The sequence below is a fragment of the Eleutherodactylus coqui genome, chromosome 6, assembly GCF_035609145.1.
Source record: "Eleutherodactylus coqui strain aEleCoq1 chromosome 6, aEleCoq1.hap1, whole genome shotgun sequence".
Taxonomy (NCBI): domain Eukaryota; kingdom Metazoa; phylum Chordata; class Amphibia; order Anura; family Eleutherodactylidae; genus Eleutherodactylus; species Eleutherodactylus coqui.
This window is the reverse complement of record NC_089842.1, coordinates 224199562-224271650: the sequence shown is the minus strand read 5'-3', so window position 1 is coordinate 224271650 and position 72089 is coordinate 224199562. Positions and strand designations below refer to the sequence as shown.

At 48.2% G+C, this 72089-nt stretch overlaps 3 protein-coding genes across 9 annotated transcripts in view; all 3 read left to right on the top strand.

Moving 5' to 3' along the window:
* The window catches only part of LOC136633330 (methanethiol oxidase-like), a 3371-nt gene extending 433 nt beyond the window's left edge, over positions 1-2938 (top strand). Inside the window, exons 2-10 of the mRNA XM_066608991.1 lie at positions 1-50; positions 126-246; positions 368-550; positions 651-832; positions 1052-1130; positions 1866-1987; positions 2178-2270; positions 2346-2464; positions 2654-2938. The exon at positions 1-50 is cut by the window's left edge and continues 136 nt beyond it. Of these exons, the coding sequence (XP_066465088.1) occupies positions 1-50; positions 126-246; positions 368-550; positions 651-832; positions 1052-1130; positions 1866-1987; positions 2178-2270; positions 2346-2464; positions 2654-2816 (1112 nt within the window). The 3' untranslated portion in view covers positions 2817-2938. The remainder of the gene's footprint in view (positions 51-125; positions 247-367; positions 551-650; positions 833-1051; positions 1131-1865; positions 1988-2177; positions 2271-2345; positions 2465-2653) is intronic.
* An 11164-nt stretch (positions 2939-14102) lies between these two features.
* Positions 14103-68436, top strand: LOC136633327 (methanethiol oxidase-like). 7 transcript variants are annotated; one of them, XM_066608984.1, is made up of 12 exons: positions 14103-14146; positions 16291-16344; positions 16969-17081; positions 65343-65528; positions 65604-65724; positions 65845-66027; positions 66117-66298; positions 66734-66812; positions 66951-67072; positions 67152-67244; positions 67622-67740; positions 68141-68436. In XM_066608984.1, exons 1-12 carry the CDS (start codon positions 14143-14145, stop codon positions 68301-68303), a joined length of 1419 nt encoding a protein of 472 aa, XP_066465081.1. In that variant the 5' UTR covers positions 14103-14142; the 3' UTR covers positions 68304-68436. The 7 variants fall into 7 exon arrangements, with proteins under 7 accessions (XP_066465081.1, XP_066465080.1, XP_066465085.1 ...); XM_066608983.1 differs by lacking the exons at positions 14103-14146; positions 16291-16344; positions 16969-17081 and adding exons at positions 64069-64175; positions 64762-64815; positions 65067-65179 and having other exon boundaries at positions 66951-67063; XM_066608988.1 differs by lacking the exons at positions 14103-14146; positions 16291-16344; positions 16969-17081; positions 68141-68436 and adding exons at positions 64070-64175; positions 64762-64815; positions 65067-65179; positions 67913-68088.
* LOC136633329 (methanethiol oxidase-like) lies at positions 17250-26539 on the top strand. The gene is made up of 9 exons (XM_066608990.1): positions 17250-17434; positions 17510-17630; positions 17752-17934; positions 18022-18203; positions 24832-24910; positions 25042-25163; positions 25243-25326; positions 25742-25860; positions 26246-26539. Exons 1-9 carry the CDS (start codon positions 17267-17269, stop codon positions 26406-26408), a joined length of 1221 nt encoding a protein of 406 aa, XP_066465087.1. The 5' UTR covers positions 17250-17266; the 3' UTR covers positions 26409-26539.
* Positions 68437-72089: the final 3653 nt, after the last annotated feature.

Here is a 72089-nt window from a genome sequence, read left to right as displayed (position 1 = left end):
TCTATGTGGTGGATGTGGGCACTGACCCGCGAGCCCCTCGTATTCACAAGGTGGGTGTTATCATCTGTCTCCCAGGACTGTCCGCACTCTCCTGGATGATGACTGCTGTTTGTGATCCCCTGCAGGTGGTGGAAGCGGACGACATAAAGCAGAAGTGCGGTCTGGCGTATATGCACACCTCTCACTGCCTGGGCTGTGGGGATGTTATGATCAATACCCTGGGAGACCCTGAAGGGAACGGCAAGGGTGAGGGTGCCGCTGATGACATCATCATCTGAATGCTGACCATGATGGGGTAAAAGGATGAGACATTGTCCTTGAGTCTCCTCACAGCTTTTGGTAACTTTCCTTCTGCTCCACATCTCAGGAGGCTTCGTTTTGCTGGATGCAGAGACTTTTGAAGTAAAAGGTAACTGGGAGAAAAAAGGACAGGCGGCACCATTTGCCTATGACTTCTGGTACCAACCACGGCACAACGTCATGATCAGCACAGAGTGGGGAGCCCCTAAAGCTTTTATTGGTGGATTCAACCCAGATGATTTAGCAGCAGGTAGGATGGAGGACGGCGGCCACGACCTGCTTCTCACTTCCTGTCGAATGAACGAGGGTGCTGGGTGCGGTCCAGGTCTTGTGTAGCTTTTGTCTTCCAGGACACTATGGCCACCATCTTCACGTGTGGGACTGGAAGACACACACTCGTATACAGAGTCTGGACCTGGGAGATGACGGGCAGATTCCCCTGGAAATCCGCTTCCTGCACAACCCAAATGCTGCCCAGGGATTTGTCGGCTGCGCCCTCAGTAGTTCTATATTCCACTTCTTTAAGACAAAGGTGAGTTTGAGGAGGGACTCTGGAGTTTGGGATCGTGGAATATGCAGTCTTCCTGTGGGGGGACACTTGCCTAAGAAGGTGTGTGTTCCCATAGCTCCTTCATGACCTGCCTTGTGGGCACCTTGTAGGGTGGGTGAGGGGTCTGCTTCACCCATAGTACCCCGATCTCTCCTGGTGGTATACAAGGTGTCACTGAAGTTTAATGTCTTCTGTTCTCAGGATGGAAAATGGGCTGCAGAGAAGGTGATCCAGGTGCCAGCCAAGAAGGTGCAGGGGTGGGCACTACCTGAGATGCCAGGTGAGTGGCGGTATGGAGTTTCTGGTACATGAGACCAAGAAGTCAGGAGCAGCCATGTTATCATTGTGGAGCTTCTCCATCTTGTCTTATGCCGCAGTCACTTGTGGCGCTAAACCGGTGGCCGGATCCCTGCCGTATATTACAGCACGGATGAGCTTCATAGGGGGGGCGGTGAGCTTTATGCTCATATATAAACCTGAGCTGTCTGTATCCAAGATGGAAGCACCCCATAAATCTGAACAAAGAACTATCTAATGCTGAGGTGTGAGACGATATCTGCTATATGGATGCCCCTCTTCCTGTATGAACCCTCATACTGGGATATATAGTAGAACTGGTTGTCACCCCACAGGCTTTGGGGTGACCACAGGAGACGGTTTTGCACACAGAACTGAACCTTTGGTGTAGCTTCTGCGGTGCGGCAGTTTTTCCTGCGGTGTTTCCTCCCTCTGTGTAGCGGGGTGACATCTGCAGGATGTAGCTGCTCCAACTTCTGTTGGATTTCTTCAGTTCTTGTTGTTGAAATCCCCATTTACTCGTATTGTGCTGGAAATGCTGGTAGATTTGCGTTGCGGAGTCTTCACCCGGCCTTACTGATGCCCTCAGGCGCAGCCTCCTCTGCTTGATGCAGTGCTGCCCCAGTTACCAGTCAGGCTGCTGGTAGAATGATGGCTGAGGGGGGCTGTTGGATAATGAGTTGGGGTGCATTAACCCTCTGTCTGCTGCTCCTTACAGGTATGATCACTGACATCCTGATCTCATTGGATGACCGTTTTTTGTACTTCAGTAACTGGCTGCATGGGGACGTTAGACAGTATGACATTTGTGACACCCGTCACCCAAAGCTGGTAGGACAGGTTAGTGATGCCAGGAGACCCCAGGGCAATGGAAGCATTTCTTGTAGTCGTCCAGAAGGTGCTGCTGGGCAGTGGTTATGTGGTGATTGCTTTAGGCACCTCGTATTCTGGGACTGGTGCTCTCCGGATCCCAGATAAGGCTGCAGCCACTCTTGCCTTCATGTTCTCCCACCTGTCGGTCTCCCTGCAGGTCTTCCTTGCAGGCAGCATTCTGAGTGATGGTCCGGTCACTGTGCTAGATGACCAAGAACTAAAACATCAGCCTGATCCAGTGATCGTAAAGGTGAGGGATCCTCAGCCCTCTGGCTCCATGCCATCCCGCAGATCACCATGTCATCTCCTGTCCTGTGTCTTATAGGGGAGGAGAGTCCCCGGGGGTCCTCAGATGATCCAGCTCAGCCTGGATGGGAAGAGGCTCTACTTGACTACGTCTCTGTATAGCGGTTGGGACAAGCAGTTCTACCCTGACATGATCTGGTAAGTGACGTGTGCGTCTGCTGGTGGATATTCCATGGTGTATGTACACACGGATTTCTCATTAGTTCTGTAGCATTATGGTGCGCTCATTACCGGCTCCATCCAGGGGAAGATGTTCATTTGTATGTAGCATGTAAATGTTACTGATGTCCCAGCGGTGTCTGATCTGTCCCCTCCTCTCCTCCACAGCAACGGCTCCGTCATGCTGCAGATTGATGTGGACACTCACAACGGAGGTCTCAAGCTGAACCCCGACTTCATGGTGGATTTTGGGAAGGAGCCACACGGTCCAGCCTTGGCTCATGAATGCCGCTATCCAGGCGGAGACTGCAGCTCTGACATCTGGGTCTAAAGTGCCTCACTCGCCCCCTCACTGCTGTGTGATACCCCCACCTGTCCTGTCAAACCTTCTAATGGGAATGTTCTACTATACCCAGCCTGCAGCTCTGATCATTCCTCTTACCTGATTTTTTGTGGTTTATAAGATTTCATACTGAAGTAAATTATGGGGAAGTTAAGATGATATCAGTGACACATCATGTCCACAGCTCTCGAGTTCCTCCGGTGTCCTTGGATGTGCGACTGTAGGAGCCTCCGGGTGGCCACCATCTTTTAATTTGTGGGTGGCAACGAATTAATGTGTTTTTTATGATAAATGTTCACAGCAGAAGTACAATGTGTCATGTGGTCATTATAATATTTTAACACTGCAAAATGGTGCAGGAAGGAAATGTCTTTATTAAGCGTTAAACTAGGGGCTAACATGGACAAACTCACACATAGGATCCTCAATAACTAAGTCGACATAATGAGGATTCCAAATATATTTGAGCTCACCCTATTAAAAAAAAAATGATTTGATTGTCCTGACCGAGCGAGCCCATTGCTATGCCACTTGGGCTATCAAATCAAAGTTTTGAGGGGACTGGAGACCCGGAACACATGATAACCAGGGGTCTAATTGACTTCTATTATAGCAATGAAACGATATCAATGTCCAATCTCCCCCTTAGTATGACAGTGCATGCCCTTGCATGAACCATTCAACCAGGGTGGGTATAAAAGTGAAAAGCTATTTGCAAGGTTCAAGACTAGAGATGAGCAAACGTACTCGTTTCGAGTAATTACTCGATCGAGCACCGTGATTTTCGAGTACTTCAGTACTCGGGTGAAAAGATTCGGGGGGCGGGGGGAGGCGTGGCGGCGCGGGGGGGTAGCAGCGGGGAACAGGGGGGAGCCCGAGCTCTCTCCCTCCCCGCTGCAACCCCCCACTCACCCACGGCGCCCCCCGAATTTTTTCGCCCGAGTACGGAAGTACTCGAAAATCACTGTATTCGGGCGGAAAAGGGGCGTGGCCAAGTACGTTCGCTCATCTCTATTCAAGACTAATGGAGCGATAAAACAATTTTTTGATTCCAGACCAACAGCAGTACAGGATCAACACATTTCTCTCTTAATAGCAACAGTTGATCAGGAACCTTTCTGTAGCTCCAGAGGAAAGATTTTTGAACCTTCTCCCCCTATGAAACTGAACTGCAGAGCCTATACTTCAACATAGTTGTCGGGTATACAATCTCCCTAGGCTCAGTTGAACATGCTGGGCTATGGGCTAAACACCAGTTGGGATCACAATTAATGTGGTTCCCTGGTCTTCCCACTTGTCTAGGTAGCAGCAGTACACCACTAGCTCAGCACTTCGATATATTGCATATCTGAGGGTGTACAACCCCATAGGTACTTTTATAAGTATCCCATGCTATAGGATATAAAAGAGTGGTGCCTCACAGCTCTCATGAGAGTAAGGGGTTAACAGGCAAGGTCTGCTAGATAGTAGCCCATCAGGAACATCACATCCTTGGTAATGTGGGCCCATCACAAGTATTTCAGAATAAAGCTTGGTGACCAAGATAAGAAGTGGCACCGCACATAATCTGTGTGTCATGTAACAATCATCTCACACGGTACCTGAAAGTCAAGAGTAGAACGCCATTCCGATGGTATGGCGAGAACAAGAAACCACCATACTGACTGGTATTGCTGCCTGACAAATACCAAAGTTTCTCCAGTAAACGGAAAGATAACATTCTGTATCCAGATATACCTTCTGCAATGAAACCTGTGCCTCATGACACCAGATTACCTATTCCTGATCCAATGGGAGGGTTGCTATTGGCCTCTGGCTGGGCAGCATCCCTGGGACTACTGTGGTGGTCACTATTAATATTGGGGCCAATATAGGGGACACTGTTACTACTGGGGCCACTATGGTGGTCACTATTACTACTCGGGCCAATATAGGGGACATTGTTACTACTGGGCCACTCTGAGGCTCACTATTACTACTCGGGCCAATATAGGGGACATTGTTACTACTGGGCCACTCTGAGGGTCACTATTACTACTCGGGCCAATATAGGGGACACTGTTACTACTGGAATCACTGTTACTACTGAAGGCACAATAGGGAACACTGTTACTACTGGGGCAACTATGGGGGTCACTATTACTACTCGGGCCAATATAGGGGACACAGTTACTACTGGGGTCACTATTACTATTTACTACTCAAGCCACAATAGGGGACACTGTTACTACTGGGGCCACTATGGGGGTCAGTATTACTTCTGCGGCTACTATAGGGGTCACTATTGGGGCTCATTCCCATGGATGTTAGTGCATTTCAGTCATGCTAATATTTCTTTGCGTTTTTCACCTACACTGGCGTGTTTTTAAGTACACAAATACACTGCGCAAAAGAAGGCAGACAGGCTCATTGAAATGGTGTGCAAATAAGCAGGTTTCCTGCATACTCACTGCGTATTTGTGCAGCCCATTCATTTCAATGGCTTATTGCAGTGTGTAATACGCCCCAACAAGGTCATGTTGGGTATTATTTAACGCAATTATGCAAAAACATACGCTCATGTGAACAAACTCATTGAAATCAATGGTTTCTATTCACTGTGCATTATGCACACAGGACCGTTACTAAGGGAAGTCCAATCCGAATATGATGGGCGACTTTCGCTGGTTCTTACAGAAGGAAGGTAATGTTTCCTACAGGAGGAAGTCAAGATCCAAGCGTCATTTTTGCAGCAAAAACAGTTGACTAGCAATATTACAGCACGTCCAAACGTATCTTAAGTAAAGGAAATAGTTTGTAACTTAAAAGGGGGACGTGCTGCTATTATTCAATGTTACTAGTTAGAGATGAGCGAGCACGCTCGGATAAAGCAGTTACTCGAGCGAGCATCGCTCTTCTTGAGTAACTGCTTACTGGTCCGAGCAGGCTCGTGGGTGGGGGGGATCTGGGGGGAGAGTGAGAGAGATCTCTCTCTCCCTCCGCTACCCCCCACCACCCCCTGCTTGGGCCAGTAAGCAGTTACTCAGAAGAGCGATGCTCGCTCGAGTAGCTGCTGTATCCAAGCGAGCCTTGCTCTTCTCGAATAACTGCTTACTGGTCCGAGCAGGCTCAAGAGGGCGGGGGGGAGCTGGGGGGAGAGTGAGAGAGATCTCTCCCCCCCCCCCCCCCCCGCTACCTCCCGAGCCTGCTCGGACCAGTAAGCAGTTACTCGAGAAGATCAATGCTCGCTCGAGTAACTGCTTTATCCGAGAGTGCTCGCTCATCTCTATTACTAGTGTAATCAGCAGCTTTTCGTTTTACAGTAACATCAACTACTTTCTGTTATGAAAATATTTTTCAATTTTGCACAGCGTTATCCAATGCTATATCCAAGATCAAGAAAAGACTGGGGTAAGTGGTATAGGAACATTACATGAAAAAGGAGAAAAGGTACCTAATCAGATGGAGCAGCTGGATGTACATGCACAACCGGAGGAGTCACCAGTAAAATGGGAAGCCCCATCTGATCAACTGAATGAAGAACAGAAGAAACATGCCTGGTTTACTGATGGGTAAGCTAAATATCAAGGTAGCAATCAAATCAAGGTAGCTACAAGCCAACACCAACAAATTGTTGGCAACTACAGGAGACGGAAAAAGTAGTCAATATGCAGAGCTTTATGCAGTGTACAGTGTACTAAAACAAGAGAGCTTGGATAGGTGCTACCTAACTTTTTAGTTTGCAGATAGAGGGATTGCTGCCAGAGCCCACATCTGAACTGCTAAAACAGGAGTAGCTGCAAGAGTCACACAAAATACCCTCCAGCATCAGCACCAGAAGAACAGGAGGAGGTCTTCAAACTACCCTCCAGCACCAGGAGCAGAGAAACAGGAGGAGCTACCAGAGCCCTAAAGAACATGCTCCAGCATCAGAACCAGTGGAACAGGAGGAGCTACCAGAGCCCTACCAAACACCCTCAGCATCAGGACTGGAGGAACAAGAGTAGCTTCCAGAATCCACCAAAATACCCTCCAGCAGAAGGACCCAAGTAACAGGAGGAGCTGCCAGAGCCCTCCAAAATACCCTCCAGCAGGAGAACCCGAGTAACAGGAGGAGCTTCCAGAGCTCTACAAAATACCCTCCAGCATCAGGATTGGAGGAACAGGAGAAACTGCCAGAGCCCTACAGAATACCCTCCAGCATCAGGACCCGGAGGAACCAGGGAAGCTGACAGGGGCCTACAAAATACCCTCCAGCATCAATACCAGAGGAATAGGAGGAGATGCCAGAGCTCTACAAAATACCCTCCAACATCAGGACCGGTAAAACAGGAGGAGCTGCCACAGCCCTACAGAATGTCCACTGACATTCGAACCAGTAGAAAAGGAGGAGCTGCCAGAGCTCTACAGAATACCCTCAAGTATCAGAACCAGATGAACAGAAGGAGCTACCAGAGCCCTAGTGAACACCCTCCAGCATCAGGACCCAAGGAACAGGAGAAGCTACCAGAGCTCTACACCATACCCTCCAGAATCGGGACTGGTGGAACAGAAAAAGCTCCCAATGCCCTACAAAATGCCCTGCCATATCCGAACCGGTAGAAGAGGGGGAGCTTCCAGAGCTCTACAATATGCCCACCAACATCCGAACCAGTAGAACGGGAGGAGCTGCCAAAACCCTACAAGATACCCTCCAGCATCAGGACCGGAGTAACAGGAAGAGCTGCCAGAGCCCTACTTAATACCCTCCAGCATCAAGAGGAGCCAACAGAGCCCTACAGAATACCTTTCAGTATCAGGACTGGAGCAACAGGAGAAGCTGCCAGAGCCCTACAAAATACTCTACAGCAACAGAACCAGAGGAACAGGAGGAACTACCAGAGCCCTACCGAACACCCTCAACATCAGGACTGGAGGAACAGGAGGAGCTGTCAGAGCCCTCCAAAATACCCTCCAGCAGGAGGACTGGAGGAACAGGAGAGGCTGCCAGAGCCCTCCAAAATGCCGACCTATATCTGTACTGGAGGAACAGGAGGAGCTACCAGAGCCCTAGAGAACACCGTCCAGCATCAGGGCTGGAGGAACAGGAGGAGCTGCCAGAGCCCTACAAAATGCCCTCCAGCATGAGGACCAGAGGAACAGGAGGAGCTGCCAGAACCCTACAGAATACCCTTCAGCATCAGGACTGGAGGAACAGGAGGAGCTGCTAGAGTCCTGCAAAATGATCACCGGCATCAGGACTGGAAGAAAAGGAGAAGCCCTACCAGAGCCCAAGAAAATGTGCTCAAGTATCAGGACTAGAAGAACAGGAAGAGATCTTCCTGAGCCCTATAAAAAGGTACTCAAACATCAGTAACAGGAGGAACAGGAGGAGCACTTTGAGCATTTGAATTGGAAAAGCAGGAGGAAAGCTGCAAGGGCCCTACAAAATGCTTTCCAGTATCATGCTGGAGGAGCGCTTCCAGAGACCTATAAAATTCCCTCCAGCATTAGGATTGGAGAAACAGTAAGATTGCAGCCAGAGCCCTACAAAATGCCGATCCACATTTGGAATGGTATAACAGGAGGACCCTGCCAGAGCTCCACAGTATCCTTAGAGCAATGTAATGGTATATTCTTGCTTTTCCGAACTAAGGGTTAAAATTCGAGTAGCTCTGAGAACTGTTGGCACGTTACACAGCACTTGTGTAAATCACAAATGATTCTGTTTATTTGTCAAAACACTCAGAGAATATATAGTCCTTTAAGAGAAATACATTGAAGTCAGGTGACCCAAAGTCACCTGATTTAACATATACATAGCTTGTTACACCTTTTAGCACGTGCTGTAACATCGGTCTTTTGGTCAGAGATCATTAATTGGTAATCTATAAGTACTCCTAAGCTTAGTCAATGTTCTAAATGTTTAGTAGACCAAATAAAGTAAAACAGATAATAAAAGTTCTACTTACTAATAAATTTCTAAGACATCATTAAAATTAGACTAGGGCTAAACATAAAACAACACACAACACAGAGTTTCTTATTGTTACTGGGTCAGATTTGTAATAGGCGTCAGTAAACAAAAATTAGAGGGGCCGGCCTCATGCATGTGAGTCCGCATAGTGAAGTCTCAATAGATGAGACTAATTCACTGTAAAATAACACGAGCCGTAAAGTAAGTCCTACTGAGAACTATTAGGCAGAACAACAATTAGTCTACCATATGATTCATATAGCTCAGATGCATAAATGGCAGTGTCCAAATTCCACTACTGGACTCAAATCTTTAGATTCTCATCCAAATGTTCCCGAAGGGTTTATAACTCTGGTTCGGAGGTTGTAGATACACCCAAATGGAATAGAGGATCCAGGGAGCAGCTTTATAGGACCGTCATACGGCCAATGAGGTGGCAGCTGGTTAGCTTTCTTCTTGCTACAGACATCCTTGAACATCTGGTATTGAATCGGTAACTTTCCAAAGTCCTGTTGACCATTCTCGGGGCCTTGGATTGGTTTAACCCCTTGAGTGGCGTTTTTTTTACCATCCTGTCAGACCCACCAGGGCAGGTTTTTTAAATGGGCCAGGAACAGGAGGAGCTGAAAAAGACCTACAACACACCCTCCAGCATTAGGACCGAAGGAACAGGAGAAGCTGCCAGCGCCCTGCAAAATGCCCATCACTATCTAAACCAGTAGAACAGAAGGAGCTGCTAAAACCCTACAAAATGCCCAACCACATCTGCACCGGTAGAACAGGAGGAGCTGCCAGAGCACTACAAAATACCCTCCAGCATCAGGACCCGAGGAACAGGAGGAGAAAACAGAGCTCTACAAAATACCCTCTAGCATCAGGACCAGAGAAACAGGAGGAGTTGCCAGAGCCCTATAGAAGACCCCCCCAGCATCAGGACTTGGCAAACGGAGGAGCTACCAGAGCACTACAAAATACGCTCCAGCATGAGGACCAGAGTAACAGGAGGAGCTGCCAGAGCCCTACAGAATACCCTCAAACATCAGGACCGGAGGAACAGGAGGATCTACCAGGGCCCTAGAGAACACCCTCCAGCATCAGGACTTGACAAACAGGAGGAGCTACTAGACCTCTACAAAATACTGTCCTGCATCAGGACCAGAGGAATAGGACGAGCTACCAGAGCCCTACAAAATGCCCACCCATATCTGAACCAGTAGAACAGGAAGAGCTGCTTGAGCCCTACAAAATACCCTTCAGCATCAGCACGTGAGGAACAGAAAGATCTGCCAGAGCCCTAGAGGATTCCCTCCAGCATCAGGACTGCGAGGAACAGGAGGAGCTGACAGAGCCCTACAACACACCCTCCCGCATCAGGACCAGGGGAACAAGAGGAGCTACCAGAGCTATACAAAATACCCTCCACCATCAGGACTGGAGGAACAGGAGAAGCTACAAGAGCCCTACAAAAAGGCCACCAACATACAAACCGGTAGAACAAGAAAACCTGCCAGAGCCCTACAAAACGCCCCCCCCCCCCATATCTGAACCAGTAGAACGGTAGGAGCTGCCAGAGGTCCACAAAATGCCCACCCATATCTGAACCAGTAGAACAGGAAGAGCTGCTAGAGCCCTACAAAATAGCATCAGGACTGGAAGAACAGGAAGAGGTACCAGACCCTTAGAGAACACACTCCAGCATCAGGACCTGAGGAACAAGAGGAGCTACCAGAGCTCGACGAAATACCCTCCAGCATCAGGACGGGAGAAACTGAAAGAGGTACTAGAGCTCTAGAGGATTCCCTCCAGCATCAGGACCGGGAGGAACAGGAGGAGCTGAAAAAGACCTACAACACACCCTCCAGCATCAGGACCGAAGGAACAGGAGAAGCTGCCAGCGCCCTGCAAAATGCCCATCCATATCTAAACCAGAAGAACAGAAGGAGCTGCTAAAACCCTACAAAATGCCCAACCACATCTGCACCGGTAGAACAGGAGGAGCTGCCAAAGCACTACAAAATACCCTCCAGCATCAGGACCCGAGGAACAGGAGGAGATAACAGAGCTCTACAAAATACCCTCCAGCATCAGGACCAGAGAAACAGAAGGAGTTGCCAGAGCCCTATAGAAGACCCCCCCAGCATCAGGACTTGGCAAACGGAGGAGCTACCAGAGCACTACAAAATACTCTCCAGCATGAGGACCAGAGTAACAGGAGGAGCTGCCAGAGCCCTACAGAATACCCTCAAACATCAGGACCGGAGGATCTACCAGGGCCCCCAGAGAACACCCTCCAGCATCAGGACTTGACGAACAGGAGGAGCTACTAGAGCTCTACAAAATGCTCTCCAGCATCAGGACCAGAGGACAAGGGGGAGCTGCCAGAGCCCTACAGAATACCCCCAAACATCAGGAAAGGAGGAACAGGAGGATCTACCAGGGCCCTAGAGAACACCCTCCAGCATCAGGACTTCACGAACAGGAGGAGCTACTAGACCTCTACAAAATACTGTCCTGCATCAGGACCGGAGGAATAGGAGGAGCTACCAGAGCCCTACAAAATGCCCACCCATATCTGAACCAGTAGAACAGGAAAAGCTGCTAGAGCCCTACAAAAAGCCCACCCACATCTGAACCAGTAGAACAGTAGGAGCTGCCAGAGGTCTACAACATGCCTACCCACATCTGAACTGGTAGAACAGGAGGAGCTGCCAGAGCTCTACAAAAAAAGGCTCCAGCACAAGGACCGGAGGAATAGCAGGAGCTGCCAGAGTCCTACAGAATACCCTCAAGCATCAGGACCGGAGGAAGAGGAGGAGCTACCAGTGCCCTAAGGAACACCCTCCAGCATCAGTAGCAGATGAACAGGAGGAGGTACCAGACCTCGACAAAATACCCTCCAGCATCAGGACCCAAGTAACAGGAGGAGATACCAGAGCACTGTAAAATGCTCACCCATATCCAAACCGATAGAATGGAAGGAGCTGCCAGAGCCCTACAAATTGCCCACCCACATCTGCACCGGTAGAACAGGAGAAGCTTCCAGAGCCCTACAAAATACCCTCCAGCATCAGGACAGGAGAAACAGAAAGAACTGCCAGAGCACTAGAGGATTCCCTCCAGCATCAGGATCAAGAGGAACAGGGGGAGCTGACAGAGCTCTCTAACACACCCTCCAGCATCAGGACCGGAGGAACAGGAGAAGCTACAAGATCTCTTAAAAAGCCCACCAACATACGAACCAGTACAATAAGAAAAGCTGCCAGAGCTCTACAAAAAACCCAGCCACACCTAAACCGGTAGAACAGGAGGAGCTTCCAGAGAACACCCTCAGCATCAGGACCCAAGAAACAGGAGGAACGACCAGAGCTCTACAAAATACCCTCCAGCATCAGGATGGGAGAAACAGAAAGAGCTGCCAGAGCCCTAGAGGATTCCCTCCATCATCAGGACTGGAAGGAACAGGAGGAGCTGAAAGAGCCCTACAACACACCCTCCAGCATCAGGACCAGAGGAACAAGAGGAGCTGCCAGAGCCCTACAAAATACCCTTTAGCATTAGGACTGGAGGAACAGGATAAGCTACAAGAGTCCTACAAAAAGCCCACCAACATATGAACCGGTAGAACAAGAAAAGCTGCCAGAGCCCTACAAAAAGCCCACCCACATCTAAACACGTAGAACAGGAGGAGCTGCCAGAGGTCTACAAAATGCCCACCCACATCTGAACCGGTAGAACAGAAGGAGCTACCAGAGCTCTACAAAATATCCTCCAGCATCAGGACCCAAGTAACAGGAGGAGATACCAGAGCCCTGTGAAATGCCTACCGATATCCAAACCGGTAAAACAGAAGAAGCTGCCAGAGCCCTACAAAATGCCCTCCAGCATCAGGACCAGAGAACCAGGAGCTGCCAGAGCCCTAGAAAACACCCTCCAGCATCAAGACTTGGCAAACAGGAGGAGCTACCAGAGCTCTACAAAATACTCTCCAGCATGAGGACCAGAGGAACAGAAGGAGCTGCCAGAGCCCTACAGAATACCCTCAAACATCAGGACCAGAGGAACAGGAGGAGCTACCAGGGCCCTAGAGAACACCCTCCAGCATCAGGACTTGACAAACAGGAGGAGCTACCAGAGCTCTACAAAATACTCTCCAGTGTGAGGACCAGAGGAAAAGGAGCAGCTGCCAGAGCCCTACAGAATACCCTTAAGCATCAGGACCGGAGGAACAGGAGGATCTATCAGGGCCCTAAAGAACACCCTCCAGTATCAAGACTTGACAAACAGCAGTAGCTACTAGAGCGCTAAAAATACTCTCCAGCATCAGGACCAGAGGAACAGGAGATGGTGCCATAGCCCTACAAAATGCCCACCCATGTCCGACACTGTTATTACTGGGACCACTTTAGGGGTCATTATTACTTCTGGGGCAACTTAGGGGGAGCGCTGATACTATGGGAATAATATGGGGGGGTCACTATTATTGCTGAGGATACTGTGGGGGGTCACTATTATTGCTGGGGTTTCCTTGGGGGAGGGGGGGGTCAATATTATTGCTGGCGGACCCCAACACTATTATTGCTAGTGCTGATATAGGGGACACTATCACTACTGAGGCCGCTCCGCATGTGGCAGTATTCCCCAAGCTGAGTTAAGTATGACATGGCGGAAATACTGCAGAGTATCCGCAGCGTAAATTTTCACAGCTAAAAGAACTGTCACAATCTGTACCATTGGTGCAGATTTTGACTAAAAATCAGCTGCAGATACGCATCGGCGCTCCCCCTCACCTCCTCCGAAAGCTTCCTGCTGTCACCGTTCCCCTGCTTCCGGTTTCCAGAGGTCTGGTCAGGTGCAGGGCCGCTGATCAGGTGATGCTGGTCAGGTGAGGCCACTACAGACTGCTGAGAACTGAAAGACGGGGAGCGCTGACAGCGGGAAGCCTACTGGGGAGGTGAGGGGGAGCGCCGCATAGTCAAAATCCGCACCAATGGCATGTATTTTCACAGTTTTTTGGACGCAGAAATGCTGCGAAATTTGCTCCATTTTTTTTGAACCGTGATAAGCCCTGGGAAAATCTGGTCCCCTTTTATATATAATATAAATATATACACACACACACAAAAACCATGGGCCTCCTTGATTACACCCCTATATATATATATACATAGCAGGGCACTCTGTTTGCACTCCAGGTGATGAGCACTATGTGGTTGTGTGGATGGGCTGCAGGTGCAAGGTTTGGTCTGGGTGGTACAAACACAAAGTGGCGCCACCCCTCACCGCCCCCTACCTGTCCTCCCCACACTATATAAGGAAGAGTCTAGAGGGGGAAGACATAACAGCCTTGAGACACCTGCCCTGGGAGTGAGAGACAGCAGCATGGGTGAGAGTCTCCTGCTGCCCCCCAGACCCACCTCTCTGTGTTCCTCTGACTTTCCTGCAGTCTGTGGATGGTTGGTTGGCTGCAGACATGTAAGCTGACTGTGTGGTCAGGGATATCTCACCTGCAGTAACCATGTAGGTCCCAGGATGAGTCAGGTGGATGACACATCCTCTATTTATGTGGAGGTCTACCCTACATCCAGTATAATGTAACTACAACCCCCATCTTCCTCATACCGTATAGCATATTGTGGTGGTCTCCCATTCTGGACTGCAGTAGTAATGGTGGCTGTCTGGTTGTTGCTTTGCCATTGATTACTAATATTTTCTGCCTGTTAAAAAGGTTGTACCAGGATCACAAGTTCTCCCCCATCCACAGAATAGGGGACCACTTGCTGATCGGTGGGAGTCTTGCCAGTCCTGAGATCAGGGGTCCTGCAATGAGGAGGAGACTGTATGGAGTGCTTGTGGTACAAGTCCTGGGGGTACCTGGTGATCCTGATGCAACCCCACTAAGGCTATATTCACATGGCATCATCACTCCCATTCAGGGGCTCTGTCCGAATAGCTAAAAATGGTGCCCAGATAAATCCCTTAACCCTTTCCAATCCACTGTCTGACGTCTAAAGACATTCTGATTTAGGGCTGTACAGCTCCGATGTCGGAAGACATCCGGCAGGGTATTCTTACTGTAGATTACTGGCCGCTCTGTTGTTGGGAGGCTGCTCCAGCATGTCTCATACCACAGTACTGGCTCTAGCCAGCAGATGGCGTCGTTGCATAATGGCAGAAAGAGAAAGCCCCCTAGGAAACCCTGAATCTAAAATTGGATTGCAAAGGGTTAAAGGCTCGGTAGGCAGCTATTAGAAGGCAAAGCTGGCAGCTCCATTTTACTATTGTAGCGGGTTTCCATTCAATACCACACAGAACCGCACGGTCTACAACAACATCCTGTATGGCCAAAACGCTGGGATTTAACGAACCAAAGCTGATCGCTCCATTTTCCCAGTAGGAGCCGCCTAGCTTCTGTCTGGATGCCATTTTTTTGCTATCTACATGACTCCCTGGGACGGAACCTCTGAACAAGGTGAAGATGGCATGTGCGGGTACCTATGATCTTGGTGGTTTTCTTTATCGGTGTAGAGTTGGATTAATAAAACCGACAGAACACAGATCCATATTATTCAAAGTGACAACGTGTGTGTGTGTGTGTGTGTGTGTGTGTGATGAGCGAGCGCACTCGGCCACGCCCCTTTTTCGCCCGAGTACCGTGATTTTCGAGTACTTCCGTACTCAGGCGAAAAGATTTGGGGGGGCGCCGTGGGTGAGTGGGGGGGGGAGACGGAGAGAGGGCTCCCCCCTGTTCCCCGCTGCTACCCATGCTGAATTCATTGTTCCTTCAATGATAATAAGCCATTCAGACCCTGAGGAGCAAAGAGCCCCAAACCATGATATCTCCTCCGCCATAGCTCCAAACCATAATGTCCCAAACGACAATGCCCCATCCCCTGTACTTCACGGTTGGATGAAGTTTGGAGTTGCTGTGGGTTGCGCCTTCTGCTTAGTATTCTGCATATGATTGAAAAAACTTCCTCCTTTGTCTCATCCATTCATAGAACATTGGCCAGATGCACTGTGAGACATCCTAGTGGTCTAGAGTGAACTTGAGATGGCCCACAATGGTTTCAGCCAGCAGCTTTCTTGGTTGTGTCCTTCCATGATCACAATTCCTGATCTAATGGTGAACATATGAACAGAGGTTTTTGCAGTCTGTAGACTTTTCTGTAGGTCCTCTTCTGTTCCTCTTGGGTTCCTTCTTTCAAGACACACATGGCTTTTTCCAACTTTCTTTGTCTCTGTAATGCGTCTTATGAGCTGACAGTTACTTACTTCGGTCAATGCAAGTCTGAAAAGAATAGATCTACCAGTAACCAGGCTCCATGTGCCTTTATTTAATGGATAAAGCCCCTGTGACAACCGCACTGCCCTCTCATCTCCTTCATGGGAACACATTTACAAACTGTCTCTTGGAGAGGTCATTAAAGGGATGATTGGCTCTGAGCCCCATAAACTAACTGCTAAGGCTCGGAGCCAATCATGGTTGCCTTGCAGACTTCTACTCCTTACATATTGTCTTCTTTACAGCTCATTGTGGATCATGTGGTCCCGGATACAAGAGTCCTCTGGACGCCATGAAAGGTAAAGAGTGCTTGACATAGCCACACTACAGATCTCTGAGGGTATCGAAGCTTATGATGTTCTATCTCCTTATTTTCCAGTCTGCAGGTGTTCTGTAGAGGGGATGCAGCTGCAGTGTCCCTCTGTGCTATGAGGCTGCATGCTGCGAGAGGGGATAGGGAGCAGGAGGGTGGAGGACTCGGCTTGGGGAGCTACAGAAATAAACACTTACAGGAACTGCAGAAGGAAAATGTCCCAAATCACTCCACATCTGTGCCTGCAGGAGGAGTGAGGGGGATTCCTATAGGTGGGATTCTTGGACCATCTGAATAGTGACTGCTTCACGCACTGTAATCTCCTGTGGTCTTGGGGTGGTGGCTCCAGACGCTGCTGCTTACATCTATGACTGATGTGTATATGGGATCTATAGACGTATCCTGTGAACACACGGTATGTAAACATACGCAGCGCCCCCTCAGATCAGAATATTATATAGTGTCCCTGACCAGAGGAGCAGATATCCTCAATCCTGGTCTGCTAATCACCAGGCTGAGTCGCTCACACAAGTTGGGGGATAAGGGTCCTGTTGGTGGCTGCTCTACTCTGGGGTCTCCTGTAACATTGTGCTGTGACCCTCATGTCTAGGTCCCCGCGAGGAGTTGATTTATGTGCCCTGCATCTATCACAACACCGGGCTTAACAAGCCGGACTACCTGGCCACTGTGGATGTGAACCGGAAATCTGCACATTACTCCCAGGTAACAAGCGTGTCTGGGCACAATCCGATAATTGGAGATTTACATTGAAAAAAAAGTACATGATAATCGCAATTTCCTACAGAAGGTTCTAGACGAGGTAGATGTGATGCAGGTGAGTGCAGACTCTGGATGTGAGCGCATCCAGTGACACTTTTTCCATATTCCATGTCATTCACCGTCTGCCGATGCCCAATGTGAACGATGAGCTGCACCACTCTGGCTGGAACGCCTGCAGCAGCTGCTTTGGAGATCCCACTAAAGTGCGGGACAAGCTGATCTTGCCATGTCTCATCTCTTCCCGGGTCTATGTGGTGGATGTGGGCACTGACCCACGAGCCCCTCGTATCCACAAGGTGGGTGTTACCTGATGCCTCCCAGGACTGTCTGCACCCTCCTGGGTGATGACTGCTGTATGTGATCCCCTGCAGGTGGTGGAAGCGGATGACATAAAGGAGAAGTGCGGTCTGGCGTTTCTGCACACCTCTCACTGCCTAGGCTCTGGGGATGTCATGATCAGTGCCATGGGAGATCCTGAAGGGAATGGCAAAGGTGAGGGTGCCGCTTATGATATCGTCATCTGAATGCTGACCATGAGCGAGTAAAAGCTTGGAAAGTTATCCTGGAGTCTCCTCACAGCTTTTGGTAACTTTCCTTCTGCTCCACATCTCAGGAGGCTTTGTCTTGCTGGATGCAGAGACGTTTGAAGTAAAAGGTAACTGGGAGTTAGACGGACAGGCGGCAGAGTTTGGCTATGACTTCTGGTACCAACCGCGGCACAACGTCATGATCAGCACTGAGTGGGGAGCCCCACGGGTGTTTGGAAATGGTTTCAGAATTGAAGATGTCCAAGCTGGTAAGACAGGGCAGCTACTGACTGGACCCAACCATGGCATCCTCCAATTGTTCTGGGTGACTGACTTAAATTATATTTTTATTTCAGGACACTACGGTCACCGGTTACATGTGTGGGACTGGACAAAACGCACTTGTATACAGAGTCTGGACCTTGGCGAGAATGGACAAGTTCCTCTTGGTATCCGGTTCTTACATAATCCAGATTCGGACCAAGCCTTGATGTGTTGTGCTCTCAGCAGTTCAGTATTTCATGTCTATAAGGTGGAGGTAAGGAGCCACAACTACCGGTCAGTGTCTACTTCTACAGTAGAACCAGTGCTTCTCCGCAAGGTCTTGGATCATCAGGCTCCTCATGTTTCATTTCTGTCTATCAAACTGTGCCTCTTCTCAGTAAAAGCAAAAGCAATCTTGTAGATAGGATACTCTTTTAATCGCTAACAAAAAGACATGTTCTAGCGAGCTTTCAAACCTACTTGGTGTTCTTCCTCAAGCTTAATGGAATATATCCGAAGAGCTATATAACACACGTACATGTAAAAGGCAGAGACGTGGTGGGATTAACTTGCACCTAAAACAATACCAGAACAGGATGAGTAGAGGAGTAAATACTTAATTAGTCCACTGAAAGGATGTGAAGGTTTTATGGTCTCTAAATTGGTATTAAGGGGTCACCAGGCCAGAGTGTTATATCTGTGCTCCAGATTCCTCATGTGCACCACTGTAGCATGAAGCCTCTTGAGATGTTGAGGCCTCTGAGTGTCAAAGAAGGTTATAAACTTATACTCCCAAATTCTTCTGTGACAGATTTAAAATTGCGTTTTAATATAGTAACTTTCATATGTTCCATATTGTGTCTGGCTAGAAAAATGCTCCGCCACAGGTAATTCTGTCTTTCTTTAGCTTTTGTCCTCTGTCTCCCACATAAAGAGCCCCCCCCCCCACCCCTATGTCAGCAGGTCTTGCAGCTCCTTACATTACAAGGATAAGTTTCTTTGTGTGTCGGAGGGCAATGCACTCCTGATTACAAAAGGTTCCTCAGATTTGGAGGTTGCCTGTAACATAGGAGGGGAGGGTTCAGGAATATGGTTTTCTGACAGTCATCCCTATATACAGTTTAATGGATTTTCTCTGCGGTTTTCCTTACTACCTCTAGCTGCAGATTGTAGGTCACTACTAGAGGTACATGGTAGTTTCCTTCCTTTTCTGTGTATTGGAGTACTGTAGTTTCCGTGGAATAAAACGACCCCCAACTGTCAACTTATACGCCGGGAATACAGTGTAGGAAAAAAAAAACTCTCCACCTGCTGCAGGCTGTTGCTCCCTCCTCCTCGCTGACAGAGCATTGCTTTCTGGATGTGAGGCTTGAATGCCCCGCCTCCAGAAAGCTAGTGCTCTGATTGGCTAACACAGCGCCGGCTTTCATTGGCTGATGCCGTGCTGAGTTAGCCAATCACAGCCATTCAATGACCTCATCGATTGGCTGGTGTGGGTGTGTGTAGGTGTGTGTGTGTGTGTGTGTGTGGGTGTGTGTAGGTGTGGGTGTGTGTAGGTGTGGGTGTGTGTGTTTTTGTTTTTTTTTCCCTTTTCTTCTCTACAGCTCATATCCGGCATGTACGACGACCCCCAACTTTGGAGATTCTCCTGGGTTAAAAGGTTGTCTTATACGGCAGAAAATACGTTGCTTTCTGGGTATCCTGGTGGCTCCAGTGATTTGGTCATCTATTGAGGTGAGATGGTACCTCTGGTTTATAAATGTCCTTTTAGGATGCTATAGGTGTTCCTCTGTCTGTTGTGTTGGAGCAGACCTAGATGTATCTGATGGCCTGCCCTTTACAGATATAGATTAAAACTCTATAACAAAGATTAAAAAGGTGGGCCAACATAACACCAACGGACACAGACTGACAGAATGTAAATAGGACGTCAACCCTTCAAAAAGGGTCACTAATGGTTGCTTAGTCCCCTGATGCTGTTAAGGAAACAAGTATCTAGCCTGGTAATGATCCACACTTAGTGATGTTCTCGGAGATTTAGATAGTAAAATATATGGCTCCGAGGTAGAGCTACTCAACGATCAATGAAAAATGTTGAGTAAGCTATTCAACACTATGGTTGCTGTATAATATATCAAGTAGTCACCCAACGGTGTAATTAGATGTTGAGTGTTGTGTTAGAATGTTTATATAATACAGTAGATATTCTCAAAGTGCTTGACTTGTTTCTCTGTCCTCGTTTGGGACAGTTCTACAGGAGCGGAGCTTTAAATTGCCCAGACGTATGTTTGACAGTAATTGTGGATACCAGTCACTAAAATCCAGGATTAGGACTTTAATATATAGTCCTTTGCAAGCTGGGGTGGTGCCCAATAACTGGTATTCTGTAGCTTGGTCCTACAAATAACTCCTACTAGTTACATGGTACCACTTGAGTCATCAGTTTTTTTTCAAGTGGTGTCTTAGCTCACGCTCACTCACTCCCATCACACAACAATTACGAGGGACACATGTTTGGGTTTAGTGCCTAATCTCCACTCTAAACGGTTATGTGGGTCCATGCATCTAATCTCCAGACCGGAGATGAAAGAGTAGTCCCCCAGTAATCAGCTATATTGGAGGATAACAGATCAGTTCAGGTCACCCTGTATGTTCATAGGATGCACTGATCAGCGTAAGATGGCACTTCTGAGAAAGTGCTGTATCGAGCATATTGACCCGACTACTGCACCATAACTATATTTCTAGAGATTGTAAGATCAAGGTCATAGAACGGAAGTGGGCCGATCAATTGGTTTTCGGTATAGGAATGTCTGTATTGAGTGGTTTAAAACTTTTTGGTGTCCAAAAAGTTGATCTCTGTATATGAGTGATTCAATGTCAGGTTTATGGTGGGGTGAAATAAACTGAATTTCTCATGGAATTTTATTAGTTCTTGTTTGTCCAGATGATTATGATGTCATCAATGTAGTGGAAGTAGGCCAATGGTTTGCTAGGGCAGGAGGCAAGAAAATCGCTTTCCAGTTTTGCCATGAAAAGGCTGGCCTATTGTGGTGCCATTTGACTGTCCACGGCGGTTCTGGTGAGTTGAAGGAGAAAGTCATGCATGAGGATGAATCTTGAGTTATAACAGATTCAGAGGCAACCCCATTGGCCTCAAGGTGTGCCTGGCAGGGGGTCAGTCCATCCTCAAGTGGAATGTTGGAATATGATTCCATATCCATGGTGGCCAGGTGGTGCCATGATCTACAACCCACAGCTAGAGGTAATAAGGAAAACGGCAATGAAACGTTATCATACCCTACAGAGAGATGACCGTCTGCACGCTATATTCCCGGACTCTACCCTTCTGTGTTATAGGCAACCTCCTAATTTGAGGAACTTTATAATCAGGAGTGCAGTGCCCTCTGACACAAAGGAACTTATCCCTGTAATGCATGGAGCTATAAGACCTGCTTACATATACTGACCGTGGACAGGATACAAATCCCCAACACACAGCAGGACTAGAAGATCATGGGGACATTCACATGTTCTATATCCGATGTGTACCTAATCCTGTGCAGTAAATGTCCACTTGGGTCTTTATGTTGGAGAAACAGGACAAAAACTAAAAGACAATTACCTGCAGCTGAGCATTTCTCTAGTCACGAACATGAGACAAGAAAATTACTGTTAGAAGGAAATTTCAAATCTCAACGTCAAAAGAATTTTGGAGTATAAGTTTATAACCTTCTTTGACACACTTCACACACTACACACACACACTACACACACACACTACACACACACACTAAACACACACACACACACACACACTTCACACACACACACTTCACACACACACACACACACTTCACACACACACACACTTCACACACACTTCACACACACTTCACACACACTTCACACACACTTCACACACACTACACACACTTCACACACACACTTCACACACTTCACACACTTCTCACACACACACACACACTTCTCACACACACACACTTCTCACACACACTTCTCACACACACTTCTCACACACACTTCTCACACACACTTCTCACACACACACACACACTTCTCACACACACACACACACACTTCTCACACACACACACACACACACACACACTTCTCACACACACACACACACACACACTTCTCACACACATACACACACTTCTCACACACACACACACACTTCTCACACACACACACACACACACACACACACTTCTCACACACACACACACACACTTCTCACACACACACACACACACTTCACACACACACACACACACTTCTCACACACACACACACACACACTTCTCACACACACACACACACACACACTTCTCACACACACACACACACACACTTCTCACACACACACACACACACACACTTCTCACACACACACACACACACACACACACACACTTCTCTCACACACACACACACACACACTTCTCACACACACACACTTCTCACACACACACACACACTTCTCACACACACACACTTCTCACACACACACACACACTTCTCACACACACACACTTCACACACACACTTCACACACACACTTCACACACACACTTCACACACACACTTCACACACTTCACACACTTCACACACTTCACACACTTCACACACTTCACACACTTCACACACTTCACACACTTCACACACTTCTCACACACACACACACTTCTCACACACACTTCTCACACACACACACACTTCTCACACACACACACACACACACTTCTCACACACACACACACTTCTCACACACACACACACACTTCTCACACACACACACACACTTCTCACACACACACACACACTTCTCACACACACACACACACTTCTCACACACACACACACACTTCTCACACACACACACACACTTCTCACACACACACACACACTTCTCACACACACACACACACTTCTCACACACACACACACACTTCTCTCACACACACACACACACTTCTCACACACACACACACACACACTTCTCACACACACACACACACTTCACACACACCTTCTCACACACACACACACACACACACTTCTCACACACACACACACACACACACACACACACACACACTTCTCACACTCACACACACACACACACACTTCTCACACACACACACACACTTCTCTCTCACACACACACACACACACACACTTCTCACACACACACACACTTCTCACACACACACACACACACACTTCTCACACACACACACTTCACACACACACACTTCTCACACACACACACTTCTCACACACACACACACACACTTCTCACACACACACACACACACACACACACACTTCTCACACACACACACACACACACACACACTTCACACACACACACTTCTCACACACACACACACACACACACACACACACACACTTCTCACACACACACACACACACACTTCTCACACACACACACACACACACTTCTCACACACACACACACACACACTTCTCACACACTACACACACACACACTTCTCACACACTACACACACTTCTCACACACTACACACACTTCTCACACACTACACACACTTCTCACACACTACACACACTTCTCACACACTACACACACTTCTCACACACTACACACACTTCTCACACACTACACACACTTCTCACACACTACACACACTTCTCACACACTACACACACTTCACACATGGACTAATTAAGTATTTAATCCTCTTTTCATCCTGTTCTGGTGTCTCTTCCTATGTATCCATGCTTCTTTGTGTCTATTCTATTAACTCTAAAAGACCCAAAGTCAGTTCGAAAGCTTGCTATAGCATCACATTTTGTCTTATTAAAAAGGTATCATATCTACAAGATTACTTTTGTTTCTTACTTACAACAGCCATATTCTACTTCCGTATTTCCGCAAAAATAAGGCACCCCCTAAAATTTGCAAAAGTCCCAAATATAAGGCACCCCAGATAGTAAGGCATAGTAAAGTGTGCAGGCAAGTCAAGAGGCCTGTCCCCTGCTGCCATCCCCGTTGTCTCCTACCTCCCAGATGTATAGGTAGAGCTGCAGACAGTCTGCTGTTATCCTGTCCCTGCTGTGCTGGACGAGTGTGCTGTCGTGAGCTCCCCTTGCTGGCTGGAAAAGTCCATACTGTACGTTCTGTTCCTGCTGTACAAGTCTGCTGTGATGAGCTTCCCCCTGGTGGCCGGAAGCTGCAATACCATCCCTGCTTACAAGTGGTACAGGAACTTCTGTCTGCAGACAGGTATGTTACTTTACAGCCCTTATTTTTTTATAGCTGTGTGTCAGGCAACCTGTGTGTGATTCTTAAGGCTGGGTTCTCACAGAGCGTATTTCCAGCGGAAATCTCGTGGTTTGGCCACAGCGATAAACAGCGAGATTTCCGCCGGGAAAGCGCTGTTTCAAAACCCACGGCACTTACCTGCTTGTTTTGAAGCGACCTGGCTGCACTCGTTTCTGTGGTCGTGGAATCCGCACCACAACACTGGCTTCTCCCAGCATTGCCGTGACAGATTTGCTGTCCCATGTGGACGAGATTTCTGAGAAATTTTGTCCACAAAGCTGGCCAATTGAGGGATTAGCGGCCACAGACGGGTTTGCTGCAGCGAAATAAGACACCCCCTGAAAATAAGACTTAGCGCATATTTGGGAGCAAAAATTAATATAAGACGTGTCTGTCTTATTTTCGGGGAAACAGAGTAGCTAACACTGTACCACACTTTTAGATTATCTTCATCTATCTTGTCACTGCTTGTCCTCTTTTCCCTTTACTTCCTTGAGTCACCTATGTCAGAAAAAGGTAAAGCTGCAGTCAGCACTTATCTCACGCCGTCTTCTCTGATCACAGGGTGGACAATGGGAAACGGAGAAGGTCATCCAGGTGAAAAGTAAGAAGGTGGAAGGTTGGATATTACCAGAAATGCCAGGTAGATAAGAACGAACATGAGTCTTGCAGAGCTCTGATCAGCCCTCCATCCTTCTCCGCCATTTCTCCGGCTGTAGCGTTACCTGATCCTCAGTTTGAGAGTCCCTGAGCTTTGGCGCTTTGTCCTTCCAGGGTTCATCTCAGATATCCTGATTTCGATGGATGACCGCTTCCTCTACTTCAACAACTGGCTTCATGGAGATGTCAGGCAGTATGACATTACCGATATCCATCACCCCAGAATGGTGGGACAGGTATACAGCCACTTAGGGTTTCTCTGTCCTACAATTCTACAGATGTATCCACCCTATCATGTGTCTCTCCTCTGTACAGGTATTTATAGGGGGCAGCATTCTGAAAGGGGGGGCAGTGACTGTTATTGAGGACAATGACCAGCCAGATCCACTATTCATAAAGGTGAGAACTCATGTTTCCCTATCAATTCGTGTTCTTTAGAAGAGGAAGAACTCTGGGGGTCCTCATATCACTGCATTTCTCTTCCCCCCCCCCCCCCCCCCCCCCCCCACTGTTACCTCCCGTCCTGTGCCTTACAAGGATCCCTGGGGATCCTCTATCAAACTATTACTGGTGTCTTTTAAGGGGGGCAGGGACCTTCATAACACCTGTGTCCTATAGGGGAGGAGAATCCTCAGGGGCCCTCGTATCCCCATGCCATCCTGCCACCCTATCATGTCTTGTTCTGCTTTTTAGGGAAGGAAAGTCCCCGGGGGGCCTTCATATCACTCCACTATCATCTGCTGTCCTGTCTTATAGAGGACAAGGGTCCTCAGGCCTCTTATATCACCACACTATCCTCTCCTGTGTCTTATAGGGAAGAAAGGTCCCTGGGGGTCCTCAGATGATCCAGCTCAGCCTGGATGGGAAGAGGCTCTACGTGACTACATCTCTGTACAGTGCCTGGGACAAGCAGTTCTACCCTGACATGATCCGGTAAGATGGGTTACTACCCCCTCCTATATGGAAAAGCTGGGGTTCACATCTGACTTCGTCCTGTGGAGCGTCTGACGTGAGGGATTAGAGATTTGTAAGATATTGAATTACTCCTAAGAATCAGGACAAAGAACCAGAGCCCTAATTCTTTCCTCTCAACCATGTCCTAACCCTGTTAGGACATTTCTGTCCAGCTGCCACCACATAACATGCTACATGATAATATATAGCCAGTAGTTGTCGTTGTTTTGGCATTTCAGAACGATATCTTTGTGTTTCCTGCCAAGACATTCACCTTGGCGTCTCAGGATAGCACAGACCTGTACAATTACCTCCTCACATGTAACCCATGCGCGGCCCTGCGGGGTCGTCTCTTGTCCTCCAGGGATGGCGGTGTCCTGCTGCAGATTGATGTGGACACCACAGACGGCGGGCTCACAGTAAACCCAGACTTCCTGGTGGATTTTGGGAAGGAGCCACATGGGCCGGTTCTTGTCCACGAGCCCAGATACCCGGGAGGAGACTGCACATCCGACATCTGGATCTAGTGAGGCTGATATTACTGTGACTATAGTGGGAGGAGTCTCCCTCCTCATTTACATAAAGCTTCAGCGACTATAGACTACCCAGTGCTCTCTTCTGTATGGTTATATATATATACAATAAAACCCTCTCTGCAGTAATGTGTTTATTTATACAGCGAACACATATTCCATGACCACTTGTTCACTCGTCATCCACACGAATTTTAATACAGAGCCAAAGTACTTGGATGAATTATGGCCCCCCTCACATCAGTATGTGCACCTCCTTCTGTGCTTATTTGTAGGAGTGCTTATGTCAGGATACTTATGTGAGTGAAGTGTTATATGCAGATGGATTGTAGTTGAACTAAAAAGGGGTGTGGTTATTGTGTGTGTCTAAACATGACGTGATTTCCCCCCCTCCCCTCCTTCTTCCGTTGACTTCTTAGTAGCCATGACTTCTCTGTAACCTGTCCATCTTGCTGCTACTTCACCCCCCTCTCATAAGCCCTTTCCTGAAAAGCCTGGTAAAATGTGTCCAAAAATACTCCCCTGCCTCGGCTTCTGCCGCTGGCCCCAGCTCTGTAGTTCTGAACTATCAGCAGCAGGGGATTTAAAATCCCTGCCTGCTGGTAGCTGTGATTGTGGTTGGCTGAAGAGCTTCAGCCAATCACAATCAGAGCTACCAGCGGGGGGGGGGGATTTTAAATCCCAGGCTGCTGATAGCTCAGCAGCGCTACAGAGCCGGAGACAGTGGCAGAAGTCGCCGCTGAGCCCTGCCAGCGGCTTTGCACCTCAGCCAATCACATTCAGCTCCACAGTGCAGGGGACAGCAGGAGAAGACATGGCTGAGCCTCGGCAGCTGAAGGGAGGTGTGTTTTGTTTTTTTTAAAACCACTTTTACTTGATTTTTCAGGGAAGGGCTTATATTTAAAGCCCTTCCTTGAAATCAATTGCCGGCAGCAGAATCCTCTACCGCAGCTGACGTGTGACAGCTGCGATAGAGAATTGAAAATAATTCTTAACTAGTGGGGATGAAGGAAACATCTGCTGCATCCAGCAGATGTGTTCTTCATCCCTGCAGGGGACACAGCAGCAGCGGACAGGTAAGTAATTTAATTTTTTTTTTTTTCAGGGAAGAGCTTATATTTAAAGCCCTTCCCTGAAAAAGGATGCAGGGGTGCCAGCAGCAACCACAGCTCCATTGAAAACATTGCGTGCATTCCCTATGGTGCACACATGTCCTATCTTTATGGGCAGGCACCTGCCAAGTATGGACATGTGCACACACCATAGGGAATGCATTGTTGTATATAGAAGCATGGTTTTGTGTGTGCTATGTACGCACAAAAACACGCTTGTGTGAACGCACCCTAAAAGGCAATCAAATAACCCACTATATAAGGCACTTGTCAGGCCTCACATGGAATACTGCGCATAGTTCTGGTCACCGGTGATCAGAAAGGATGTTACAGTGCTGGAGGGGGTTCAAAGAAGGGCAACTAAACTAATACATGGAATGAAGGGACTGGAATACCCAGAGAGGCTATCAGAATTGGGATTATTTACTCTAGAAAAAAGACGGCTAAGGGGCGACCAAATAACTATGTATAAGTACATGAGGGGACAACACATGGATCTCTCCCATGATCTGTTTATACCCAGGACTGCACTGGTAACAAGAGGGCATCCTCTACCTCTAGAGGAACGAAGGTTTCATCACCAACATAGAAGAGGGTTCTTTACTGTAAGAGCAGTGAGACTGTGGAACTCTCTGCCTGAGGACGTGGTGATGGCAAAATCTATAGAGGAGTTTAAGAGGGGACTAGATGTCTTTCTAGAGCTCTGTGATATTACAGATATAGACATTAGATGACCAGAGGGGTTGTTGATCTCAAATGTTGATCCAAGGATTATTCTGGCTGCCATTATAGAATCGGGAAGGAATATTTTTCCTCCAAATGAGCTTAATTGGCTTCGTGTGGGTTTTTTTTTGCCTTCTTTTGGACCAAAAAGGGGAGGTTAAAACTGTATACCCAAATAGCAGGGTCATTCCGTGTCAGTTCAACCAACGCTCCCGGTCGACCATCTCAGATTTCAATGAAACTTAGCACAAAGAGAGATCCTGACCCTAAACTAAGATAACCAGAATATTATGCTTCAAAGTGCTTTGGTTCCCGAGCTACAGGTCTTAATCTAGGGGGTTGTCATGTGATTACAGCGCACAACCTGAAAAAAGTGGCGATTTCAATCCATTACCAAGCCAGTTCCAATGACTCTAGAGCAATGAAACTTCACACACTAGGAGAACTTTTGGTGCTGAATCCAGCTAAGCTCCTCAGACTGCCACTCATCATCATTCTGCCACCATCGCATGTCAAAGTAGCTGAAAAATTCTATCGCGCAAAATAAAACTCATATTTTAAGCAGTAATAACTCATAATCAATGCAATCCAACTCAGCTCTGAATTTATCAATGTGTACTCCATAGAAATGTTACTCATTATTCACATTATGGACCCAAAAGGATGCATAGCTCTTAAGATACAATGAGTCAAAAATGGCAAAAAACAGTTTTATGCAAATTTTTTCCTCTTTCAAAGGCGAAAATCGGAATGTACTCCATTTTTATTTTTTTTCATTTTTGTTCTATTTGGAAGAGAATTTTTTGCTCTACAAGATTCAATGTTTTTCATTTTGTTCCCAGACCTTCTAGATGGGAAAATATCAATGCCTGTGAAGGTCCTATGCACTCGCGGAGGTCAAATAATAAAATAAGTGTAAGTTTTGCATGGATGTATAATTAGTTTAGAAATCATGAGAAGGTAAATTATTTTTGGAATGAGACAACTTTTTGTGCTCAAGAAACTTATGTGGTCAAAAATTGCCTGGCGAGTTCAGGTGAGCCCCAAGCTTTGGCCTAAGATGGTCAGAATAGCATTGAGTGTTGCATAATGATTGTGGTATATTACAGTGATCACTGGGCTTATTTAGCACTCTATCCAGATTGGATACTAAGATTATCTAAGGCTAGCATTTGTGTAATAAATAACTCTAGTTTACAAGTGACTGATTGTGAAAAATGAGCAGAAAGGAAGCACAACAAGCCAGCTCCCCCACTACTGCACAAGAGAGGTGGATGAGTACGGGTGGACACGCCCACGCTGCCGCACACCAGCCATTCCACGTCGCCGGGAGAGCCCCGACGTCAGGGTTCCAGGACGCCGGAGCCAGGGTGGCGCGCGCTGACCGCGGGACCCTGCACTGCCCTGCATGGTAACATTTACATGTTTAATGAGTAAAATATTTATTCTGCTTGATTCGAATTCTTTAGGTACTAGCATTTACAGAGGCAAATGTTGAAATGTTTATCCATTGTCTAATATGTTTGTTTTTTAAGGAAATTATACTAGAATTTTATGTGCGATGGATGATTCTAGTTTGCAATATAATACTTTTTCCTCTGTAGACCGACAGCAAATGACATGGTGATTTATCTGCTTGCCCTATTTGACAATATAAACATTTATATAAACATTTGCTTCTTTCTTGCACACTAGAATCATCCATCGCACATAAAATTCTAGTATAATTTCCTTAAAAAACAAACATATTAGACAATGGATAAACATTTCAACATTTGCCTCTGTAAATGCTAGTACCTAAAGAATTCGAATCAAGCAGAATAAATATTTTACTCATTAAACATGTAAATGTTACCATGCAGGGTCCCGCGGTCAGCGCGCGCCACCCTGGCTCCGGCGTCCTGGAGCCCTGACGTCGGGGCTCTCCCGGCGACGTGGAATGGCTGGTGTGCAGCGGCGGGGCGTGTCCACCCGTACTCATCCACCTCTCTTGTGCAGTAGTGGGGGAGCTGGCTTGTTGCGCTTCCTTTCTGCTCATTTTTCACTTCATCTTTGCTGGTGCACAATCAGTCACTTGTAAACTATAGTTATTTATTACACAAATGCTAGCCTTAGATGATCTTAGTATCCAATATGGATAGAGTGCTAAATAAGCCCAGTGATCACTGTAATATACCACAATCATTATGCAACACTCAATGATATTCTGACCATCTTAGGCCAAAGCTTGTGGCTCACCTGAACTCGCCATGCAATTTTTGATCAAGTTTCTTGAGCACAAAAAGTTGTCTCATTCCAAAAATAATTTACCTTCTCATGATTTCTAAACTAATTATACATCCATGCAAAACTTACACTTATTTTATTATTTGACCTCCGCGAGTGCATAGGACCTTCACAGGCATTGATATTTGACCTCCGCGAGTGCATAGGACCTTCACAGGCATTGATATTTTCCCATCTAGAAGGTCTGGGAACAAAATGAAAAACATCGAATCTTGTAGAGCAAAAAATTCTCTTCCAAATAGAACAAAAATGAAAAAAAATAAAAATGAAGTACATTCCGATTTTCTCCTTTGAAAAAGGGAAAAATTTGCATAAAACTGTTTTTTGCCATTTTTGACTCATTGTATCTTAAGAGCTATGCATCCTTTTGGGTCCATAATGGGAATAATGAGTAACATTTCTATGGAGTACACATTGATAAATTCAGAGCTGAGTTGGATTGCAATGATTATGAGTTATTACTGCTTAAAATAGGAGTTTTATTTTGCGCAATAGAATTTTTCAGCTCCTTTGACATGCAATGGTGGCAGAATGATGATCAGAGTGGCAGTCTGAGGAGCTTAGCGGGATTCAGCACCAAAAGTTCTCCTAGTGTGTGAAGTTTCATTGCTCTAGAGTCATTGGAACTGGCTTGGCAATGGATTGAAATCGCCACTTTTTTCAGGTTGTGCGCTGTAATCACATGACAACCCCCTAGATTAAGACCTGTAGCTCGTGAACCAAAGCACTTTGAAGCCTAATATTCTGGCTATCTTAGTTTAGGGTCAGGGTCTAAGTTTCATTGAAATCTGAGATGGTCGACCGGGAACGTTGGTTGAACTGACACGGAATGACCCATGAGTATTTTGACCCCACCAGTTTTTTTCAGGAATTAATTCAATTTAGAGAAAAAAAAAATTCATATTTTTGCAAATGTCGTTTTAAAGACATATTTTTTCCTATAGTGCCCATGAAAATGAGGATTTACACCCCACAATCGATACTCTTGTTTCAGAAACATACCCATTGTGGCCCTAATTTTATGTCTGGATGCACAACGGGACCTAAAATGAAAGGAGCAGTCGGTGTCTTTCAGAACATAAATTTTGCTCAAAGGCGTTTTAGGCCCCATAGCACTTTTGTAGAGCTCTTGAGCGGCCAAAACCAAAGAGAACCCCCACAAATGACCCCATTTTGAAAACTAGACCCCTTAACGAATTTATCTAGGGGTGTACTGCCCATTTTGACCCCACAGTTTTTGAATGAATTCAAGCAAAGCAAAAGGAAAAAAAAATGTGATTTTCGTTATTTTGGCAATTCTGTCATTTTAAAAACTGCTTTTTTTTGTACAGCACACACATGAATGAAGACTTGCACCCCAAAATAGATACCCCTGTTTGTCCTGTGTTCAGAGACATACCCATTGTGGCCCTAATCTTTTGTCTGGATGCACAACGGGCCCAAAATGAAAGGAGTAGTCGGTGGCTTTCAGAACAGAAATTTAGCAGGAAGGTGATTAGGCCATTGGATAGCGCCGATCGCAATGCCGGGGGTGACTGCCCGCATCCTGGGATGACAGCTCCATGCTGTCGGCTACCTGCGGGCACCGACAGCATGGAGCTCTCACGTCCTCAGGCAAGTGGGCATTAATCCAAAGAGGATGCATAGAACTACGTCCTCTAGGATTAAAGCCCACTTACTGAGGACATAGTTTCCCGATGGGGCCGTCAGTAAGGGGTTAAGAAACCCTCGAGAACAGTGATGGCGAACCTTTTAGAGCCCGAGTGCCCAAACTGTAACCCAAAACCCACTTATTTATCGCAAAGTGCCAACACGTCAGGGGGTGGGGCTTATCACGACGTATGATTTTGCCTCCGTTGTTCTAAAAAGGACAGGGCCGCTTCAAAATAGACAGTGTGCAGATTTTGACTTCTTTTGGATGCAGAAATACTGCAGAATGTCCTCAGTGGAAATTTCTGTCGCAAATTCTGCAGCATTTCCGCATTCAAAAAGCAGTCAAAATCTGCACGCTGAAGCAACAGGAGCGCACGCACAGGTCGGAGCTCCTGGCAGCAGGAGCATAGCGGCAGACCTCTACCGCGTCTGGAGGCTCCCACGGGGCCGAAACCACTGCCGCGGGCACCCCCGGACCGGGACCTGCAGAAAGAGACCCTCCGCGGGTCTCTAGCTGATACCGCGATTTTGCGGCCTACGGAACCGGGCACATCCCCGGCCTAAATTTACAGGTGCGGCCGGCCACGGAAGATGACAGTAAACCCCCGTGGAGCAGCAGCGGAGGTGAAGGGGCAGTAGCTGGAACCTGAAGAGACCCGGAGAACGGTAGACCCACAAGACTGCAGACTGGGTGAGTGACGCCACGGCTGCGGCCACCGGACCCTGCGGCCCCCCAATGCGCTCCCCCACCCCTACTGGACTGTAACACCACGCCTGGGGCATTGGAAATCCCCTGGAGCGAGCTCCCTGCCGTGCAGTAAGCACTCTAGGGCGGCAGACACACTAGGAGACCCCCTTCCCCAAGTCGGACACCATCTAGGTGAGGGGAGACAAGGCGTGCAGGAGAGAAAAATCGGAGGCAGTTTGGGAGAAGGAAGTAGAGGGGGAACACAGCGGAGAACCACGCACATAGCGAGGAGTACCACGCACGGAGCCTCCCCCTCCCCCCTCAGGGGAGCACTCTACTCCCGAACAGAGAGGCGCAGAGGCAATTGGCTGCCCCCCCCCCCCTTCCTGCGTATCCTGCCTTTTAACAAACGGCACCTCGGGACTGTAACCCACTGCTCCATGCACACCCAGAAACTAAGCCCTGAGCTGCCGTCTGAAAGTGATGCGCTAAAGGTGCACGGGTACTATTACACTATGACTGCACCCCAACGGCCATGTATTAAAGCTTAAACTGTGCATGAATCCCCCCCCCCCCCCCCCCGTGCCATCCTATAAGCTCAGGCCTGTGGACATCCCCTGCTACTATCCTCTGACATGATGGCGCCCAGCAAGCAAGCCAAAATAACTAGCAAGCTGCAGCAATATTCTCGGCCCAGCACCTCTGTGGACCCTCGATCTAACGCGCCCACCAGCCCGCAGAGTGCGACCCCTGAGGCAACAGCACCAGCTTCGCCCCCCGCATCTGGCCTGACTATTGCCGATGTACTGAAAGCGATTACATAGTCGCGCTCTGCCCTCACAGAGAAAAATCGACACACTACAGTCGGACTTTGGTCTGCTACGAGCGGACGTCCAAACGCTGAGAGAGCGTACAACAGAAGTCGAGACGTGAGTCTCTAACTTAGAGGACAGTGTTACACCACTCTCAGATCAAGTGCGCACCCTCAACTCTAACCTCACGCTGCAGCGGGAAAAACTGGATGATATGGAGAACCGCCTGCGCAGATGCAATCTTAGATTCATAGGACTGCCGGAGGGCGCTGAGGGCAGAGATCCCTACGACTTCCTGGAATCACTCCTCAAATAGGAGTATGGCCCCGACTAGACATATAGCAGACCCCTCCCCGAAAACTACTACAACTCTGATTGCCCTGCGACGGGAATATAAACTACTGCTTATTGAATACACCAAGAAGAAACTCCTGAATTCCCGCCACCGGATTTTTGATCAGAGAGACAAGAATGGCCACTTACTGGCCTACCTGGCTAGAGAGGATCAGACACTGCCGCCAATTACAGCAGTGCGAGATAGCACGGGTACTCTATTAAACGATCCCAAACTAATCAATCAAACGTTCACCCAATTCTACAGGGACTTGTACACCTCCAAGCTGAGCTACACTGAAGCGCAGCTCCTGGCGTACCTAGATGACATTCCCTTCCCCACACTGAGTGGAGACAGCGCGGCCCGCCTGGATAGAGATCTAAGTATAGAAGAAATAACGGAGGCCATTAAGTCCCTTCCCAATAGGAAGTCACCAGGCGTTGACGGGCTCCCCTGGAATGATATTTAAAAAATGTGGAAATCCTGGCCCCACGACTCCTCACACTATATAATTCTATCCTGCGGGAGGGGGCATTACCGGACACAATGCGTAAAACCCTTATAATAATGATCCCTAAAACCGGAAAAGACCCCACAGACTGCGGCTCTTACCGTCCCATTTCCCTTCTCAATAACGATGTAAAAGTAATTGCAAAAATAATGGCGACGCATATAAACTCAATAATGAACGAGATCATACACGCTGACCAGTCCGGCCTCATGCCTGGCAAAAGCACGGACATGAACCTGAGGAGACTCTTTAACCACTTGTCGTACAAGCACACTAATTACGGGAAGCGCACTCTGGTATTTATAGATCAGGCAAAGGCCTTCGACTCAGTAGAGTGGAAGTACTTATGGGCGGTGATGCGGCGGTTCGGATTCGGGCCAACCTTTATTAAATGGATCGAGATTCTATACGACTCCCTGGTGGCCAACATTAAAACTAATATGCATGTTTCTGCCCAGTTCTCCTTGAGTAGAGGCACAAGACAGGGCTGCCCTCTGCCCCCCGCCTTGTTTGCCCTCGCCATAGAGCCTCTTGCGATCCAAATCCGAACGTCACCAACAGTGAAGGGATTTAAACTGAGCAGCTACGAAGAGCGCATAGCGCTCTATGCAGATGACACCCTTCTCTTCCTTCAAGACCCGGAGGCGTCTCTAAACGCAGCCCTGACTATATTCGGCGCACACTCTGGCATTAAGGTCAACTGGGACAAGACCCATTTACTGGTGGTAGACCCCGCGGCCGCCAAGCTCACTCTGCCCGCCCCGTTGAGTTGGACAACCCAGACCACCTACTTAGGTGTAAGGGTCTCAGCAGAATTATCCGCCTTTTACAACTCCAACCTGGTCCCTCTCCTGAGCTGGGCTGGGGAGGTGACGACACGCTGGGCCTCTCTCCCACTCACGCTGGTGGGCAGAATAAACCTGCTAAAAATGAAACTACTACCAAAATTCCTGTATATACTGCATAATTCTCCTATGTTAGTCCCAAAAAATTCTTTACCAAGCTCCGCGGGATCGTGCTGCGCATACTGTGGAGGGGCACTACACCCAGGATTAAATTGGAGACTCTGTGCCTCCCGTCGAGCGGGGGAGGACTGGCCCTACCACACTTCTATTACTACTACCTGGCCAGCAACTGGTATACGCGGGATGGTGGCTATTCTCGTCAGACTACAACCCGGCAGTGGGCCTTGAACGTAGAATGGTAGACCCTGCTCAGAACCTACGGGGGCTGCTGCTGAGCGGCCCCTCATCCTCGGTCGCCCCTCTGCCCATTCCCATGCTGGTGACACTGGAGGCCTGGCAAAGGGTCACGAGACTGTCCACAGCAGAGGAGACTGCACGATCTCCACATACTCCCCTCTGGAATAACCCCAAACTGCCACATTTCCAGCGCTTCTCGGAGTCCGCCTTCTGGAGACGTCGGGGTGTCACTGTCCTCTCTGACATAGTCAGCGAGGGCACGTTTTGCACCTTCCTGCAGCTGCAGATAGCCCACGGCCTGCCCGGAAACTCCTACTTTAGGTACTACCAATTGCTAGATGTGACTAGGTAGGGCTCAGTTTGGAGGTCTATCTATCTCACTATCCATGACACGGCTGGAGAGCCTGGCGCAGATGTGCAATCTTGTCAAACCGCTGTCGAGTTTCTATGCCCATATAGCGCAGGACCTGGCCCCGCTAGGCGAGAGGGCCGTACAGAAATGGGAGGAGGACATCCCTGACCTGACCCCAAGGGAGGATGAGGATATATTGGGTGGATCTGGTCCCCCCCCTGGTTAGCGCTAGAGACAAGCTCATCCAAGTTAAGTTTCTGCACCGCATATATTATACCTAGAGATGAGCGAACGTACTCGTCCGAGCTTGATGCTCATTCGAGTATTAGCGTGTTCGAGATGCTCGTTATTTGAAACGAGTACCACGCGATGTTCGAGTTACTTTCACTTTCATCTCTGAGACGTTAGCGCGCTTTTCTGGCCAATAGAATGACAGGGAAGGCATTACAACTTCCCCCTGCGACGTTCAAGCCCTATACCACCCCCTGCTGTGAGTGGCTGGCGAGATCAGGTGTCACTCGAGTATATAAATCGGCCCCTCCCGCGGCTCGCCACAGATGCGTTCTGACATAGCTTAGGGAAAGTGCTGCTGATGCTGGAGTTGCTGTAGGGAGAGTGTTAGGAGTATTTTAGGCTTCAAGAACCCCAACGGTCCTTCTTAGGGCCACATCTAACAGTGTGCAGTAGTGTGGAGGCTGCTTTTTGCAGTGTTGCACATTTTTTTTTTTTTGTATATGGGCCGTGCAGAGCATTGCACCCTGCAGTAATTATACATAGTCCAGGGCCAGTAGTGGTGGTGAGGCAGGGACAGAAGACATATATTTATTGAATATAGGCAGTGGGCCTTTCCAAAAACATTTGGGAAAAAACATCTATTTGGGCTGCCTGTGACCGGCCTCTGTGTACTGGGTCTCTGCTGGGGGTAGTTGTCCTCCTAATTCATATGCAGCCAGCTAAGTGTTACAGCAGGCTTGCGCAAAATTATTTCCTGGCTCTGTGTTGGCTGTTACATCACCGCTGTATTCCAGTCCACAGTGCAACACTCTGCAGTTATTTTACATACTCCAGGGCCAGTAGTGCTGTTGAGGCAGGGACAGAAGACATATTTCTTGAATATAGGCAGTGGGCCTTTCCAAAAACTTTTGGGAAAAAAATTCTATTTTGGCTGCCTGTGACCGTCCTCAGTGTACTGGGTCTCTGCTGAGGGTAGTTGTCCAAATTCATATGCAGCCAGCTAAGTGTTACAGCAGGCTTGCGCAAAATTATTTCCTGGCTCTGTGTTGGCAGTTACATCACCACTGTATTGCAGTCCACAGTGCAACAGTCTGCAGTTATTTGACATACTCCAGGGCCAGTAGTGGTGACGCAGAGAGAGAAGACATATACATTGTATATAGGCAGTGGGCCATTTTGGGAAAAAAAATCTATTTGGGCTGCCTGTGACTGTCCTCAGTGTTCTGGGTCTGTGCTGGGTGTAGTTGTCCTCCTAATTCATACGCAGACAGCTAAGTGTTACAGCAGGCTTGGCAAAATTATTTCCTGGCGTTCCGTAAGCGAAGTCAGCCTCCAACCACAGGCCAATAAGCGGCACATTTAATTACAGCGTTCTGTTTCTGCACTACTGGTAATACACCATGCTGAGGGGTAGGGGTAGGCGTATAGGACGTGGACGCGGGTGAGGACGCGGAGGCCCAAGTCAGGGTGTGGGCACAGGCCGAGCCAGTGCGGTGGCCAGGGGTAGAGGCAGGGCCAGACCGAATAATCCACCAACTGTTTCCCAAAGCGCCCTCTCGCGCCATGCCACCCTGCAGAGGTCAAGGTGCTCTACGGAGTGGCAGTTTTTCACAGAGACGCCTGACGACCGACGAACAGTGGTGTACAACCTTTGTCGCGCCAAGATCAGCTGGGGAGCCACCACCACCAGCATGCGCAGGCATATGATGGCCAAGCACCCCACAAGGTGGGACGAAGGCCGTTCACCGCCTCCGGTTTGCACCACTGCCTCTCCCCCTGTGCCCCAACCTGCCACTGAGATCCAAACCCCCTCTGAGGACACAGGCACTACCGTCTCCTGGCCTGCACCCACACCCTCACCTCCGCTGTCCTCGGCCCCATCCAGCAATGTCTCTCAGCGTAGCGTCCAGACGTCGCTAGCGCCACAGTTTGAGCGCAAGCGCAAGTACGACGCCACACACCCGCATGCTCAAGCGTTAAACGTGCACATTGCCAAATTGATCAGCCTGGAGATGCTGCCGTATAGGCTTGTGGAAACGGAGGCTTTCAAAAGCATGATGGCGGCGGCGGCCCCGCGCTACTCGGTTCCCAGTTGCCACTACTTTTCCCGATGTGCCGTCCCAGCCCTGCACGACCACGTCTCCCGCAACATTGTACGCGCCCTCACCAACGCGGTTACTGCCAAGGTCCACTTAACAACAGACACGTGGACAAGAACAGGCGGGCAGGGCCACTATATCTCCCTGATGGCACGTTGGGTGTATTTAGTGGAGGCTGGGACAGAGTCAGAGCCTGGGACCGCTCACGTCCTACCCACCCCCAGAATTGCGTGCCCCAGCTCGGTGGTGGTATCTGCGGCGGTGTATGCTTCCTCCACTAAACCACCCTCCTCCTCCTCCTCCGCAACCTCTGTCTCGCAATCAAGATGTGTCAGCAGCAGCACGTCGGCAGCAGTCGGTGTCGCGCGGCGTGGCAGCACAGCAGTGGGCAAGCGTCAGCAGGCCGTGCTGAAACTACTCAGCTTAGGAGATAAGAGGCACACGGCCCACGAACTGCTGCAGGGTCTGACAGAGCAGACCGACCGCTGGCTTGCGCCGCTGAGCCTCCAACCGGGCATGGTCGTGTGTGACAACGGCCGTAATCTGGTGGAGGCTCTGCAGCTCGGCAGCCTCACGCAAGTGCCATGCCTGGCCCATGTCTTTAATTTGGTGGTTCAACGCTTTCTGAAAAGCTACCCACACTTGTCATACCTACTCGGAAAGGTGCGCCGGCTCAGCGCACATTTCCGCAACTCCAAGACGGACGCTGCCACCCTGCGGACCCTGCAACATCAGGGTTTAATCTGCCAGTGCACCGACTGCTGTGCGACGTGCCCACACGGTGGAACTCTACGCTCCACATGTTGGCCAGGCTCTATGAGCAGCGTAGAGCTATTGTGGAATACCAACTCCAACATGGGCGGCGTAGTGGGAGTCAGCCTCCTCAATTCTTTACAGAAGAGTGGGCCTGGTTGGCAGACATCTGCCAGGTCCTTGGAAACTTTGAGGAGTCTACCCAGATGCTGAGCGGGGATGCTGCAATCATTAGCGTCACCATTCCTCTGCTATGCCTCTTGAGAAGTTCCCTGCAAAGCATAAAGGCAGATGCTTTGCACTCGGAAACGGAGGCGGGGGAAGACAGTATGTCGCTGGATAGTCAGAGCACCCTCATGTCTATATCTCAGCGCGTTGAGGAGGAGGAGGAGGAGGAGGAGGGGGAGGAGCATGAGGAGGAGGGGGAAGAGACAGCTTGGCCCACTGCTGAGGGTACACATGCTGCTTGCCTGTCATCCTTTCAGCGTGTATGGCCGGAGGGGGAGGAGCATGAGGAGGAGGGGGAAGAGACTGCTTGGCCCACTGCTGAGGGTACACATGCTGCTTGCCTGTCATCCTTTCAGCGTGTATGGCCAGAGGAGGAGGAGGAGGATCCTGAAAGTGATCTTCCTAGTGAGGACAGCCATGTGTTGCGTACAGGTACCCTGGCACACATGGATGACTTCATGTTAGGATGCCTTTCTCGTGACCCTCGCGTTACACGCATTCTGGCCACTACGGATTACTGGGTGTACACACTGCTCGACCCACGGTATAAGGAGAACCTTTCCACTCTCATTCCCAAAGAGGAAAGGGGTTCCAGAATGATGCTATACCACAGGACCCTGGCAGACAAACTGATGGTAAACTTCCCATCCGACAGCGCTAGTGGCCGAAGGCGCAGTTCCGAGGGCCAGGTAGCAGGGGAGGCGCAGAGATCAGGCAGCATGTACAGCGCAGGCAGGGGACCATTATCCAAGGCCTTTGCCAGCTTTCTGGCTCCCCAGCAAGACTGTGTCACCGGTCCCCAGTCAAGGCTGAGTTGGCGGGACCACTGTAAAAGGATGGTGAGGAAGTACGTAGCCGATCGCACGGCCGTCCTCGGTGACGCCTCTGCCCCCTACAACTACTGGGTGTCCTGATGGAGGTGGCACAGGATTGGATTTCTCATTGCTTCTGTACAGCATTGTGGGCTATCGCCCCGCCCCTTTTAAAGAGGGTCGCTGCCTAGCCGTGCCAACCCTCTGCAGTGTGTGACTGTGGTTCCTCCTCATGGCAGACACACTTATAAATAGACATGAGTGTGGCGTGGCATGAGGGCAGCTGAAGGCTGCGCAGGGACAGTTTGGTGTGCGCTGTGGACAGTGGGTCGTGCGGGGGGGGGGGGGTTGGGCAGCATGTAACCCAGGAGAAGTGGCAGCGGAGTGTCATGCAGGCAGTGATTGTGCTTTGTTGGAGGTAGTGTGGTGCTTAGCTAAGGTATGCATTGCTAATGAGGGCTTTTCAGAAGTAAAAGTTGTTGGGAGGGGGGGGGGAGGCCCCACTCTTGCCGCTATTGTGGCTTAATAGTGGGACCTGTGAACTTGAGATGCAGCCCAACATGTAGCCCCTCGCCTGCCCTATCCGTTTCTGTGTCGTTCCCATCACTTTCTTGAATTGCCCAGATTTTCACAAATGAAAACCTTAGCGAGCATCGGCGATATACAAAAATGCTCGGGTCGCCCATTGACTTCAATGGGGTTCGTTACTCGAAACGAACCCTCAAGCATCGCGATAATTTCGTCCCGAGTAACGAGCACCCGAGCATTTTGGTGCTCGCTCATCTCTAATTATACCCCTTCCAGGTTGTGTACTATGGGCCTGCTCTCTACTGCAACGTGCCCGCGTTGTATGGCGGCGGAAGGGGCGGTCATGCACGTGCTTTGGGAGTGTGTGGTCCTACAGGACTACTGGAGAGGTGTACTTGTCTTCATGGAAACGCACCTAGGGGCACCAAGGATCATGGATCCTGGAACGTGCCTCTTTGGGCTTGTGGGAGACCTGCCGGTGGCCGCAGCAACACGTACACTGTACAAGCTCCTACTCTTTTATGCAAAAAAAGTGATTCTACTCAATTGGAAACACCCCGGGAGGCCGACTAGGAGTGCATAGGTCCGGGTCGTTAACGCCGAAATCCCAATGTACAAACTGACGTACATGGCCAGGGGGTGCCCTGAAAAATTCGACAAGATCTGGGGTGGCTGGGTGAGTTGCCCCGCGACGGCGTCGGGAGAGCCAAGCTAGGTGGTAATGGGGGAGTGAGGGAAAGAGAAGGATAAAAAGAAAGACACCTGCTCAATTTGCTCTCTACGTTAAAAACCCTATGCTCAGAAAACTATTCTTTTCTCCTCTATTCCCACAGTTCTCCCTAAAAGAGTCACGCCAAGGGGTTGGGGGGGGGGGGGGCTGATCTCTCCTGATTGTCCACAGTTGATCTATTCAGAGGTTAAACTGCTGTTTAGTAATAACCAATAAAGTTAGAGTTTAAATGGAAGCGGGGGGGGGAACAAAAAACAAAAAGCACTAGCCAGATACTACATGTCAGGAAGAAATATATGTATGTACGCAGGCAAAGACAATTTCCACCCTGCTTTTCATGCAATGTATTGTTTGCTGAACCTGACACCTGCGGTGCCAGTTACCCATGTTTATGTGCTTGGTAATTACTGGCTAAATAAAATTCCTTTAAAAAAAAAAAAATCTGCACGCTGTCCATTTTGAAGCGGCCTTGGCCCATTTCCGCCACATGTAAACATACCCCAGCGGTAATAGTGACCCCCCCCCCTTGCGGTATTAGCGACCCCCATCACTGACCCCAGCAATAATAGTGACACCCACCCTAGCGATAATAATGACCCCTACCCCAGCGATAATAATGATCCCCACCCCAGCAGCCCCCAGCGTAATAGCGGCGGCCCCCCAGCATAATAGCGAGACCCCACAGTGGCCGCCAACGTAACAGCGACACCCCACAGTGGCCCCCAGCGTAATAGCGACACCCCACAGCGGCCCCCAGCGTAATAGTGACACCCCCCAGCGGCCCCCAGCATAATAGCGTCATCCCACAGCGGCCCCTAAGCATAAAAGCGACATCCCACAGCGGCCCCCAAGCATAAAAGCGACATCCCACAGCGACCCACAGCCTAATACTGACATCCCATAGTGTCTCCCAGTGCAATAGTGACATCTCACTGCGGCCTCCCCTCCCCCACTTACTCAGTTCAGTTGTGGTGCTCTCTCCTTCTGCGTCTCAGCCGCCGCAGCTCCCAGGGTCGGCACTGTCCCAGCGCTCCCTGCCTCGCTGCTGTCCTCTATGCCAGGGCCACTGGCCAGGACCTGCACTGCCCGTGCCAGCACTCCCAACCTCGAGCTCGCAGCTCTCAGGCTCGCCGCAGTCCTCCACCCCCAGCTTCTGATAGCAATCAGAAGCTGGGGGCGTGAACCAGTTCTCTGACAGGTGTATTATGTCGCCACCCCTTACTTCCTGTGGCGACATAATACTCCAGTGCCGTCCGATCCCGGCTGCACACTGACGTCACAGTGTGCGCCGGCATCGGTGATGTTAGTACAGCAGCTGAGTGAATGCCGGCAAGGGAGCCGTGGCCCCTGCCGGTATTTACAAGTGGTGGGTGGCCGATAGCGGCGCATGCCAGTAGGGAGGGCTCTGCGTGCTGCCTCTGGCACGCGTGCTATAGGTTCGCCACCACTGCTCTATACTGACAACTATCCCCACCGTATTTTGCGGGCAGTGACCTGCGGACATCAGAGCCTGAGTGATGCAAATGCAGAAGTTGCCTCTGTAAACTGATTATTTCCTTTTGTTGTTCTAGCACAAGTGTCTGTAATCCCGTGAACTTCTCTTGGTAGGAAGCACAACATTCCTGGAGCTCTGTAACTTGCTTTCGCAGAGCGGTCACTACGAGCTCCATGTTTGGGCGTGATTATTTTGTAGCAGTTACAGGCACTGGGTTGGAGCCTCAGGTGTAATAGTTCTGGAAGATAATCAGTGACAAACTAGGAGTCTGCACTGAGAGGTCTCGGTTTGCAGTACAAATAGATGGAGCAGGTAGCGTAGTCAGGTGGAAAGCCAGAAATCACATCAGAAAGTCTAGTCACAATAGCCGAGAATTAAGCAAAAGTGGAGCTGATCAATCAATGCTGGAGAGCAGAATAATCACACAAGGAGTGGGTGGAAGGGCCAGGCTTCGTAGGGAGTCCTAATCAGCAGCAGGGCAGGGCCAAGACAGAGAGGCAGTAACTAGATCAGGAGCAAAGAATCAGAAACAAGGCTTCAGCAAGGAAGCTTATCCAGAGAGGAGGATAGCTCAACAGCTGCCGACTGGAGTACAGGAGGTCCCAGGTTCGATCAAACATCTTCTCTTCAGATGAGAGCAGGTTGATGCTGAGCACATGTGTAGGAGTCTGCAGAGTCCGTGGTGAATCTTATGCAGCCGTCAACAACATCCACATTGTCCAGTTTGGTGGTTAGTCAGTGAAGACATATCCTTGTAGAGTCCACAAACATGATATCCAATGACCCCCTGACCGCTCTAAGGCATCACAATGAAATCCTCAGCCATTGTCAGACTTTCCACTGATGCAGGACAATGCTGGCCTCACGTGGCTGGGGTGTGTCGGCAGTTCCTGGATGATGAGGGCATTGATGATATTGATGGCCCCTCATGTTCCTCAGCCCTGAATCCAATAGAGAAGCTCTGGGACATTCTGCATTGCTGAACCTGCCACCGCCAAGTTGCCACAAACTGTCCAGGACTCACTGATGCCCTGATCCAGGTCTGAGAGGAGATCCCCAGGACACCATCCGAAATCTCATCAGGAGCTGCCAGACATTGTCGGGAGGGCATACAGACACTTTGGGGCAATCACATTATTCAGGCCCACTAGGAGTCGCTGGAATGAGTTTTTTTTCTTAGATGATTTGCAGTCCGGCCCTCGGGTGGTAGATGATTTGGTCTCAGGAAGTGATGTTGTAGTCACTCTCCACCTGGTACTGTGGGCCACCATCAGTCACAGCATAAGGGATGTTGCTTGTGATATCCGCTCTTAAGGTGTAATTATCACAGATTTTAAAGCAAAAAAAAAATTCCAGCGGAGTGATAATTATTTTAATTACACAGCGATAAACCATGAAACCTATTTTTATATATTAAACAGTAATTACTACTACTGACACCTACTGGATGACATTAGTACTGCAACACTGATAGACTACAAAATAATAATAAATAATAATAATCTTTATTTATATAGCGCCAACATATTCCGCAGCACTTTCATAGACAGGGGGGATACAGAAAGACAAAAAGTACAAAAATTACAGAAAGATGGTTACCTACTACAAGTAATGGGGTGATACAGAAGGTAAAGGGGCTGGAAATGTGCACGGTGTGGCGAGGTGGAGAGTGAGCGATGTTATACACATAGACAATGGTCAGACATTTAGCCGTGTGACGGCAGAAACAGTATGACTGCAGGAGCGGTTTATGGTGGCTAGCAGGGATTGCAGTCAGTAGGTCAGGGAGCATGTTATCAGGCGGGGTACAGAGGGGTTTGTTTAGGGAATGCGGTATGCCTCCCTGCAGAGGTGCGTTTTTAGAGCACGCCTGAAGTTCTGCGAGTCCTGGATTGCTCGGGTAGCCTTTGGTAGTGCGTTCCAGAGGACCGGTGCTGCTCTGGAGAAGTCTTGGAGGCGGGAATGAGAAGTTCAAATTAAAGGGGCGCTCAGTCTGGTTTCGTTAGCAGAGCGGAGAGCCCAGGCTGGGTGATGGATTGAGATGAGTGAGGCAATATAGGGGGGCACTGCGCTGTGGAGGGCTTTGTGGATGAAGGTAGCGAGTTTAAAATGTCAAAATTACATTGGTACTATATATATATATGTCAGTATACCTAAATACTGACACCTGCTGCATGATATCAGAATTGCACTACTGATAGACTACAGAATTCTCTCTACTGACATCTGTTGGATAACTTCATTACTGCACCAATGAGAGACTAGAGCAGTGTTGGCGAACATATAGCACGCATGCCGGAGAGGGCATGCCGAGCCCTTTCTGCCGGCATGCGTGCTGTTCGCTAGTATCACCTGCTTCTCTGCAGCTTAATGGGAGAGCTTCCTCCTGTCAGAAGTATAGGCGGGCAGTTCAAATCCAGTGCTGACGGCAGCCTGAGGTGAAGGGGATTGCCAGCACGCACTGTTATCTAGCAGCTCCTCATTCCCCGCCCCTCCGCACAGCAGCCTAATCAGAGCGCTTCCTTCCCTGTCAGAAGGAAGGCGGGCAATTGAAATGTGGAGCAGAGGGCAGCCTGCACTCAAAGTGATTGCCCTGTGAGCAGGGTGGAGCGGAGCTTGTATGCAGCAGTAAGGAACACCTGGATGGAGGTTAAAAGGAAGACGATAGCTGCCTGGGTAATGGAAGATAACAGCTAGAGATGAGCGAGCGTACTCGTCCGAGCTTGATACTCGTTCGAGTATTAGGGTGTTCGAGATGCTCATTACTAGAGGCGAGTACCATGTGATGTTCGAGTTACTTTCACTTTCATCTCTGAGAAATTTGCGCGCTTTTCTGGCCAATAGAAAGACATGGAAGGCATTACAACTTCCTCCTGTGACGTTCTAGCCCTATACCACCCCCCTGCAGTGAGTGGCTGGCGAGATCAGGTGTCACCCGAGTATAAAAATCGGCCCATCCCGCGGCTCGGCACAGATGCGTTCTGACAGAGATCAGGAAAAGTGCTGTCTTGCTGCAGCTGCTATAGGGAGAGCGTTAGGTGTTATATTCGTCTTCAAGAACCCCAACGGTCCTTCTTAGGGCCACATCTGACCGTGTGCAGTACTGTTGAGGCTGCTTTTAGCAGTGTTGCACAATTTATTTATTTTTTTTATATCGGGCGTGCAGACCATAGCGTCCTCAGTCTGCAGTCATTTTACAGAGTATAGGGGCAGTATTGGTGAGGCAGGGACAGTGATACAGGGAAGGAGATATACTGTCTATATAGGTAGTGGGCTTTTTCAAAAAAATTGGGGAAAAATACTATATTTGGGCTGCCTGTGACCGTCTTTAGTGTACTGCGTGTCTGCTGGGGGTAGTAGACGCTCATAATTACCCAGCTAACTGTTACAGCAGGCTTGCGCATTATTGTTTCCTGGCTCTGCTGTGCCCGTTACATCACCGCCGTCATACCGCCAGAGGGAAACACTATACATAATATACGCTGCATACAGGGTCTGTCTGGTGTGTCAGCTCACCATTTAAAAAAATAGAAGCAAAATACTTAAGGCCTACTAGTGGCCTTTGGCCACTTGACTGCTTCTGCGCTGTGAATTCCAGTAGCTCAGTCATACGCACCTACATCTCACTACAGGCTTGCGCATAATTGTTTCCTGGCTCTGCTGTGCGTTCCGTAAGCGAAGTCAGCCTCCAACCACAGGCCAATAAGCGGCACATTTAATTACAGCGTTCTGTTTCTGCTCTACTCGTAATACACCATGCTGAGGGGTAGGGGTAGGCCTAGAGGACGTAGACGTGGGCGAGGACGCGGAGGCCCAAGTCAGGGTGTGGGCACAGGCCGAGCTCCTGGTCCAGGTGTATCACAGCCGACTGCTGCGGGATTAGGAGAGAGGCAAGTTTCTGGGGTCCCCAGATTCATCTCACAATTAATGGGTCCACGCGGTAGACCTTTATTAGAAACTGAGCAGTGTGAGCAGGTCCTGTCGTGGATGGCAGAAAGTGCATCCACCAATCTATCGACCACCCAGTCTTCTACGCCGTCCACTGCTGCAACTCTGAATCCTCTGCCTGCTGCTCCTCCTTCCTCCCAGCCTCCTCACTCCATTAAAATTACACATTCTGAGGAGCAGGCAGACTCCCAGGAACTGTTCTCGGGCCCCTGCCCAGAATGGGCAGCAATGGTTCCGAATCCTCTCCCACCGGAGGAGTTTGTCGTGACCGATGCCCAACCTTTGGAAAGTTCCCGGGGTCCGGGGGATGAGGCTGGGGACTTCCGGCAACTGTCAAGAGCTTTCAGTGGGCGAGGAGGACGATGACGATGAGACACAGTTGTCTATTACTCAGGTAGTAGTAATTTCAGTAAGTCCAAGGGAGGAGCGCAAAGAGGATTCGGAGGAAGAGCAGCTCTACGATGAGGTGACTGACCCCACCTGGTTTGCTAAGCCAACTGAGGACAGGTCTTCAGAGGGGGAGGCAAGTGCAGCAGCAGGGCAGGTTGGAAGAGGCAGTGTGGTGGCCAGGGGTAGAGGCTGGGCCAGACCGAATAATCCACCAACTGTTTCCCAAAGCACCCCCTCGCGCCATGCCACCCTGCAGAGGCCGAGGTGCTCAAAGGTGTGGCAGTTTTTCACTGAGAGTGCAGACAACCGACGAACTGTGGTGTGCAAGGTTTGTCGCGCCAAGATAAGCCGGGGAGCCACCACCACCAGCCTCACCACCACCAGCATGCGCAGGCATATGATGGCCAAGCACCCCACAAGGTGGGACGAAGGCCGTTCACCGCCTCCGGTTTGCACCACTGCCTCTCCCCCTGTGCCCCAACCTGCCACTGTGATCCAACCCCCCTCTCAGGACATAGGCACGACCGTCTCCCGGCCTGCACCCACACCCTCATCTCCACTGTCCTCGGCCCCATCCAGCAATGTCTCTCAGCGCAGCGTGCAGCCGTCACTAGCACAACTGTTTGAGCGCAAGCGCAAGTACGCCACCACGTACCCGCACGCTCAAGCGTTAAACGTGCACATAGCCAAATTGATCAGCCTGAAGATGCTGCCGTATAGGCTTGTGGAAACGGAGGCTTTCAAAAACATGATGGCAGCGGCGGCCCCGCGCTACTCGGTTCCCAGTTGCCACTTTTCCCGATGTGCCGTCCCAGCCCTGCACAACCACGTCTCCCGCAACATTGTACGCGCCCTCACCAACGCGGTTACTGCCAAGGTCCACTTAACAATGGACACGTGGACAAGCACAGGCGGGCAGGGCCACTATATCTCCCTGACGGCATATTGGGTGAATTTAGTGGAGGCTGGGACAGAGTCAGAGCCTGGGACCGCTCACGTCCTACCCACCCCCAGAATTGCGGGCCCCAGCTCGGTGGTGGTATCTGCGGCGGTGTATGCTTCCTCCACTAAACCACCCTCCTCCTCCTACGCAACCTCTGTCTCGCAATAAAGATGTGTCAGCAGCAGCACGTCGCCAGCAGTCGGTGTCGCGCGGCGTGGCAGCACAGCGGTGGGCAAGCGTCAGCAGGCCGTGCTGAAACTACTCAGCTTAGGAGAGAAGAGGCACACGGCCCACTAACTGCTGCAGGGTCTGACAGAGCAGACCGACTGCTGGCTTTCGCCGCTGAGCCTCCAACCGGGCATGGTCATGTGTGACAACGGCCGTAACCTGGTGGCGGCTCTGCAGCTCGGCAGCCTCACACACGTGCCATGCCTGGCCCACGTCTTTAATTTGGTGGTTCAGCGCTTTCTGAAAAGCTACCCACGCTTGTCAGACCTGCTCGGAAAGGTGCGCCGGCTCAGCGCACATTTCCGCCAGTCCAAGACGGACGCTGCCACCCTGCAGACCCTGCAACATCGGTTTAATCTGCCAGTGCACCGACTGCTGTGCGACGTGCCCACACGGTGGAACTCTACGCTCCACATGTTGGCCAGGCTCTATGAGCAGCGTAGAGCTATAGTGGAATACCAACTCCAACATGGGCGGCGTAGTGGGAGTCAGCCTCCTCAATTCTTTACAGAAGAGTGGGCCTGGTTGGCAGACATCTGCCAGGTCCTTGGAAACTTTGAGGAGTCTACCCAGATGGTGAGCGGGAATGCTGCAATCATTAGCGTCACCATTCCTCTGCTATGCCTCTTGAGAAGTTCCCTGCAAAACATAAAAGCAGACGCTTTGCGCTCGGAAATGGAGGCGGGGGAAGACAATATGTCGCTGGATAGTCAGAGCACCCTCATGTCTATATCTCAGCGCGTTGAGGAGGAGGAGGAGGAGGGGGAGGAGCATGAGGAGGAGGGGGAAGAGACAGCTTGGCCCACTGCTGAGGGTACCCATGCTGCGTGCCTGTCATCCTTTCAGCGTGTATGGCCTGAGGAGGAGGAGGAGGATCCTGAAAGTGATCTTCCTAGTGAGGACAGCCATGTGTTGCGTACAGGTACCCTGGCACACATGGATGACTTCATGTTAGGATGCCTTTCTCGTGACCCTCGCGTTACACGCATTCTGGCCACTACAGATTACTGGGTGTACACACTGCTCGACCCATGGTATAAGGAGAACCTTTCCACTCTCATACCCGAAGAGAAAAGGGGTTCGAGAGTGATGCTATACCACAGGACCCTGGCGGACAAACTGATGGTAAAATTCCCATCCAACAGTGCTAGTGGCAGAAGGTGCAGTTCCGAGGGCCAGGTAGCAGGGGAGGCGCGGAGATCAGGCAGCATGTACAGCGCAGGCAGGGGAACACTCTCCAAGGCCTCTGCCAGCTTTCTGGCTCCCCAGCAAGACTGTGTCACCGGTCCCCAGTCAAGGCTGAGTCGGCGGGAGCACAGTAAGAAGATGGTGAGGGAGTACGTAGCCGATCGCACGACTGTCCTCCGTGATGCTTCTGCTCCCTACAACTACTGGGTGTCGAAGCTGGACACGTGGCCTGAACTCGCGCTGTATGCCCTGGAGGTGCTTGCTTGTCCTGCGGCTAGCGTCTTGTCAGAGAGAGTGTTTAGTGCGGCTGGGGGAATCATCACGGATAAGCGTACTCGCCTGTCAACCGACAGTGCCGACAGGCTTACACTCATCAAGATGAACAAAGCCTGGATTTCCCCAGACTTCTCTTCTCCACCAGCGGACAGCAGCGGTACCTAAACAATACGTAGGCTGCACCCGCGGATGGAAGCATCGTTCTCTATCACCATAAAAAGCGGGGACCTTTTAGCTTCATCAATCTGTGTATAATATTCATCCTCCTCCTCCTGCTCCTCCTCCTGAAACCTCACGTAATCACGCCGAACGGGAAATTTATGTTAGGCCCACAAGGCTCAGTCATATGACTTTTATAAACAATGTTTATACGTTTCAATTCTCATTAAAGCGTTGAAACTTGCACCTGAACCAATTTTTATTTTAACTGGGCTGCCTCCAGGCCTAGTTACAAATTAAGCCACAGTAACCAAAGCGATTAATGGGTTTCACCTGCCCTCTTGGTTGGGCATGCGTAATTTTTCTGAGGTACATTTGTACTGTTGGTACACCAATTTTTTGGGGCCCTGGCCTACAGTGTAATCCTTGTAATTTTTATGGGCTTCGCCTGCACTCATGCTACAGCAAGGTGTGTGGGGTTGGCCTACACTATTGCTACATAAATGTAACTGGGGCCTTGTCTATACTGCAAATACTGAAATGTGAAAGAGACTGTTATCTCCCTAAACTGCTGCAATGGGAGTGTTACTGTGGCCTGTCTTGACTGCTACTACTACGGAAATGGAACTAATACTGTGCTCCCCCTATACTGCTGCTTCGGAATTGTTACTGGGGCCTGTCTGGACTGCTACTACTACTGAAATGGAACTAATACTGTGCTCCCCCTATAATGCTGCTAGTGATATGTTACTGGGGCCTGTCCCTAATGCTACCGCTGAAATGTTACTAATTCTCGGCTCTGCCTATACCGCTGCTAATGCTATGTCACTGGGGTGTGGAAACGGAGGCTTCCCAAAGACATGATGGTGGCGAGGCCATTTCCCACCAACGCGGTTACTGTTAAGGTGCATATAACCACGGACACGTGGAGAGGACATGTAGTGCCTCAAAAACATCCCCCTCCTCCTCCAACAATGAAAACAATCTAGGCAAAAACCTTTGCATTGGTCCGTCTGGTGGCAGTCCAAGAATTTCACCTTTACCCACACAACAAGAGAGCCCCCCCACCATCCCCCCGCCACGGCCCACTTAATCCTGGCCACATTCCGAAAACCAACTAAATAAAACAGCGCTATTAGGTCCGCAGTCACCACCACATTTCCACCAACGCGGTTACTGTTAAAGGGGTTGTCCCGCGGCAGCAAGTGGGTCTATACACTTCTGTATGGCCATATTAATGCACTTTGTAATGTACATTGTGCATTAATTATGAGCCATACAGAAGTTATCAGAAGTTTTTCACTTACCTGCTCCGTTGCTAGCGTCCTCGTTTCCATGGAGCCGTCTAATTTTCAGCGTCTAATCGCCGGATTAGACGCGCTTGCGCAGTCCGGTCTTCTTCTTTTCTCAATGGGGCCGCTCGTGCCTGAGAGTGGCTCCTTGTAGCTCCGCCCCGTCACGTGCCGATTCCAGCCACTCAGGAGGCTGGAATCGGCAATGGACCGCACAGAAGCCCTGCGGTCCACCGAGGGAGAAGATCCCGGCGGCCATCTTCAGCAGGTAAGTAATAAGTCACCGGAGCGCGGGGATTAAGGTAAGCGCTGTGCGGTTTTCTTTTTTAACCCCTGCATCGGGGTTGTCTCGCGCCGAACGGGGGGGGGGGGTTGAAAAAAACAAAAACCCGTTTCGGCGCGGGACAACCCCTTTAAGGTACATATTACCAGTCTGACTGGGGCATGCACTGTGGGCCGAAGCACACCTGTATTGTATGTGACGTTAGCTCTGCTGAGCAGGGCACTGCAATGGGATACATTTATGTACCGCCGATGGGTTCCAGGGAGCCACCCATGCTGTGGGTCTACAGGGACTTCACATTACGGATTTGTACCTGCCAGTGTCTATGTATTAAAAACCCCAATCAGACTGGGGCATGCAGTGTGGGCCGAAGACCACCTGCATTTAATCGGACGTAACCTCAGCTGTGCTGGGCAATGCAATGGGATATATTTATGTACCGCCGGTGGCTTCCTGGGACCCACCTATGCTGTCGGTCCACACGGAGTTGTAACTGTATGTGTCTACTTATAAAGAACCCCAGTCAGACTGGGGCATGCAGTGTGGGCCGAAGCCCATCTGCATTAAACCTGACGTTACCTCAGCTGTGCTGGGCACTGCAATGGGATATATTTATGTACCGCCGATGGGTTCCAGGAAGCCACCCATGCTGTCGGTCCACACGGACTTCACATTAGTGAGTTGTACCTGCCTGTGTCTATGTATTAAAAACCCCGGTCTGACTGGGGCATGCAGTGTGGGCCGAAGCCCACCTGTATTTAATCTGACTTTAGCTCTACTATTCGGGGCACTGCATTGGGACAAACTACAGGAGCAATACAGCGCTAATGCGACGTGCACAGCTACGCTAGCATTGGAGTCCACTGTAGGCCCGCGATTGCTGAGGGTTTGTGCAGAGGCCTATGTCCTTGGTGCAGTGACAGTCCGCTTCCTGCCTAGGATTGCTGAAGCTGTGGGCCGAGGCCTATGTCGTGGGCGCGGTGCAAGTCTGCCATGTTTGGCCGCTCAGATCAATTTTTTGTTCATGTCTTGGGCTTCCTAGGACCCCCCTATGCTGTTCGTGCAAACTTAGTTCCCATCGTGGTGTTTGACCTGCCTGGCACAAAGGCACTGACTGACTTGGGTAGGGGGCAGAGCGTTGACGGCTTTCCCCTTGCAGTGTGGATTGAGCTATGTGACACCTTGACAGAATGAATACTGTGTGGCACATGGATTCCCCAGTGCTATGCCCACGTGTGCAGCTCCTGATGGAGGTGGCACAGGATTGGAGTTCTCACTGCTTCTGTACAGCATTGTGGGCTATCGCCCCACCCCTTTTAAAGAGGGTCGCTGCCTGGCCCTGCCAACCCTCTGCAGTGCGTGCCTCCGGTTCCTCCTCATGGCAGACGCACTTATAAATAGACATGAGGCTGGTGTGGCTATGAGTCCAGCGTGTGGCATGAGGGCAGCTGAAGGCTGCGCAGGGACACTTTGGTGTGCGCTGTGGACACTGGGTCGTGCGGGGGGGTTGGGCAGCATGTAACCCAGGAGAAGTGGCAGCGGAGTGTCATGCAGGCAGTGATTGTGCTTTGTTGGAGGTAGTGTGGTGCTTAGCTAAGGTATGCATTGCTAATGAGGGTTTTTCAGAAGTAAAAATTGTTGAGGGGGGGGGGGCCCTCTCTTGCCGCTATTGTGGCTTAATAGTGGGACCTGGGAGGTTGAGATGCAGCCCAGCATGTTGCCCCTCGCCTGCCCTATGCGTTTCTATGTCGTTCCCATCACTTTCTTGAATTTCCCAGATTTTCACAAATGAAAACCTTAGCGAGCATCGGCGATATACAAAAATGCTCGAGTCGCCCATTGACTTCAATGGTGTTCGTTACTCGAAACGAACCCTCGAGCATCGCGGAAAGTTCGACTCGAGCAACGAGCACCCGAGCATTTTGGTGCTCGCTCATCTCTAATAACAGCACTTACTGTAAAGATAAGGGCATCATTAGTGTAAGTTCTTGTAAAAAACAGCTAAATGTACAGAAGCTCGAGGAAGAAAGTAACTGGCAGAATGGTTTCACTGCTGTACCACTTATATACTACAGAAAACCTTCTAATGCCACCTTCTGGAAGTCATCAGTACTTCACCACTCATGGATTATAGGATAACCTCTATTTACATCTGCTGGATGATAAGAGTACTGCACCACTGACGGATTACAGAATAACCTTTACTGCCACCTGCTGGAAAATATCGGTACTGTAACACTCATGGATTATACTGGGGAAGCCAATTTTGTTGACTTAGATCTTCTCACTTGTTTTTTTACTGATTTTTGGCTTCCGAATCCAAAAATGACCCCAGTTTTGCTCTATCACATCAACTTTTTAGGATACAGGATACCCTCCATTTTCTCAAAAACTATACAAAATATACATCCAATAGAAAATCAAAAACATACTTGAATGTAATCTCTATTTAAAGTTATCTAGTCCATACAGAGCATATATTGTTTTTGTACATCAAATTGCGTGCAAGTAGTAGCAGCTTAGGTAAATATTCACGCTTATAGCTTTTCCTGAAGTGTTCAATCTATGGACAATCTCACCTGATGCTCTAATAAGTCAGCCATCATATGTACATCACATCTACCCTGATACCGTCCCTCCATGACCTTCAAATCTTGGTGGAATGGTTTACCTTGCTCATCAGTGAACACATCAAGTTTTCGTCATGCTCATGTTGCAACTAAGCATTTTGTAATCGGTGTAATTCTTTCCTCACAAACTTCCAAGAAAGTCCTTTGAATGATAACCAAGCATTCTTTTGGAGTTCTGACGTCACTGTTAGGTCGGCTACCCATGTCTGCTGCCCTCTTGCTATTCTGGGCAGACACGGGCATTACTCTGCTCCTTCTGTATAAATGCACTTTTTGCTTTTACTTTCTTTCAGCACTGCAGTAGTTAACCCTTCTCAGTGCTCACAACCCAGCCGCAGCTTAACAGGCAATTACCCTCCTATTTAAGTGAGTTGAGGACCCTCACTCTTGGCCTGAGGGTTGTTGTGTGTTTATCTCAGACAATCAGCATACATAGGTTGCCTGTCTCTGTCTGTTCTGATTCTGTACTTATATCTCTGTATACGATTTGTCTGCTGCTAGATCTTGTCTCTGACTTATTGTCTGCTTTTATTCTGTACACGTTTGTCTGCCCCCAGATCCTATTTGCAGTCTGGCCTGTTTCATGGTGCCTTGCACCGCTGCTTCTGACTTTTGGGGGTCAGCTGCCAACCACACCGGGACTACTGCAGGAGGTAGCAGCCTGGTCGGTTTCCCACAGTGATTAAAGGGTGAAGACTGGGGAACCACCAGGATAGCACCCTTAGGTTTAGCCAAGTGTGGTTGGCACAGTGGGTCCACGCTCACTGTCTGTGACAGTCGCAATGAAATGTTTATCTTTGATGAGTTGCTGAACTTTATTTTTTTTCAAATGACAGGATAGGAAATGCCAAAATGAGGTACTTGAAACGGTCTCTTTCATATGGCAAAGCTTTAACAAATTGTTTCAAGAGACACAGTTTCACGTACAGAGGTGGGAATATGATGTTCTTTCTGTCAACAAGTGGCTCGTGTAGAATGTTTAGATCACCAGGTTTGAGGTCAGATCTTGGAGGCCAATTCCTTTCCACTCAATGCTTTTCATGAGCTCTGCTGTCCCACATGCACAGATAACAGGGATACTTGGTGTATCAGCATTGCTCCACTGAATTTCGCTGACAGTGGCATCTCTCGCTTTGTAATTCAGCAACATTCCCCTGGTAGGTGGAACAAACTGTTGGAGCTCAGTAACCTGTTTCCTCAGGGTGGCCCCAGTGGACTCCATATTCGGCAAGATTTTTTTGTAACGATCAGATTCTAGTTCGGAGCCTCTTGTTGCAACCAGTGTGGGCCGATAGCATAGTCAGGGTAAAGCCAGTGATCGGTACACAGGTAATATTGGTTGCAGTACAGTAGGAGCAGACAAGTAGCATAGTCAGGGTGAAGCCAATGATCGGTACAGAAGTCTATCTGTTTGCAGTGTGGTGGAGCGGGCAGGTGGTGGAGCTCGACTACAGTCTTGGAGCACAATAATCTTGCAAGGAATTAGGGACAGATTTATATAGTGTAGTTAATCAAGGAACAGGGTGGGGCCAATTGGGAGAACAGGAAAAGGGAACAAGGACCAGGTCATGCAGGGGAGATATCCAAAAGGACCTTCCCAATGAAAGTGCGAACATCAGCACATTTGTCAAGCAAACCTATTTTGCATATGTCAAAGTTAGACTGGGTGATCAAGATAAGCTTTGGGCCCTTCACAAGGTGTGCAAGCAGTGTGGATGTAGACGAAAGGAACACATTCCTATGACTGTTAATTTTTTTATAGTGAAAACATCAGGATATTACAAGAAAAATAAATGTAAAATAGAGTATCCTAGTCTACCATCAACTGTAAGTCCAGTGTCTCAATCTGTTGAAATCCCAGGGTCAGTTTAATTTTTATTTATATGTTACAACTTCCATTGCATTGCTAGGAAGCAGCATCATCTGACTTGTTTAACCACAGCCAGGAAGCCCACTTTCAAATGGCACCAAGACAGAGAATTCTCCAGGAAACTGGTCCAACGAGTAGAGTAGGGCGTCCCCTCATTTGTCTGAATGGCTTATGTCTTGGCTGCGGAAAGTAGAACTTTTATACTATCTTAGCAAAAAATGCAAACTTATCGATTTCCTATTCCTCATGACAAAATGATGCCAATTATTCTGTTATCAGACAGAAAAACAAACATATTGTGTGCAAATTTAATCTAAACCAGCATCTACATCCTATTATATAACCATGAATGCTAATCCCCCTTCCAGACACGATAACATGACTCTTCATTGCAAGCTTATTAAAGGCCCTTTTACACAGGCCGACAGTCTTTCAAATGGCTGCACGAGCGCTGCCTTCACTGCTAAGGTAGTCAGCGCTCGTGCAGAGCATTCAAAGAGAAAGACTTGCCGCTGGTTCATTGGCTTCTCGTCCGCTTCTCGCTCAATGCTTCACCACCTATGCACTAGGCAGGGAGCACTAACATGGAATGACAAGACAACAAGATTTTTTAAGTTCACTCGAAAGACAGCTTAAACAACCGCAAACGAGAAGTGAGCGTTTTTTGGGGGGTTTTTTGTTCGCATTCACATTGAACGACTATCGCTCAAATTCGTTCTTTTGAACAAATTTTGAGCAATAATTCGCTACGTGTAAATGGGCCTTTACTGTTAAGACATAGACATCTTAATTTTATTATGCAACCATTTTCCAGACACACTGTAAACATGAACTTTAGCTCTCTGACCAGGGCAGACGATAATTCAAAAGTTAATGCATGACTGAGAGAAGCAAAATAGTCTAAATAATCACACAATCGGCATATTCCTGACAGTTGAACCGAGACATGCGGTATAGCATATTTTGACTTTAGTAAAGTATTTGACAAAGTATTTCATACCATCCTTACTGAAAAAAATGTCCAAATATGGGAATGACTCACAACTGGCTGAGTGATCGTACTTTATAAATGGTGTTAAATGGCTGCACATCCAATGTGAGGTGTAAGAAAGATGAGGGTTGTAGTGATATTATACTGGATGTAAATGAGAGAGAAGCGACCCAAAGAGACCTCCACATAAATAGAGACGACGTGTCATCCACCTGATTTACCCAGCACAAGAGCGAGGTCATCTGCATTATATATCACTGATTCCAGAGAGTAATAGCGTGGTGTCAGCAGCAAGAGGCAGAAGAGATCTCAGTGGTAACTTGCCATATGGATATAAACACGTGTCACATACTTGAAGTTAAGGGCAGTTTACAAGAAGCAGTATCATCCGGCATGTCACCATGTGACTGCACAAATCTTACACGAGACTGCTCTGGCTCGGAGCTCATTGACACAAGGTATTAACTGCACACAAGCAACTGCTTGTGAGAAAATTGCCTGCACTTAGCTGTGATGAACAGTTGCAATGAGCGGCTAAAACGCCTGCAGCAGACTGCACCACCGACTACCCATCCACAGACCTTAGGAAAGCTCCTCACAGTAATAGTGTCCCTCAGAGATCCCCTCACAGTAATATTGTCCCTTAGAGATCTATTTACAATAATATTGCCCCTCAGTGACCTTCTCATAGTAATACTGCCCCTCAGAGACCTCCTCACAGTAATAGTGCCCCTCAGAGACTTCATAGTATTAAATCCCCTCAGTAACCTCCTCATAGTAATATGGCCCTTCAGTGTCCTCCTCACAGCAACAGTGCCCCTTGGTGACTTCTTCACAGTAATATTGCCCCTGAGTGACCTTCTCATAGTATTAGATCCTCTCACTGACCTCCTCATAGTATTAGATCCTCTCACTGACCTCCTCATAGTAATATTGCCCATTGGTGACCTCCTCATAGTAATATTGCCCCTCAGTGACCTCCTCATAGTAATAATAGCCCTCAGTGTCCTCCTCATAGCAACAGTGCCCCTCGGTGACCTCTTCAAAGTAATATTGTCCCTCAGTGACCTCTTATAGTAGAAGATTCTCTCAGTGATCTCCTCATAGTTATATTGCCCCTCAGTGACCTCCTCAGAAAAAAATTGTCCCTCAGTGACCTCCCAATAGAAATATTTTCCCTCAGTGACCTCCTAATAAAAATATTTTCCCTCAGTAACCTCCTCATAGAATTAGATCCTCTCAGTGATCACTTCATAGTAATATTGTCCCTCAGTGACCTCCTAATAGTATTAAATCCTCTCAGTGATCTCCTTATAGTAATATTGCCCCTCAGTGATCTCCTCACAGTAATAGGGCCCCTCAGAGACTTCATACAGTAGTATTAGATCCTCTCAGTGACCTCCCCACAGTAATATTGCCCCTCAGGGACCTCCTTACAGTAATATTACCCCTCAGTGTCCTCCTCACAGCGACAGTGCCCCTTGGTGACCTCTTCACAGTAATATTGCCCCTGAGTGACTTTCTCATAGTATTAGATCCTCTCACTGACCTCCTCATAGCATTAGATCCTCTCACTGACCTCCCGATAGTAATATTGGCCCTCAGTGACCTCCTCACAGTATTATATCCTCTCAGTGATCTCCTCATAGGTATAGATTCCCTCATTGGCCTTCTTATAGTAATAGTACCCCTCAGAGTCTTCATAGTATTAGATCCCCTCAGTGTCCACCTCACAGCAACAGTGCCCCTCGGTGACCTCTTCACTGTAATATTGCCACTCAGTGACCCCCTCATGAAAATATTGTCCCTCGGTGACCCCCCCCCCCCCCCCATAGTATTAGATCCTCTCAGTGATCTCCTCATAGTAATATTGCCCCTCAGTGACCTCCTCATCAAAATATTGTCTCTCACTGACCTCCTCATAGTATTAGATCCTCTCAGTAATCACTTCATAGTAATATTGCCCCTCAGTGACCTCCTCATAGTAATATTGTCCCTCAGTGACCTCCTCATAGTATTAGATCCTCTCAGTGTTCTCCTCATAGTAATATTGCCCCTCAGTGATCTCCTGATAGTATTAGATCCTCTCAGTGATCTCATCATTATATTGCCCCTCAGTGACCTCATCATAGTATTATTGCTCATCATCATAGTAATATTGCTCCTCAGTGACCTCCTCATAGTAATATTGCCCCTCAGTGACCTCCTCATAGTAATATTGCCCCTCAGTGACCTCCTCACAGTAATCGTGCCCCTGTGAGACTTCATAGTATTAGATCCCCTCAGTGACCTCCTCATAGTAATATTGCCCCTCAGTGACCTCCTCATAGTAATATTGTCCCTCAGTGACCTCCTCATAGTAATATTGTCCCTCAGTGACCTCCTCATAGTAATATTGCCCCTCAGTGATCTCACAGTAATAGTGCCCCTCAGAGACTTCATAGTATTAGATCCTCTCAGTGACCTCCCCACAGTAAAATTGCCCCTCAGTGACTTCCTTACAGTAATATTACCCCTCAGTGTTCTCCTCACAGCAACAGTGCCCCTCAGTGACCTCTTCACAGTAATATTGCCCCTCAGTGACCTTCTTATAATAAGATTGTCCTTCAGTGATCTCCACATAGTATTAGATGCTCTCAGTAATCTCTTCATAGTTATATTGTCCTTCAGTGACCTCCTCATAAAATTATTATCCCTCAGTGACCTCCTCATAGAATTATAGACCCTCAGTGACCTCCTCATAGTATTAGATCCTCTCAGTGCTTTCCGCACAGTAATATTGCCCCTCAGTGACCTCCTCATAGAAATATTGTCCCTCACTGACGTCCTCATAGTATTAGATCCTCTCAGTGATCTCCTCATAGTAATATTCCCTCTCAGTGACCTCCTCATAGTATTAGATCCTCCCAGTGATCTCCTCATAGTAATATTGCCCGTCAGTGATCTCCTCATAAAAATATTGTTGCTCAGTGACCTCTTCATAGAAATATTGTCCCTCAGTGACCTCCTCATAGTATTGGATACTCTCAGTGATCTCCTCATAGTAATATTGCCCCTGAGTGACTGCATCATAGTATTAGATCACCTCAGTGATCTCCTCATAGTAATATTGCCCCTCAGTGACCTACTCATACTATTAGATCCTCTCAATGATCATCTCATAGTAATATTGCCCCTCAGAGATCTCCTCATAGTAATATTGCACCTCAGAGATCTCCTCATAGTAATATTGCCCCTCAGTGACATCGTCATAGAAATATTGTTGCCCGATGACCTCCTCATTGTATTAATACACTCAGTGATCTCCTCATAGTAATATTTCCCCTGAGGGACCTCCTCATAGTATTACATCCCCTCAGTGATCTTCTCATAGTAATATTGCCCCCCCAGTGACCTCCTCATCGTATTAGATCCTCTCAGTGATCTCCCCATAGTAATATTGCCCATCAGTGATCTCCTCATAGAAATATTGTCCCTCAGTGACCTCCTCACAGTATTGGATACTCTCAGTGATCTCGTCATAGTAATATTGCCCCTGAGTAACCGCCTCATAGTATTAGATCCCCTCAGTGATCTTCTCATAGTAATATTGCCCCCCAGTGACCTCCTCATAGTATTAGATCCGCTCAGTGATCTCCCCATAGTAATATTGCCCATCAGTGATCTCCTAATAGAAATATTGTCCCTCAGTGACCTCCTCATAGTATTAGATACTCTCATTGATCTCTAAATAGTAATATTGCCCCTGAGTGACCTCCTCCTTGTCATATTGTCCCTAGTGACCTCCTCATAGTAATATTACCTCTCAATGACCTCCTCAGGGTTTTAGATCTCCTCAGTATCCTCCCCATAGTAATATTGCCCCTCCATGACATCCCCATAGAAATATTGTCCCTCAGTGACCTCCTCATAGTATTATATCCTCTCAGTGATTTCCTCATAGTAATATTGCCCCTGAGTGACCTCCTCATTAGGATTAGATCCCCTCAGTGACCTTCTCATAGTAATAGATCCTCTCAGTGATCTCCTCATAGTAATATTGCCCCTCAGTGACCTCCTCATAGAAATATTGTCTCTCACTGACCTCCTCATAGTACTAGATCATCTCAAGTGATCTCCTCATTTAAATATTGCCCCTCAGTGACCTCCTAATAGTAATATTTCCACTCAGTGACCTCCTCATAGTATTAGATCCTCTCAGTGATCTCTAAATAGTAATATTGCCCCTGAGTGACCTCCTCCTTGTCATATTGTCCCTAGTGACCTCCTCATAGTAATATTACCTCTCAATGACCTCCTCATAGTTTTAGATCTCCTCAGTGACCTCCTCATAGAAATATTGTCCCTCACTAACCTCCTCTTAGTATTATATCCTCTCAGTGATCTCCTCATAGGTATAGATTCCCTCATTAACCTCCTTATAGTAATAGTGCTCCTCAGAGACTTCATAGTATTAGATCCCCTCAGTGTCCTCCTCACAGCAACAGTGCGCCTCGGTGACCTCTTCACTGTAATATTGCCCCTCAGTGACCTCCTCATAGAAATATTGTCCCTCAGTGACCTCCCCATAGTATTAGATCCTCTCAGTGATCTCTTCATAGTAATATTTCCCCTCAGTGACCTTCTCATTGAAATATTGTCTCTCACTGACCTCCTCATAGGATTAGATCATCTCAATGATCTCCTGGTAGTAATATTGCCCCTCAGTGACCTTCTAATAGTAATATTAACCTAGGTGACCTCCTCATACTAGTAGATCTTCTCAGTGATCTCCTCATAGTAATATTGCCCCTCGGGGACCTCCTCATAGTAATATTGACCCTCTGTGACAGCCTCATAGTATTAGATTCCCTCAGTGATCTACTCATACTAATATTGCCCCTCAGTGACCTACTCATAGTATTAGATCCTCTCAGTGATCTCCTCATAGTAATATTGCCCCTCAGTTACCTCATCATACTAATATTGCCCCTCAGTGACCTCCTCATAGAATTAGATCCTCTCAGTGATCTCGTCAAAGTAATATTGCCCCTGAGTGACCTCATAGTATTAGATCCCCTCAGTGACCTCCCCATAGTAATAGATCCTCTCAGTGATGTCCCCATAGTGAAACTGCCCCTCAGTGACCTCCTCATAGAAATATTGTCCCTCAGTGACCTCCCCATAGTATTAGATCCTCTCAGTGATCTCCTCATAGTAATATTGCCCTTCAGTGACCTCCTCATCGAAATACTGTCTCTCACTGACCTCCTCATAATATTAGATCATATAAATGATCTCCTCATAGTAATATTGCCCCTCAGTGACCTTCTAATAGTAATATTGCCCCGCAGTGACCTCCTCATAGTATTAGATCCTCCCAGTGATCTCCTCATAGTAATATTGCCCCTCAGTGACCTTTTTATAGTATTAGATCCTCTGTGATCTCCTCACAGTTATATTGCCCCTCAGTGACCTCCTCATAGTAATATTGCCCCTCAGTGACCTCCTCATAGTATTATATCCTTTCAGTGATCTCCTCATAGTATCAGATCCCCTCAGTGACCTCTTCATAGTAATATTGCCCCTCAGTGACTTGCTTACAGTAATAGTGCCCCTCAGAAACTTCATAGTATTAGATCCCCTCAGTGACCTGCTTACAGTAATATTGCCCCTCAGTGACCTCTTCACAGTAATATTGCCCCTCAGTGACCTCCTGATAGTAAGATTGCCCCTCAGTGACCTCCTCATAGTATTAGATCCTCTTAGTGATCTGTTTATAGTTAGATTGTCCCTCAGTGACCTCCTCATAGTAATAGTGCCCCTCAGTGACCTACTCATAGTATTTGATCCCCTCAGTGATCTCCTCATAGTAATATTGCACCTCAGTGACCTCCCCATAGAAATATTGTCCCTCGTTGACCTCCTCATAGAAATATTGTCCCTCAGTGACCTCCTTATAGTATTGGATCCCCTCAGTGATCTGCTCATAGTAATATTACCCCTCAGTGACCTCCTCATAGTATTAGTACTTCTCAGTGATCTCCCCATAGTTATATTGCCCCCTCAGTAACCTCCTCATAGTATTAGATCCTCTCAGTGATCTCCCCAGTTATATTGTTCCTTAGTGACCACCTCACAGAAATATTGTCCCTCAGTGACCTCCTCAAAGAACTGTTGTCTCTCAGTGACTTCCTCATAGTATTAGATCCTCTCAGTGACCCCCTTATAGTAATAGTGCCGCTCAGTGACCTCCTCATAGTAATAGTGCCGCTCAGTGACCTCCTCATAGTAATAGTGCCACTCAGTGACCTCCTCATAGTAAAAGTGCCACTCAGTGACCTCCTCATAGTAAAAGTGCCGCTCAGTGACCTCCTCATAGTATTAGATCCCCTCAGTGACCTAACACCACAGCCACTTGGCCTCTGCACAGGCCTCAAAATCAGAATGAAGCTTAACCCTTTCCAATCCACTGTCTTACATCTTAAGACATTATGATTTAAGGCTGTACAGCTCCGATGTTGGAAGACATCCATCGGGGTCCTCTTACTGTTTATTGCCACCCTCTCTGCTGTCGGAGCCTATCCAACATGTCACTTCATGCAGTACTGGCTTTAGGCAGCATATAGCGCCATTGTATAATGGCAGAAAAAGAGTAAGCCCCCTAGGAAAACCAGGATACAAATTGGATTGGAAAGAGTTAAATGGAAACAGGTCTGCTGAGAACTTGTGGCGGGCCACTGTCCAGCTGTAACAGGAACATGTGAGAAGTCTCTGAGGAAATTACAATACTATCGCTACTAGTCTTGTTAATACTTGTGCAGCAATGCAGATATACATTCCTAGCACGAGATTGGCCTGTAGTAAACCACAGGGAGGCGGTGAGGATGAGATAACATTGGCATTGTGCCCAATGAATATAATCAAGTTATTGGGTGTTCTCGGGGCCTCTTAACCCACCCAGAAATCAAATACAAGATCTCTAGAAGTAAACAAGTGAGATGAGTACAGCAAGAGACTGCTTCACCATGAGTAAGACCCGAGAGCTGTGGTTAGAATAGGTTGCAGGGTATTACAGCCAGGTCTGTGCCTACACTCTGGAGGAGGTCAGCGATGGCCCCCCTGGTCCTGCTTGGAAATATCCCTAATTTTTTTAGATGCCATTTGTAATTTTCGTCGGCTTACCTGTTTTCTGCATAACGACTTACCTAATCTCCTAGAACATATAATGCTTGGGGTTATAGTGACATATTTACCATACAGGTTCACTCAGCCCAGTCGTTGTAGGTGTAGCATCATTGTGCTGCACTCTCTCACGCTGCTTATGGAGCAAATCTTTAGGGGGGAGATGTGCAGACTTTTTCTATGTCTCCCTTTCGGTCACTCCGGTCTCAGTACTCAGCATGAACTAATACTCATGGGGGTAAGTACTGGGGGGGCAGTTGTTAATGTTGGGTGTAACACGACCTTGTAAGGATAGATGGTGCTCACTAGGTCAGGAGGTCATCCTATCTCAAATACCTTGTGGTTTTGGGGATAAGGAATGTATTAGTCAGGGGGACCAGGATGGAGCTTCTTCTACAGCAGGCTCTACCTCATGTTCATATTTCCTCTCCAGCTCAATGCAGGCGCTGTGGACCAGGATTCACATCACCCTTGGATGCCATGAAAGGTATGACGCCCTTACTGGGACTACTGATTACATATCATACTGTAGGAATATATGAAGCACCAAGACTGACGGTGACAACTGGTGGCGTCTGCTTTCCATAGAACCCTTGGTATTAGCAGAAAGATCTGGTGCATCAGCTCCTGACCTGATGGCTTTCATACGGTCTCGACCATTTCTCCAATGTCTCATCTTCCACCAGGACTTTTCTGTTGCAGCCACTAGACCTAACTGACTACTCCATTTCCATCCAGCTTCCCGAGAGGAGATTATGTACGTGCCCTGCGTTTATCACCACACCGGGATTAACAAACCAGATTACCTGGCCACTGTGGATGTGAACCCAAAGTCTCCTCGGTATTGTCAGGTATCATCCATGTGACCTGTCAGCTCCTTGGTGTGAAACAATACTGTATGAATGGAAGGTGGTTGTTCTGCATTGGGTGACACTAATATATGAATGTCAGCTCTGCAGACAAGTGCAAACTCTATCTGTGAGTGCATCCAGTGACACTATTTCTATATTCCAGGTCATTCACCGTCTGCCGATGCCCAATGTGAATGATGAGCTGCACCACTCCGGCTGGAACGCCTGCAGTAGCTGCTTTGGAGATCCCACTAAAGTGAGGGACAAGCTGATCCTGCCATGTCTCATCTCTTCCCGGGTCTATGTGGTGGATGTGGGCACTGACCCACGAGCCCCCTGTATCCACAAGGTGGGTGTTACCTGATGCCTCCCAGAACTGTCTGCACTCTCCTAGGTGATGACTGCTGTATGTGATCCCCTGCAGGTGGTGGAAGCGGACGACATAAAGGAGAAGTGCGGTCTGGCGTTTCTGCACACCTCTCACTGCCTAGGCTCTGGGGATGTCATGATTAGTGCCATGGGAGACCCTGAAGGGAACGGCAAAGGTGAGGGCGCCACTTCTGATACCGTCATCTGAGTGTTGACCACGATCGAGAAAAAGCTTGGAAGGTTATCCTGGAGTCTCCTCGCAGCTTTGGTAACTTTCCTTCTGCTCCACATTTCAGGAGGCTTTGTTTTGCTGGATGCAGAGACGTTTGAAGTAAAAGGTAACTGGGAGTTAGACGGACAGGCGGCAGAGTTTGGCTATGACTTCTGGTACCAACCGCGGCACAACGTCATGATCAGCACTGAGTGGGGAGCCCCACGGGTGTTTGGAAATGGTTTTAGAATTGAAGACGTCCAAGCTGGTAAGACAGGGCAGCTGCTGACTGGACCCGACCATGGCATCCTCCAATTGCTCTGGGTGACTTTGACTTACATTATATTTTCACTTCAGGATACTACGGTCACCGGTTACATGTGTGGGACTGGACAAAACGCACTTGTATACAGAGTCTGGACCTTGGCGAGAATGGACAAGTTCCTCTTGGTATCCGGTTCTTACATAATCCAGATTCGGACCAAGCCTTGATGTGTTGTGCTCTCAGCAGTTCAGTACTTCATGTCTATAAGGTGGAGGTAAGGAGCCACAACTACAGGTCAGTGTCAACTTCTACAGTAGAACCCGTGCTTCTCCGCAAGGTCTTGTATCATCAGGCTCCTCCTCATGTTTTATTTCCATCTATCAAAATGTGACTGTTCTTTCCACATGTATGTGTATATTCATGTATGCATGCTTCTTTGTGTCTATTCCATTAACCCTGAAGAAGAACCCCAAGCCTGTTCGAAAGCTCACTATAGCATCATTTTGTCCATTAAAAAGGTATCATATCCACAAGATTACTTTGTTTCTCTTATTGACAACAGTCATATTTTGTTCTACTAGTTAACACCGTACCAAACTTTTAGCTTATCTTCATCTATCTTGTCACTGCTCGTCCTCTTTTCCCTTTACTTTCTTGAGTCTCCTATGTCAAAAGAGGGTGCAGCTTCAGTCGTCTTCTCTGATCACAGGGTGGTCAGTGGGAAACAGAGAAGGTCATCCAGGTGAGAAGTAAGAAGGTGGAAGGATGGATATTACCAGAGATACCAGGTAGATCAGAGCTCTGCGAGACTCACGTTCTTTCTCATCAGCCCTCCGTCCTTGTCTGCTATTTCTCCGGCTGTATCATTACATGATCCTCAGTTTGGGAGTCCCTGAGCTTTGGCTCTTTCCTCTTTGTCCTTCCAGGGTTCATCTCAGATATCCTGATTTCGATGGATGACCGCTTTGTCTACTTCAACAACTGGCTTCATGGAGACGTCAGGCAGTACGACATTACCGATATCCGTCACCCTAGAATGGTGGGACAGGTATACAGCCACTTAGGGTTTCTCTGTCCTACAAGTCCACAGATGTATCCACCCTATCATGTGCGTCTCCTCTGTACAGGTATTTATAGGGGGCAGCATTGTGAAAGGGGGGCCAGTGACCGTTGTTGAGGACAATGACCTGCATGACCAGCCAGATCCACTATTCATAAAGGTGAGAACTCATGTTTCATCATATTGCCCTACTATCAAGTTCTGTTCTTTAGAAGAGGAAGAACCCTGGGGGCCCTCATATCACCAGATCCCCCACTGTTACCTCCCGCCCCAGGGATCCTTGTATCACCAAACTATCACTGGTGTCTTTTAAGGGAGAAAGGGCCTTCATAACACCTGTGTCCTATATGGGAGGAGAATCCCCAGGGGCTCTCGTGTCACCATGCCACCTTACTATGATGTCTTGTTCTGCTTTATAGGGTAGGAAAGTCCCCGGGGGCCCTCATATCACTCCACTATCATCTGCTGTCCTGTCTTGTACAGGACGAGGGTCCTCGGGGGCCCTCTTATCACACTATCCTCTCCTGTGTCTTATAGGGAAGGAAGGTCCCTGGGGGTCCTCAGATGATCCAGCTCAGCCTGGATGGGAAGAGGCTCTACGTGACTACGTCTCTGTACAGTGCCTGGGACAAGCAGTTCTACCCTGACATGATCCGGTAAGACAGGGTACTACCCCTCCTATATGGAGAAGCTGGGGTTCACATCTGATTTCATCCTGTGGAGCGTCTGATGTGAGAGATTAGAGATTTGTAAGATATTGAATTACTCTTAAGAATTAGGACAAAGAACCAGAGCCCTAATTCTCTCTGCTCTCAACCTTGGTTGTAGGTTAGGACATGGGATACTGGTGAGAATGATTTTCTGTCCGGCTGCCGACACATAACATACTACATGATAATTTAGCCAGTAGGTGTCGTTGTTTCCACATTTCAGAACTATCTTTGCATTTCCTGCCAAGACATTCACCTTGGCGTCTCAGGATAGCACAGACCTGTACAATTACCTCCTCACATGTAACCCATGCGCGGCCCTGCGGGGTCGTCTCTTGTCCTCCAGGGATGGCGGTGTCTTGCTGCAGATTGATGTGGACACCACAGACGGTGGGCTCACGCTAAACCCAGACTTCCTGGTGGATTTTGGGAAGGAGCCACATGGGCCGGTTCTTGTCCACGAGCCCAGATACCCGGGAGGAGACTGCACATCCGACATCTGGATCTAGTGAGGCTGATATTACTGTGACTATAGTGGGAGGAGTCTCCCTCCTCATTTACATAAAGCTTCAGCGACTATAGACTACCCAGTGCTCTCTTCTGTATGGTTATATATACACAATAAAACCCTCTGTGCAGTAATGTGTTTATTTATACAGCGAACACATATTCCATGGCCACTTGTTCACTCGTAATCCACACGAATTTTAATACAGAGCCAAAGTACTTGGATGAATTATGGCCCCCCTCACATCAGTATGTGCACCTCCCTATAACAACCTCTATTGGTTATCTTCCAAATTAGTGTGCTCTAAAGCCCTTTCCTTATTATTACTGTTTCTGGGAAATTGGTACACAGGAGTACATCGTTCGCCATATGTAGGGGTGATTACAAGTTTGTGTGATCCCCAATTTCCCCAGTTATTGCCACACCTTCATCCACACAATTTTTGTTGTGGTGTGGCAATACGTTGTGTGTGTGTTCTGAGCCCTATAAAAATCATTTTTAATGTTCTATTTAATAAAAGTTGAGTTTTTAGTTACGTCTATTCTGCGAAGGGTACTATTACTATATAGGGACTACTACTGCAGGAACTATTACTATATTGGGGCCCCTACTGCAGGCACTATTACTATATTGGGGCCACTACCACGGGCACTATTATTATATAGGGACCACTAATGCGGGCACTATTACTATATAGGGACTACTACTGCAGGCACTATTACTATATAGGGACCACTACTGCAAGCACTATTAATATATAGGGACCACTACTGCAGGCACTATTAATATATAGGGACCACTACTGCAGGCACTATTAATATATAGGGACCACTACTGCAGGCACTATTAATATATAGGGACTACTGCTGCAGGCACTATTAATATATAGGGACTACTGCTGCAGGCACTATTAATACATAGGGACTACTGCTGCAGGCACTATTACTATATTGGGGCCACTACTGCAGGCACTATTACTATATTGGGGCCACTACTGCAGGCACTATTACTATATTGGGGCCACTATTACTATATTTGGACCACTACTGCAGGCACTATTACTATATTGGGGCCACTATTACTATATTTGGACCACTACTGAGGGCACTATTACTATATCGGGGCCACTACTGCTATAGTGGGGCCACTATTGCAGGCACTATTACTATATTGGGCCACTACTGCAGCCACTATTACTATATTGGGGCCACTACTGCTATATTGGGGTACTACTGCGGGCACTATTACAATATTGCGGTCACTATTACTATATTGGGGCCACTACCGTGGGCACTATTATTATATTGGGGCCCCTACTGCAAGCACTATTACTATATTGGGACCACTACCGCGGGCACTATTATTATATAGGGACCACTACTGCATGGACTATTACTATATTGGGGCCACTACTGCAGGGACTATTACTATATTGGGGCCACTGCTTTGGGCACTATTAATATCTAGGGACCACTACCGCGGGCACTATTACTATATTGGGTCCATTATTAATATATTCGGGCCACTACCACGGGCACTATTATTATATTGGGGCCACTACTGCAAGCACTATTACTATATTAGGGCCACTATTACTATATTGAGACCACTACTGAGGGCACTTTTACTATAATTGTGGCCACTACTGCAGGTCCTATTACTATATTGGGGCCACTACTGCAGGTACTGTTACTATACAGGGACCACTACTGCAGGTACTATTAATATATTGGGGCCACTATTACTATGTTTGGACCACTACTGAGGGCACTATTACTATACCGCGGCCACTACTGCTATATTGGGGCCACTATTGCAGCCACTATTACTATATTGGGGCCACTACTGCAGCCACTATTACGATATTGGGGCCACTACTGCAAGCACTATTACTATATTGGGGCCACTGTTACAATATTATGACCACTATTACTATATTGGGGCCACTACCGCAGGCACTATTATTATATAAGGACCACTACTTCAGGGACTATTACTATATTGGGGCCACTACTGCAGGGACTATTACTATATTGGCGCCATTATTACTATATTGGCGCCACTACTGCGAGCACTATTACTATATTGGGATCACTACTGCAGGCACTATTACTATATTGGGATCACTACTGCAGGCACTATTACTATATTGGGATCACTACTGCAGGCACTGTTACTATAATGGGGCCACTACTGCAGGCACTATTACTATATTAGGGCCACTATTACTATATTTGGACCACTACTGAGGGCACTAATACTATATCGGGCCACTACTGCTATATTGGGGCCACTATTGCAGGCACTATTACTATATTGGGGCCACTACTGCAGCCACTATTACTATATTGGGGCCACTTCTGCTATATTGGGGCCACTACTACTGTATTAGGGCTACTACTGCGGGCACTACTACAATATTGCGATCACTATTACTATATTGGGGTCACTACCGCGGGCACTATTATTATATAGGGACCACTACTGCAGGGACTATTACTATATTAGGGCCACTACTGCAGGGACTATTACTATATTGGGGCCACTACTGCGGGCACTATTAATATCTAAGGACCACTACCGCAGGCACTATTATTATATTGTGGCAATTACTGCAAGCACTATGACAATATTGGGGCCACTATTACAATATTGGGGCCACTACCGTGGGCACTATCATTATATAGGGACCACTATTGCAGGGACTATTACTATATTAGGGCCACTACTGCAGGGACTATTACTATATTGGGGCCACTACTGCGGGCACTATTAATATCTAAGGACCACTACTGCAGGCACTATTACTATATTGGCGCCATTATTACTATATTGGGGCCACTACCGCGGGCACTATTATATTGGGGCCACTACTGCAAACACTATTACTATATTGGGGCCACTATCACTAGATTGAGACCACTACTGAGGGCACTTTAACTATAATTGTAGCCACTACTGCAGGTCTTAGTACTATATTGGGGCCATTATTACTATATTGGGGCCACTACTGCAGCCACTGTTACTATATAGGGACCACTACTGCAGGCACTATTACTATATTGGGGCCACTACTGCAGGCACTATTACTATATTGGGGCCACTACTGCGAGCACTAATACTATATGGGAGCCACTACTGCAGGCACTATTACTATATTGGTGCCACTATTACTATATTTGGACCACTAATGAGGGCACTATTACTATATTTGGACCATACTGAGGGCACTATTACTATATCAGGGCCACTACTGCTATATTGGGGCCACTATTGCAGGCACTATTACTATATTGGGGCCACTACTGCAGGCACTATTACTATATTGAGCCACTACTGCAGCCACTATTACTATATTGGGGCCACTTCTGCTATATTGGGGCCACTACTACTGTATTGCGGCTACTACTACAGGCACTACTACAATATTGCAGTCACTATTACTATATTGGGGCCACTACCGCGGGCACTATTATTATATAGGGACCACTACTGCAGGGACTATTACTATATTGGGGCCACTACTGCAGGGACTATTACTATATTAGGGCCACTACTGCAGGGACTATTACTATATTGGGGCCACTACTGTGGGCACTATTAATATCTAAGGACCACTACCGCAGGCACTATTACTATATTGGGGCCACTACCGCGGGCACTATTATTATATTGGGGCCACTACTGCATGCACTATTACTATATTGGGGCCACTATCACTAGATTGAGACCACTACTGAGGGCACTTTAACTATAATTGTGGCCACCACTGCAGGTCCTATTACTA

Bases quoted from the DNA above. Each gene is read 5' to 3' on its own strand.
- LOC136633329 (XM_066608990.1), top strand. From the start codon at position 17,267: ATGCCCAATGTGAACGATGAGCTGCACCACTCTGGCTGGAACGCCTGC. The intron at 25,164-25,242 runs GTATACAGCCAC...TCCTCTGTACAG, and splicing joins ACCCCAGAATGGTGGGACAG to GTATTTATAGGGGGCAGCAT. The intron at 25,861-26,245 runs GTAAGATGGGTT...CTTGTCCTCCAG, and splicing joins TTCTACCCTGACATGATCCG to GGATGGCGGTGTCCTGCTGC.
- LOC136633327 (XM_066608982.1), top strand. From the start codon at position 64,145: ATGAGTACAGCAAGAGACTGCTTCACCATGA. The intron at 64,176-64,761 runs GTAAGACCCGAG...TTTCCTCTCCAG, and splicing joins AAGAGACTGCTTCACCATGA to CTCAATGCAGGCGCTGTGGA. The intron at 67,073-67,151 runs GTATACAGCCAC...TCCTCTGTACAG, and splicing joins ACCCTAGAATGGTGGGACAG to GTATTTATAGGGGGCAGCAT.